The following is a 72,089-nucleotide window of genomic DNA, read 5'->3' on the forward strand; positions in this document are numbered from 1 at the left end:
GAGAATTCTTCTTGGAAGAGTTCTGAAGTATATTAGCCAGAGGTTTATACACCAAAAAAGGAAAGAATTTTTTGAGTTGAAGCAAGGTCATAGGACGGTGACGGAGTAGAGCGTGAGTTTGTGAGACTCAGCAAATATGACAGGAGTGCGTATCTACAGAAGCCTTTATGTGCAAGAGGTTTGAAGATGGTTCGAACGAAGATATCTGTATATTAGTTGGTGTCTTAGAACTGAGGGAATTTGTGGTGCTCCTAGAGAGAGCATGTAAGGCAAAGGAATTGGCCAAAGAGAAGAGAAAAGCTGACATCGAGTCCCGAGACTCAAGGAAAAGACAGATGAGGAAATCACAGTAGACCTCATCTAAAAGATTGAAAGAGTTTTTTGCTCGATCAAACGCGTCAGTAGGGTTCCCGACCAAGGGCAAGAACAAGTAGCACACGACGTCTAAAGCTCAAACCACTTATATCGCTAGTGTTGGTAGTGCTCGGCCAAATAGGCCAAAGTGCTAAAAATGTGGTAGGCGTCGTTTCAACCAGTGCTGAGGGAATGAGAGGGGTTGCTTCAAATGTGGATCACTAGACCACTTCATCCAGAACTGCCCAAAATTAGATGAAAAAAAGAAAAAAGCAAGAGATGAGGGTGAATAGTGCTCATTCGAGGGGTAGACCACAGAAGAACCCAGGTAGTGGGGCTAGCAGTAGAGGTGCTCCTAGAGATTTAGCTGTGAGGTTCGAGGGTCGAGCGCTTGCAAGAACTTATGCCATTCACGCTCGCGAAGAGGCATCTTCACCAGATGTGATTACAGGTACTTTTTCTCTTCACAATATTTCTGTTGTTGCCTTAGTTGATCGGGGGTCTACCCATTCTTATGTTTGCATGAAATTAGTACCCAATATGAATATGCCAATCGAGTCTACAGAACTTGTAGTAAAGGTGTCAAACCCATTAGGCAAGCATGTGTTAGTTGACAAAATATGTAGAAACTGTCCTTTGATGGTTAAAGGTCATTGTTTTCCTACTAACCTCATGCTGCTACCGTTTGATAAATTTGATTTAATCCTCGGTATAAATTGGTTGACTTCTCATGGTGTCATAGTGGATTGTGGAAGAAAAGTTATCGAGTTGAAATGTGCAGACATGAATGTTCTTCGGGTTGAACTAGATGAACCGGATAGCTCACCTATAGTAATATCGTTTATGATTGAGGAAAGATATTTAAGAAAAGGGTATGAAGCTTATCTCACTTTTTTATTGAACACTCAAGCGTCTGAATTGAAGATTGAATCAGTTCCAGTGGTATGTGAGTTGATAGATATGTTTCCATAGGAATTACCCGGACTGCCTATAGTAAGGAAAGTTGAATTTGGAATTGAGTTAATCCCTAGTACGGCGCCCATCTCGATTGCTCCGTATAGGATGGCCCCTATGGAGTTAAAGGAGTTGAAGGTTCAACTACAAAAGTTAACTGACAGGGGATTTGCGAGGCCGAGTTTTTCTCCGTGGGGTGTCCCAGTGGTATTTATGATGAAAAAGATGGATCGATGAGATTGTGCATAGACTACCGACAGCTCAACAAAGTGATTGTAAAGAACAAGTATCCCTTGCCAAGGATCGATGATTTTTTCGATCAGTTGAAGAGAGCCACATGTTTTCTAAGATTGACTTAAGGTCTGACTACTACCAGCTAAGGGTTAAGGAGCAAGGTGTACCGAAAATCGCATTTAGGATGAGGTATGGACACTATGAGTTTCTTGTTATGCTCTTCAGTTTACTAAATGCCCCTATGGTGTTTATGGATTTAATGAACTATATTTTTCGGCCGTATTTGGATAAGTTCGTGGCGGTCTTTATCGACGACATACTAATTTACTCACGTGATAAGAGTGAGCACGCGGAGCATCTGAGAACGATTTTACAAATCTTAAGAGATAAGTAGTTATATGCCAAGTTTGGTAAGAGTGAATTTTGGCTTAAAGAGGTTGGATTCCTAGGACACATCGTGTTGGGAAATGGGAGCAAAGTTGACCCGAGTAAGATCTCGGCTATTGTTGAGTGGAAACTACCGAGGAATGTGTCAGAGATCAGAAGCTTTTTGGGCTTAGCTGGGTACTACAGAAAATTTGTTAAAGTATTCTCAATGATAGCTAACCCTATGATTAGACTACTACAAAAAGAGGTCAAGTTCGAATGAAATGATAAGTGCCAACAGAGTTTCAAGAAATTAAAGGCTTTGTTGACCAAAGCCCTAGTTTTAGTGCAACTGGAATCGAGAAAAGTGTTTGTAGTGTATAGTGATGCATCCTTGAATGGGTTAGGGTGCATGCTCATGCAAGAAGGCAAGGTAATAGCCTATGCCTTGAGACAGCTAAAGCCACAAGAGAAGAACTACCTGACGCACTATTTAGAGTTGGTCGCTATTATGTTCGCGCTGAAAATTTGGAGGCACCATTTCTATGGTGAGAGATGCTGAGTGTTCACTGACCATAAGAGTCTAAAGTATTTGATGACTCAGATGAAGCTAAATTTACGGCAACGAAGGTATTTGGAGTTGATAAAGGATTACGAGTTGGTGATTGAGTACCACCCCAGAAAGGCGAATGTAGTAGTAGATGCTTTGAGTATGAAATCATTGTTCGCCTTGAGGGTTATGAATATTTGTTGACCGTGATTGATGATGTCTCGATTCTAGCTGAGATGAGATCTAAACCTACGTTCCTTCAAGAGATTTGTGATGCTCAGAAAAGTGATAAGGATTTGCAAGCTAAGATGGCTCAGTGTGAGATGGGAAATGAATCAGAATTTCGTATTGGTGCTGACGGTTGTATGATATACCGAGACAAAATTTGTGTACCCAAGGGTAATGAGCTCATTCAGAGTGGTTGTTTGTCTATCCATCCAGGTAGTGTGAAAATGTACAATGACTTGAAGGAAATGTACTGGTGGTCGGGAATGAAAATAGATATTTCAGAGTTCATTTCTAAGTGTCTAATTTGTCAACAAGTGAAAGCCAAACACCAAGTACCTTCAAGTTCACTTCAGCCTATCATGGTTCCTGAGTGGAAGTGGGATCGAATTTCTATGGACTTTGTGACGGGTTTACTGGTAACCCTGAGGAAGAAAGATGCCGTGTGGGTTGTGTTTGATCGACTAACAAAGTCGGCTCACTTTATCCTGATATGTACAGACTTCTCACTTGATAAGCTAGCCGACTTGTACATTTCTGAAATTGTAAGACTTCATGGAGTGCCCTTGTTGATTATTTCAGATAGAGACTCGAGGTTTACCTTGAGGTTTTGGAAGAAGTTACAAGAGGATTTTGGAACAAAGTTGAACTTTACCACAACTTTCCACCCACAAACTAACGGTTAGTCGGAAAGACTAATTCAGATATTAGAAGACATGTTACGATGTTGTGTTCTTGAGTTTTAAGGCAGTTGGGAAAGGTATTTACCGCTGGTCGAATTTTCCTATAACAACAGTTATCAGTCAAGTCTGAAAATGGTGCCTTATGAGGCTTTGTACGGGTGTAAGTGTCGATCACCCTCGTATTGGACCGATCTGAGAGAGAATCAGATACACAGGGTTGACTTAATTAAAGAGACTGAAGAGAAAGTTAAGGTGATTCGTGACTGTTTGAAGGCTGCTTCAGATAGACAGAAATCATACGTGGATTTAAAATGGTTAGAGATCGAGTTTCAAGTTGGAAGGGAAGGCAAATTAAGTCCACGGTTTATTGGACCTTATGAGGTGACTGAGAGAATTGGACTGGTAGCATACCGATTAGCGTTGCCATCAGAGTTAGAAAAGATACACAATGTATTCCATGTGTCTATGTTATGTTGCTACCATTCGGACCAATCGCATGTGATCTCACCGGCAGAGGTTGAGATTAGCTCGGACATGACTTATGGCGACGAGTCGGTTGAGATTTTGGCTCGGGAAGTAAAACAATTGAGGAATAAGAGTATTGCACTTGTTAAAGTATTATGGCATAGACATGGAGTCGAAGAAGCCACATGCGAACCTGAGGAGACCATGAGAGACCAATACCCGAATCTATTCACCGGTAAGATTTTCGGGGACGAAAATCCCTAAGGGGGAGAATTGTAACAGCCCAATTTTGGGCCTAGTCAGAACAGTGGTTTTAGGACCAATAATCCGAGGTCAGAGAAATTATTTTTAATATTAATTTTATGTGTGATAGCATATTTATAAAGGTGCATGAAAATTTTGGTGATTTAATTTTAGCGTTTGTGAGCTTAATTGCAAAAAAGGACTAAATCGCATAAAGTGCAAAAGTCCTATTTTGATAGCTCAGGGTTTCAAATAGCTTGAGAACCTAAATCGGGGGTATTTAAAGGGCAATTAGACCATTTAAAGAGGCATGGCCGGCCATAGAGACAAAGATGGTCAAAAAGTCAAAATTTGGTGGGTTTGGTGACTAAATTGACTAAAATAAAAATAAAATAAAGAGAAAAGATATCATCTTTTTCCCTATCTCCTTTTCCACCAAAAATTCAACCATTGTCGGGGTTTTTGAGCTTCAAAAATTTTAGCCACTTTCTGTAACACCCCTTACCCGTATTTGATGCCAGGATAGGGTTTGAGGCATTACCGGACTTAAACGTACACCATTTCATAAAATCGAGCCATAAAATTTCATTTAAGTTAAAAACACTCCATCACATGCATAATGTCCGTTACGCAAGCTACCGAGGCTCAAACATGCATTAAAGGTAGTTTGGGACTAAACCGAGAACTTTGGAAAGTTTTCGAAAAACCTAAGAAAATTTTTAATGAAACATGGTCACACACCCGTGTGGACACAGGGACACGCCCGTGTGTCTTCAACACGCCCATGTCCTTAGGCCATGTAACTCTCTGTTTATGATGTCAGCAAAACAAATTGAACCACACGGCCAGGCCACAAGCCCGTGTGCTAGGCCGTGTCCTCCACACAGCTGAGACACATGCCCGTTTCTTTACCCGTGCGGCTAACACTTAGGCTATTTACCAAGCTTTTTATGTTACCTGTAAATCTTCACATCTTTATAAACATCAAGGAAACACATCATTACATCATTTTAATGATTTAGTATCTCGTAATACGACACATTCATAACATTAACATCGTCATGCACATATTTCACACACTCACATAACGTCAAGTCAAGACACAACGATACATATTCACTTGCCCCGAAAAATGACGACGACTTTTACTTTTGGGCTGTGGTTGCTAACCAATCCATTAAACATCCATGTTCAAACATTATCAAACCATTTCTATATTACACATTTAATTCATGACTATGACCATCTCGAATGGTCATAAAGCATGCATCCAATTCACATGTCATATTACCAACCATGCATGGCAAACAACCACAACAACATCATCACATCATATGCATGAAGATATAGCATAGATAGAAAGGTTTACCCACCATAATCAATATGAGCCAAAAAATTTGGCTACTCACAATAACACATATCATAAAGATAAGTCACTATACATGCCACTCACTTAAAAATGTTTAACATAGGTACTAATACTCCAAGGGTGATGGCTTGATAGTGTGATGCTACCTATGATGATCTCCAACCCCGAGCTAACCTGACAGCACTAAAGAAAAGGGAAAGGAAGGGAGTAAGCTTTATAGCTTAGTAGGACCGTATGAAAATAATAAGCAATTTATCAACTTGCTTTTCAAGATAATACAACCATAGTTGTACTTTTACTTATATTCAGATCAAGTTGTTTCCTCGAATCATAGTCACTTAATTATTTATATCTTCTTACCATAAAATTTTCAGAATTTTTGGTTTATCTAATCAGTACATTTTATTCTTTAAATTCACCCCTTTTATGATTTCTGATAGTTCCGACCCTTACTGACTAAAAATTAATTTTCTCATAATCATGGACTCAGATGGTTTTCTCGTCTATTTCTTTTGAAGGTAGACTCATTAAGAATTCTAGGAATATAAATTATAACCCATAACTATTTTTTTATAATTTTCAATGATTTTCTATAATAATAACAGGAGATTTCAAAATTCATTCTAACTCTGCCCCACAACAATTTAAATATCTCATAATATGAAATTATTTTGCTTACTTTGTTTCTTTTATAAGAAACTAGACTCAATAAGCTTCAATTCCATATTTTATTCAATCTCTAACCCACTTTCTATTATTTTTGGTGGATTTTCAAATTAGGACTATCGCTGCTGTCTAAAATTGTTTTAATGCAATTTAATGATCACTAAGTTTATAACACCTTTGCAAATCATTTCTACCATCATGGTAAAAATACATATTTATACATCATAAGCATGAACCGATAATCCCAAGGTCATCATAACATGACATAATAAACATGAATTTACATATCATTCAAACCTCTTTAACTTCCTTCAGCCAAAACTCGCACTTACTAAACTTTGGATAAAGTTGCTTCTCCCTTAACACTTGCAGCACTACACGAAGATGCTCATCATGCTTCTCTTTCGTTTTCGAATACACCAAGATATCGTCAATAAAAACGACTACGAACCGATACAAGTATGGTTGGAACACCCGATTCATCAAATCCATGAATGCCGCCGGTGCATTAGTCAGTCCAAAAGGCATTACCAGAAACTCGTAATGACCGTATCGAGTACTGAACACCGTCTTATAAATATCCCCCTCTTTAACTCTTAATTGATGATACCCTGACCGAAGGTCGATCTTAGAAAATACCGAGGCTACTTTTAATTGGTCGAACAGATCGTTGATTCTTGGTAACGGGTACTTGTTCTTGATAGTCAGTTTATTCAACTGCCGATAGTCAATACACATTCGCATGGTCCCATCTTTCTTCTTTACGAATAGTACCGGTGCGCCCCACGGGGAAACACTTGGTCTTATAAACCCTCTATCCAATAGCTCTTGAATCTAAGCTTTCAATTCTACCAACTCTTTTGGTGCCATCCGATAAGGCGCAATAGACACAGGAGCTATTCCAGGTAGTAAGTCGATTCCAAACTCGACTTCTCTGTTCGGGGGTAATCCAAGAAGTTCATCTGGGAATACATCCTGAAATTGCCTAATAGTCCTAACCGACTCTACCGTTATCTCCTCAAGTCCCATTTGACTTACAAGGGCCAAGTACGCCTCACAACCTTTCCGAATCAACTTCTCGGCTCTTAACGCCGAAACAACATTGGACAAATAATCCCTTCGTTCCCCTATGACCATTATCTCCTCATCTTCAGCAGTTCATAGTACCATTCTCTTTGCAGCACAATCCAACGTCGCCTTGTGCTTAGCTAACCAGTCCATGCCCAAGATAAGATCAAAATCCCCAAAGGGCAGCTCCATCAAGTCTCCTTCAAAAATTTTATCTTGTGTCACTAACGGTACTGCCCTAAAAAGTTTATCTACCTTAACTGAATGTCCCAATGGGCTTATCACCGATACCCCACTCACAGTCTCCTCAGGAAGCACATCCAAAGCCCCAGATACATCACAAGCAACATACGAGTGAGTGGAACCCACATCAATCAAAGCAGTGAAAGGCATGCTATGAATGAAGAACGTACCAATTATAACATTAGGAGCGTCACCCTCCTCACGATGTCGTGCAGCATAAACCAATGCCGGTTGTCTAGCTTCAACATGTCCAGCACCTCTGCCAGGTGCCCCACGTCCTCGTCCATTACCATTTCCACCTCTACCTTGCCCATGACCCCTCTGTGGTGGTGGTCCTCCTCGTCGTGGTTGGACATCCCTTTGCTCTGCAGCTAGCTCCTGAGCTGTCCTTCAAGGACACTCTCTGAACTTATGCTCCTTAGACCCACATCGAAAACATGCTCCAGTTCGTTTCCAGCACTCCCCCATATGCACCTTACCACAGTCCCTGCAAGCCTACGGTCTATAAGTATTTACTGGAACTGCTCGAACCGGTTCCTCCATCCTTGCTCTTTTAACATTTCGATTCGTGGCACTTGAGGGTCTAAAATCCCTCTTAAATCTGGGTCGATCCTTCTCACGATTCTGTCGCTTAGTCAACTTCACCTCCTCGGCTATCTTAGCCTTCTCTACCAATGCAGCAAAACCAGTCTCCCTCTGTGGAGCTATCAATATCCTAAGCTCATCGCAGAGACCATCCTCAAATCAGACACTGCGCTTATATTCAGTTGCCACTATCCCACTAGCATATCAACTCAGCCTTAAAAATTCTGCCTCATACTCTGCTACAGTCTTATCACCCTGAGTCAGATTCAAGAATTCCTTCCGACGAGCATCCACATAGCTTGCCCCAACATACCTCCCTTTAAAAGCAGTTTTGAACAATTCCCAAGTTACTTGCTCAATTGGGGTACTCTCCCTTACGGTGATCCACCATCAGTATGCCTCATCACGTAGCAGCGACACAGCTCCTTTCAGCTTTTGCTACACTGAGCAGTCTAGATCGTCCATGATCTGTTCTGTTGCCTCTAGCCAATATTCTGCCACATTTGGGGCTACTCCAGATACACTCCTAAATACTTCTGCCCCGTTGGCCCGGAGTCACTCCGATATAGACCCCCTATTCACTGTCCCAGTACTAGCTCCAGCAACTCTTTCTAATACCCTTAACATGGCTTGGGACAAAGCGTCATCCCCCGCAGCCCGATCATAGGACCCAGTCTCCGTTGCTGGTGGCACAGATGCCTCCTCAGCTGGCCTATGCCCTGAGGATGAAGATTCAGCTTGCACCCTTCCGCGACCATGTCCGCGGCCTCATCCACGAACTCCTCTTGTACTCATATTGACTTATCTGATTTATGAATTTTATGAAATTAGTATAATGTTCCACTGTTTATTAAGAAAAATGTCTTATGGAAATGTAGCAGTTCAAGAATTGTTTTCGTGTCGTCGTAGTCTAGCTACAGGCTCATTTCTACCGTTTCACAGTTTAACCCTATCATAGTAGAGTCTCAGCACTATTCATAATATCATATCATTATCATATATCGTAAAGAAAATATACTTACAGACTTGGTGCCGGGGATTCAGTGCGCCACTTCTTTCTCCAATCCATTTAGAACTTGAAAACCATGATTTTGATCACCGAAAATAGAAATTTGAAAACTTTGATTTGAAAACTCCCTTTATTTTGAACTCTTGATTTAAAACAGAAAAACTAGTACCTTTTTTTAACATATATTCTCCGCAAAACATCTTTAAAATGAACTTTTCAAAAACTATTTCCAAAAATACCCTTCTTAGGCCTAAACTTTTGAAAAATTTTCAGACCCGATCCACAGCCGAGTTGTTGCAACCTAGGCTCTGATACCACTAAATGTAACACTCCAAAACCCGGCCCAGACGTTATGGCCGAATCTGGCGTGCCATATTGGAGTTGAAAACCCACGTTCTGTTTTATTATTTTAAAACCATATATTTTGTTGAGTTAACAAAGTGTATGGAAGCTGGGCACCAGGTAGGTATCCAAGACAGAGGAGGTGAGCCATGAAGGCTGCTTAAGTACCAGGATCTTTGATTGGATCCAATCCTAGACATGCCCACAACCATAGCCACACTTTGTTATATCGAGTTTAAATTTGTTTAAGTGGACGTCTTTGATAAATCGATTAATCGTGGTGTTGAGATATTTTGAAAACAAGTATCGCTTTGAAAACACGTCCTAAGTCTAGCCCATTTGAACAATTATCAAACCTGGTTTGAAGTTATTAAAAATAAAATAATCCCGAGAAGAAATAAAAGAAAAGTTAAAAATGGCCTTATTACAACCCAAAAATAAATAATAATTAAAGGAAATTAAATGAAAACCAACGCTTATTTAAAGGTCCAACAGTGATCACCGTGGCCACTCTGAATCCCCTCCGGCCCAAGTCCCCACATCAAGGCTCACCTGCAAGGTTAAGGAAAGGGGGTGAGTTTGGAAACTCAGTGTGCAACAAGCCCCTTTCAGAGCCCAAAACAATGACATCCTGTTGGGTCTAAGCCCAAATCCAATCTCAAACATGTACTGGCCATAGCTCTTTCCATATTTCATATTTCATAACACTGGGTCGAAGCCTTTTCAAATTTCATATTACTGGGCCGAAGCCTTTACTGTACGGTATGGCCCACAGGCCCATTTCAATATCACATATTATGTCAATGAAAGAATGCAAGCCCAATTAGGGAGACTACTCAACCCACCATCCGCTACTCTCCACCCGTACCAACCAGCACACCATGTGGGGATTAACTCGACCCACCCCGCCATAACTCTCCACTGGCAGCATAGCTGCTTTATCATATATCTGGAGGCCTAGCCTCTTTTAATAACTGGGGCAAAAGCCCTTTTAATAACTGGGGCATAAGCCCTTTAATAACTGGGGCATAAGCCCTTTAATAACTGGGGCACAAGCCCTTTAATAACTGGGGCATAAGCCCTTATTCACTTCCTCCATTCATATAAAAACCCAACCCAATGCATTTATGATTACATCACGTGCATATCATACATATCATGTGCATATCATACATGTCATGTGCATATCATAGATACCATGTTTATGAAAATCCCATGTATTAAATTCATACATAAACCCTAGGGGTATAATAGTCATTTTTACCTAGGGGAAAAATGGTCATTTTCATGTTATAAGGGTAATCTTGTAATTTTACCAAAAATTAGGGTTTCCATGTTCATTAATGGTTACTAACAATTCATGGGTGCAAACAGTGATTCTGGCCCATTTTTTAGCGAAATCGAGTTATTGGGCCTAAAACCCCTAATGGGCCCTACTTAGCCAATTTCGTCATCTAGACCCATTTAGCCTATATCCACAACAGTATTAACAGTCTTAACATGCAATTTAATAGATTTTCGTTTTCTACCAATTTTACCCAAATGGGCCCGAAAGCCTATTGGGCCCTATTGCAGCCCCTCGAGGCCCAACTTACCGAGAATGCCAAAAATCACGTTCTTACCATTTCCAATATTCCTGATCATCATCTCAACGAATCTAACTAACAAATGAGCATTCTCTTGCTCACGAGTCCTCGAAATGCTAGAATTTCGGCATTTCGGCTTTTCGGCATTTATCGCTTTAAGCTTATGAAAAGGGTTCGTTACACACCTGTTTGGCGATATTCCTTGACGAGATCTCCTACACGATTTCTCCTATAATCCATCATTAATAATCAGCTTCCCATAATTGAACTAAACCAAAAATCATCTAATATTAATACTTACACATTCGGCCACCATCCATAATGGCCTTAGGAATCTTACCTGTGTCGCGATTGATGACTAGGTCTAGCCACTCTGGAGATCCAAGCTACTCCAAGTCGACACTACACCTTGCTGCTCCTTCACTAAATAAACCACAAAAATATTAAAAGAAGACCCCATAAGGCCTATACCCATATTCGGCCACCTCTCTAAACTAGAGGGGTTTCGGCTTTTGGCCAAAAGTTACTCTAGGAATTGTTTAGAGTTCGAGTACTTACCACAGTCTTAATCCTCTTAAATCTGAATGCCTAAAAGGTAAAGGAATTGAACGCCAAAAATTGAAAAGGAAAGAAAAGGTTGCTGGTCACAAAGAATCAGCACCCCCTATCTTCACTGATTTCGGGTTTTGCGGTATTTCGGCAGAAGTAGAGATTAAGGGAAGAAATAATAAATGAGTAGAGGAAAGTAATGGGCTGGTTTTTGAAAAAGAAAAGGGAGAAAAGATGAGAGGAAAGATGGAAGATTTGGCTAGGGAAGAGGAAAGAAGAGAAAAACTAAACCAAAAGAGAAAACGGCACAGTTAAGACCCTAATGCCGAAATTGCTAACCTAATACCCCTCTGCCGAAATCCCCTCTCTAATCCCTTCCAATCGACTAAGCTCTATCCCTTTCTCAAATCCCTAAAATCTCTCCCCTTATCCCTCCTTAATCCATGCATCTTGACTATTTTAAACTCTCTCCCATAGAGTTCCATCCAGTTTTAAACTCTAGCATGCACAAGCATAAAAATAACATTACCTTTGCCATTCCAGGGAATCGAACCCAGGTCTAACTCTATGCTCCACACGCCACTTTTTTTGGGGCTTAGTGGCGTCACCCTTGCCACTTTACCAAGGCTCTTTTTGTGATATACTTTACCCACAACTTTATATAAGGGCACCTCGCCAGAACCCTTAACTCCTAAGTCCAAAATTTTAAAAAATTCTACCAGGTTTAGGCCAACTCATGGGCCTTCCATAAGCCCATTTACATACCCAAATTATGAATTCCATAATCACATACCAAATTTTAGAAACTTATTTAAAATATCAAGAATCGCAAAAAACCCGAAAATCAGGATGTTACATTGTTAGTATCTAGAGAGATAATAATATAAATTAGGGATTTCTACAGATCGAGTCAAGTGAATAAATTGGCTTATTCAGAGTCAAATAACAAGTGAAGTCTAGGTGGATTGTTCCTTGGGTTTTGTCCAAATCAATCAGTTTTCCCGAAAGTGTTTCCCCAATTTACTTCCTGTGCATTCTTAGTTTAGTTAATTATTTAAATAAAACAAATCCTCTTATTTTTAGGCTAGATGATAAAAATAAGGTTAATACTAGTACTTTTAGTTCCTGTGGGTTCGACATTTCGGTCTTGCTATAAGCTATACTACTGTTCGATAGGTGCACTTGCCTTTACCATGATAATAGTTAGTTTTCAAGTACGATCAATCATAAATATAAAACTTATCACGCACATCAAGTTTTTGGCGCCGTTGTCGAGCAACTAAGATATTAGGAACACTTAATTTTTATCACTTTAGCCATTAATTTTTATTGCAATTTAAATTTATTTTTGCTTAAATTATTAACTTTTTCTTTTATTTGCTTCTAGCAGGTTTTTATAGTTTATGTCTAGAAGAAACCCTCAGGACCTCTACTTTTTTATAGTGAGATTGAAAGCACGGCTCATAAAAACCGAAGAGAAATAAGGCAAAGCCTACGATACATAGAAGAAGGGCAAGAGGACGATAGTCAAACTACAACTGAGGGGATGGCTGAAAATCAGAATAATCAGCTACCTCCTGTGGTTGCCGCAAATCCAATAAATTAGAATCCTGCTCGTACTATGTATGATTATGCTAAACCTACTTTAACATGAGCTGAATCAAGTATAGTTGGACCTGCTATTGCTGCAAATAATTTTGAACTGAAACTTAACACGAATCAAATGATACAACAGCTTGTTCAATTTGATGGTTTGCAGGACGAGGATCCAAACACTCATTTGGCAAATTTTCTAGAGTTCTACGACACTTCTAAGATCAATAGCATTTCTAACAATGACATACGCCTTCGGTTGTTTCCATTTTCATTAAGGAACGAAGTTAACCAATGGTTGAACTTGTTACCACAAGGGTCAATCACAACTTGGGAACAAATGACCGAAAAATTTTTACTAAAATATTTTCCGCCGACTAAAACGGCTAAACTAAGGAATGATATCTCTTCTTTTGTGCAGATAGATCTAGAAACCCTGAATAATGCATGGGAGAGATACAAGAACCTGTTAAAAAATTCCCTCACCATGGGTTACCTCTATGGCTGCAGGTTCAGACTTTTTACAATGGTGTGAACCCCTCAACAAGACAACTCATCGACGCAGCCACCGGTGGAACTTTAAACAATAAAACACCTGAAGAGGCTTATGAATTTATTGAAGAGATGTCACTGAATAACTATCAGTGGCAAGTCACGAGAACAAAGCCAACAAAAGCAGCTGATGTTTTCAACCTCGATGTGGTTACTATGCTATCTAACCAGGTAGAACTATTAAATAAAAAGATTGATGGTTTGTATGGTTCTACTCAGTTACATCTAGTGATGAGGTGTGATTCAAATGGAAGGGGAGTACACATAGAATATCAATCCTTCAACCCTAGCACCGAGGAGGAACAAGTTCAATATATGGGTAATAATAATTCTTGATCTCAAAATAACCCATACAGTAACACTTATAATGCAGGTTGGAGGAACCATCCTCATGAGGTGGCCAGGGAAATCAAAGGCCACAACATCCTCCAGGTTTTCAACAACCACCTTACCAGCAAGAAAAGAAGCCGAAACTTGAGGAGATGTTAGCAAAATTCATCTCGGTGTTAAAAACTCATTTTCAGAATACTAAAATTGCACTTAAGAATCAACAAGCGTTGATCCAAGGGATCGAAACTCAGATAGGCCAGCTTGCTAAATTTATTTCTGAACGACCACAAGGCAGCTTGCCAAATAACATTGAATCTAACCCAAGTGAACAGCTTAATATGATTACCATTCAAAATAAAGAAAGGTTAGTTGAACTTGAAGCAGAACCGAGGCAAGGACTTGTGGTAAATAAAGGTAAGGATGAGGTAGACCATAGTGAGCGAAAACCAGTAAGTAAAGAGTACAAACCTCTTGTGCCATACCCCAGGACGACAAGGAAAGACCACACGGATGAACAATTTGGTCAATTTCTTAAATTATTAAAGAAATTACATATTAACATACCATTTATTGAAGCTCTTTCGCAGATGCCAAATGCAGTTAAATTTTTAAAGGAGCTTTTAGCAAATAAATGGAAGTTGGATGAGGCGTCACATGTGGAGTTAAGCATAGTTTACTCAGCCATTCTACAGAATAAGCTACCAACAAATTGAAAGATCCAAGGAGCTTTACGATTCCTTGTTTAATTGGTAGTTTAGATGTTAATAATGCATTGGCTGATTTAGGGGCAAGCATTAGTGTTATGCCTTATAAAATGTTTAAACAGCTAGGTCTTGGGAAACCCAAACAAACTAGGATGAGCATTCAATTGGCTGATAAAACCATTAGATTTCCTAGGGGTATCTTTGAATATGTTCTTGTTAAAATCGATAAATTTATATACCTAATAAACTTTGTTGTTCTAGATATGGAAGAGGATAGTAACATACCTTTAATTTTAGGACGACCCTTTTTAGCAACTACTAGTGTGACAGCCCAAAGTTGACCCTAGTCGGGAAGTGGTTTCGGGACCGCTAAACCGAGTCACCAAAATGTTTGAATGTGATACTTATTGTCTAGAATATGTAATTATGAATGTGTGAAAATTTCAAGCTTCAATTTGGTTGATTTCATGTGAATTTAGTTAATAGGACTTATGTGAGAAAATTCTAAAATGTGATAGGTCAATGTGTGAGGACCTATTAGTGCATGTGGACAAAGGGGGGACTTGCATGTCAAATTTCCCCCCCTAATGAGTAGTGGCCGGCCATGACAAGGAATGATGGGCAAAACATGTCATGAAACATGTTTTGTTAATGGAAGAATAAAATAAGGAGTATGGGTAATAAAGAAATGGAAACAAAAGAAAAAAAATGTGTGGTTGCCCCCCCCCATTGCCGTGAGCTAAAGAGAAGAAAGGAGAAAAATTTGTGTTCATCCTTTCTCACCTTCATTTTAGCCTAAATTAGAAAGAAAAACAAAGAAAAAAATTTCTCATCCTTTGGTTCATCCTTGGCCAAAAATTTTAAGGAGGAAAGAAGAAGAAAGGTGAAGAGATTCGGCCATGCATGTAGCTAGGCTAAGGTATGTTTGATGATGTTCCATGAGATGCATGCATGTTTTAGTTGTTAGCTTGAGTTCTACCTAGCCCATGGTCTAAATCTTGCTATGTGATGGAAATGGCACTTGACCATGGATGCATCATTCTTGGTTGATGTTTGATGTTGTGGTGATGAGGCATGAGGATGAGTTAAGATTCGGCCTAGGTGGAGGTTGTGTTAATGCCATTGCATGCAAAATATGAAGCTTGTTAATGATGCATGTGATGATGGCTTGATGATTCTTGAACCTCCTTTTTAGCATTTTTGTGAGAGCACATATGTGCATTGGTTGCTAAATGGAGAAGAATCGGCTAGCAAGATGTGTGCTAAGGCCGAATGTAACTTTGCATGTTAATGAGCAATGCATGTGTTAAATTGATGAAAAGGGGGAGGATGCTTTACTAGTGTGTATATGTGTGTATTAAGTGTTGAAATCGACCCCAAAAATAGACATGCATATTCGGCCAAGGGGAAAGAAATTAGCTAATATGTTGTGTTGATGCATGATTTTTGCATGTATGAGACTTTAATGTCTAATGTATAAATATGGGCTAAGTGCCTTGTGTTCATCTTTTTGATGCCTAAATGATGAAATCAATTTATTTGTTTGATTAAGCTCAAGAACAAAGGGGAAATAAAGCCGATAAAGGGAAGGAAAAAGTGGTTGAATAGCTAGCGGAATCGTTCGACAACACCCGAGGTAAGTTCTTGAGTAAGAGAGCTTAAATTTACGATGTGATTAAATCATGCTCTATGTGTGGCTATTGAGCCGAATGTGCAAGGACGATATGTGCCTTGTGTTTGAGTTTCGCAAATGAAAATGAAATATGAATGTGCATGATTAATTGAATGCTGTCCGGGCTAAGTCCCGAAGGCTTTGTGCTAAGTGAATATATCCGGACTAAGATCCGAAGGCCTTTGTGCGAGATACTAAATCCGGGTTAAGTCCCGAAGGCATTCGTGCGAGTTATTAAATCCGGGTTAAGTCCCGAAGGCATTCGTGCGAGTTGTTACATCCGGGTTATGTCCCGAAGGCATTGTGTGAGTTACTAAAACCGGGCTATGTCCCGAAGGCATTTAAACGAGGAACAATATCCGGTTAAATCCCGAAGGTACGTGATTTTGTAATGAATGAGCTTGCTGTAAAATTTCAGCGAATACTCGAAAAACATCCCAATATGGGGATATGTTACGTATGTGTTAAATTTAATCGAGCCCTTACAAATAAATGTTCGCTCAGTTGATAAACGAGCTACCGGCCTTCGGCTAAGTTAGTCTATTGTGTATGTACATAAGGGTTGTTAATGTTGTGAAGCAAGTTTGATATCGGTAAATTGCGTATTATGAAATATTCCATTTAGCCAAATGTGTGTTATTCTTTGTTTATGCTGGAATTCCTTGCTCAAACTTACTAAGCATAAATTGCTTACTCGTTACACTGCTCCTCTGTTTTATAGATTTTTGGTTCTCCAGCTATCGGACTCGGGATCTTGAAGTCGAAGTCGCCCACACTATCAAAGGCTCTTTTGGGTACTATTTTGGTTGAATCTTGATATGGCATGTATAGGACTACCCATTGTTGTTTTTCGAGTACTTTATGAAATGTATAAGTGTACAGCCATGCGAAAATGGCTTGTAGAAGTGGAGTATGGCATTAGACCATTCGTGTTTATGAATGTATAGATGGTTTCATGATGTAACTATAGTTGGAATGGAAGTGTTGAGCAAATGATCAGCCACTAGAATGGCTAAGTATGATCATATGTGGGCTTATGTATGACAAGGCCCTAGTTGGTCCATGAAACCCCAAATTAGGTAAGGTTTACTTTGAAAACAGAAGCTGATAGCAGCAGTGGTGTGAATTGGAAAAATCAGAAGAATTCGTAGGAGTGGAATTAAATAGTGAATAAATTATGTAATCGAACCTTGATGAATCTACTTTCATATGGAAGTAACGAAACAATCATAGGAACAGTACAGTAAGAGATATTCGGGTTCTTGTGGAACAGGGCCAGAACAGTTTCTGGATTCCCTGTTCCGCCTTTGGAAATTCACTATAAATTGACCAGAGATAATTAGGGGTCATACGATATATGTATGGATTCCTCTCTGAGTCTAGTTTCCATAGAAACAAACGGCATCAGTATTGAAGCTCGGTGCAGAGAGATATCCAAGTCGTAATAGGAAAAGGTCAGTGTAGTCGACCCCTGTAACAGGGGAGACTTTGACTAATAAACTGTACTAATTCGCCCAACCAAAAATTCTAGAAAAAAATAAATAGGTGGGGACATGAGTCTAGTTTCAGGGAAAAATCACAAAACTGATTTTCAAGTTGTGAAACTCAAGATATGATTTTTGAAGCGACTAGTACTCAGACTGGGCAGTGTCTGGAAAAATTTTTCAAAGTTTGTTAACATCTCGTGTCCGACTCCGGTGTCGGTCTCGGGTTCGGGGTGTTACATTTTATTGGTATCAGAGCTATGGTTTAGTCGATTCTAGGACTACCGTAATGTTTTGGGTCTAGCTATACATGCCATTTTATGTGATTACTTGATAGTGTGGTGATTTCTGACAATTGTAAATGTGTTTATTTATAGTAATGGATCCCGATCGTGACCGAGAGGTAGCTGATGATCTTGAGAGTGTAGCGCCTGCTCCCGCACAAGGGACAGTGCCGGCGGACTCTCAACCTAATGCTAGTAATCCGAATGATGAAGCTAGACAAGCATTCTATAGCGTGATGAATGATTGGTTTAACCAATACATTCGAACTAATATGGCTGTTCCACAACCTCCATTCCCGACAAATACTACCCCCGCACCTACAATACCACCGGTAACAGACCAAATAAGGTCAAATAAGCCCCCAGTTGACAGAATCTGAAAACATGAGGCTACTGAATTTAAGGCTATGGATAGCGATGATGCCGAGCAAGCTGAATTTTGGCTGGACAACACTATCCGGGTACTCGATGAGCTATCTTGTACACCCGATGAATGCCTAAAGTGTGCTATTTCCTTGCTACGTGATTCTGCCTACTATTGGTGGAGTACTCTGACTTCTATTGTGCCCCGAGAGCAAGTAACTTGGGAGTTTTTCCAAACTGAGTTTCGGAAAAAGTATATCAGTCAGAGATTTGTTGATCAAAAACGGAAGGAATTTCTTGAGCTTAAGCAAGGCTCCATGTCGGTTACTGATTACGAGCGAAAATTTGTTAGACTTAGCAAATACGCTCGGGAATGTGTTTCGTCCGAAGCTATTATGTGTAAACGCTTCGAGGATGGGCTGAATGAAGATATAAAAATGTTCGTTGGCGTTCTTGAAATACGAGAGTTCGTGGTACTTGTTGAACGAGCTTGTAAAGCCGAAGAGCTTAGAAAAGAAAAGCAAAGAGTTGATGAGGGAACTGGAGAGTTTCGTAAAAGATCCTCGAGGAGGTCTCTTCAACAGACATCTAAGAGATTTCGAGATGATGCGGGCCAGTTTAGAGGCACTTCGAGCCTTTTTGGACGAGATCGTGATCGACCCCCTGTGGGTACACGAGGCACTTCGGTCGCCAGTGTTGGGAATGAACATCGAGACAGGACGAAATGCCGATATTGCGGTAAATGGCATTCGGGGAGTTGTAGATTTCCTGACCGCTCCTGTTATAAATGCGGATCAGTTGACCACTTCATTAAAGATTGCCCGAGGTTGTCGGGACAGAATGCAAATCAGAGTGGGAGACCGGGTGCTACCACTGCTCGAGGTAGACCATCTGAAATATGGGCAATGCTAGTGGTGGTCAGAGAGGATCTAGAGATGATATAACCAGATCCGAAGCCCGTGCGCCTGCTAGAGCTTATGCTATACGTGCCCGCGAGGATGCTTCTTCGCCTGATGTTATTACCGGTACATTCACTCTCTTTGATACTAATGTAATTGCTTTGATTGACCCCGGTTCTACTCATTCTTACATATGTGAAACCTTAGCATCCAGTAAGACTTTACCTATTGAGTCTACTGAGTTCGTAATTCGGGTGTCAAATCCCTTGGGTCGTTACGTGCTTGTCGACAAAGTGTGTAAGAAATGTCCCCTAGAAATTCGAGGTTCCTGTTTTCGGCGGACTTGATGCTTTTGCCGTTTGATGAATTTGATGTTATCCTTGGGTTGGATTGGTTGACCGCGCATGATGCGATTGTGAATTGCAAGAGCAAGACTATTGATTTGAGGTGCACAAATAACGAAGTAGTCCGAATTGAGTCTGCGGACTTGGAGGGGATGCCAGCTGTAATATCAGCAATGTTGGCACAGAAATATGTAAGAAAAGGGTGCGAAGCATACCTTGCGTATGTACTTGGTGACAAAGAATTAGAAAAGAAACCCGAATCTGTGCCGGTGGTTTGTGAATACCCGGATGTTTTTCTGGAAGAATTACCGGGTTTACCACTTGTTCGGGAGGTAGAGTTTGGTATTGAGCTTGTACCTGGGACTACGCCGATTTCGATAGCTCCGTATCGTATGGCACCAACCGAGTTAAAGGAGTTGAAAGCTCAGTTGCAAGAACTGACGGATAGAGGTTTCGCTCGACCAAGTTTCTCACCTTGGGGTGCACCAGTATTGTTCGTGAAAAAGAAGGACGGAACCATGAGGTTGTGCATTGACTATCGTCAGCTGAATAAAGTGACAATAAAGAACAAATATCCGTTGCCGCGCACCGATGATTTGTTCGACCAACTGAAGGGAGCCTCAGTGTTCTCAAAAATAGATTTGAGATCGGGCTATTATCAGTTGCGAATCCGAGATTCAGATATTCCCAAAACTGCCTTCAGAACGAGATATGGTCACTACGAATTCTTAGTGATGCCGTTTGGGCTCACTAATGCCCTGCAGTATTTATGGATTTGATGAATCGGATCTTCAGGCTGTATTTGGATCGGTTCGTAGTGGTGTTCATTGATGACATTTTGGTCTATTCAAGAGACGAGACCGAACATGCTGAGCATCTGAGGCTAGTGCTGCAAATTTTGCGGGATAAGCAGTTATATGCTAAGTTTAGTAAGTGTAAGTTCTGGTTAAGAGAGGTTAGCTTCTTGGGTCATGTGGTATCCGCGTCGGGTATTCGAGTTGACCCGAACAAAATTTCAGCCATACTGGACTGGAAACCTCCGAGAAATGTTACTGAAGTTCGGAGCTTTTTGGGGCTCGCCGGTTATTACCGACGATTTGTGAAAGGTTTCTCGATGATAGCCACACCAATGACGAAGCTACTTCAAAAGGATGTTAAGTTCGAGTGGACGGAGAAATGTCAGAAAAGTTTCGACCAACTGAAAACTCATTTGACTGAAGCTCCAATTTTGGTGCAACCCGAATCAGGTAAAGAGTTTGTCATTTATAGTGACGCATCCCTACTTGGGTTGGGTTGCGTATTGATGCAAGAAGGTCGAGTCGTGGCCTATGCGTCGAGACAATTGAAGCCACACGAGAGGAATTATCCGACCCATGATCTCGAACTAGCTGCCATCGTGTTTGCTTTAAAAATATGGCGACATTATCTGTTTGGTGAGAAGTGCCATGTATTTTCGGATCACAAAAGTCTCAAATATTTGATGACTCAACGAGACTTGAATCTGCGACAAAGACGTTGGCTTGAGTTGTTGAAAGATTACGAGCTTGTCATTGATTACCACCCGGGAAAGGCTAACGTGGTTGCGGACGCCTTAAGCCGGAAGTCATTGTTTGCTTTACGAGCGATGAACGTGCATTTGTCTGTTCTACCAGACAGTGTGTTAGTAGCTGAATTAAAAGCTAAACCATTATTGACTCACCAAATTCGTGAAGCTTAGAAAGTCGATGATGAATTGGTTGCAAAACGGGCTAAGTGTTTTCCGAACGAGGAATCGGAGTTTCAAATTGATGATGATGATTGTTTGAGGTTCAGAAATCGTTTGTGTGTTCCAAGGAATTTGGAACTCATTTCGATGATTCTGAACGAAGCCCATTGTAGCCGAATGTCAATTCACCCGGGGAGTACGAAAATGTACAACGATTTGAAACGTCAATTTTGGTCGCATGGTATGAAACGGGACATCTCCGACTTTGTTTCGAGATGTTTAATATGTCAACAAGTGAAAGCGGAACATCAAGTGCCTTCAGGATTACTCCAGCCGATCATGATACCCGAGTGGAAATGGGATCGAGTCACAATGGACTTTGTGTTCGGACTGCCCTTGTCAGCAAGTAAGAAGGATGCGATATGGGTTATTGTTGATAGACTGACTAAGTCGGCTCATTTCATCCCCGTACGTACGGATTTTTCATTGGAGAAACTAGCTGAATTGTACGTTTATCAAATTGTGAGATTACACGGGGTACCTGTTTCCATCGTGTCGGATAGGGATCCGAGATTCACCTCACGATTTTGGAAGAAATTGCAAGAAGCTCTGGGTACCAAGCTGCATTTTAGCACTGCTTTTCACCCCCAAACCGATGGTCAATCCGAGCGGATAATTCAGATACTTGAGGATATGTTGAGATGTTGCATCCTCGAGTTCAGTAGTTCATGGGAACGGTATTTACCTTTGATTAAATTCGCTTACAACAATAGTTTTCAATCAAGTATTAAGATGGCACCTTACGAGGCTTTGTACGGTCGTAAATGCCGTACACCATTGTTTTGGACCGAGCTCGGTGAAAGTAAAATTTTCGGAGTTGATTTGATTAGAGATGCTGAACAGAAAGTAAAGGTAATCCGTGAAAGTCTGAAGGTAGCCACGGATCGTCAAAAATCGTACGCAGATTTGAAACGAAAAAACATCGAGTATCAGGTGGGAGACAAAGTGTTCCTTAAGGTTTCACCTTGGAAAAAGGTACTCAGGTTCGGCCGTAAAGGCAAGTTGAGCCCAAGATTCATTGGGCCGTACGAAATCTCCGAACGAGTTGGTCCGGTTGCGTATAGATTGATTTTGCCCCCGGAGCTTGAAAAGATTCATGACGTCTTTCATGTTTCGATGCTTCGACGCTATCGATCTGATCCATCGCATAAAATTAGCCCATCAGAGGTTGAAATTCAAGTCGACATGAGCTATGAAGAAGAACCGATGCGTATCCTAGCTCGTGAAGTGAAGGAGTTGCGAAACAAAAGAGTTCCGCTAGTAAAGGTGTTATGGCTCAAACACGGGATCGAGGAAGCTACTTGGGAGACCGAGAGCTCGATGAAAGAACGATACCCAAACCTATTTACCGGTAAGATTTCGGGGACAAAAATTTCTTAAGTGGGGGAGAGTTGTGACAGCCCAAAGTTGACCCTAGTCGGGAAGTGGTTTCGGGACCGCTAAACCGAGTCACCAAAATGTTTGAATGTGATACTTATTGTCTAGAATATGTAATTATGAATGTGTGAAAATTTCAAGCTTCAATTTGGTTGATTTCATGTGAATTTAGTTAATAGGACTTATGTGAGAAAATTCTAAAATGTGATAGGTCAATGTGTGAGGACCTATTAGTGCATGTGGACAAAGGGGGGACTTGCATGTCAAATTTCCCCCCCTAATGAGTAGTGGCCGGCCATGACAAGGAATGATGGGCAAAACATGTCATGAAACATGTTTTGTTAATGGAAGAATAAAATAAGGAGTATGGGTAATAAACAAATGGAAACAAAAGAAAAAAAAATGTGTGGTTGCCCCCCCCATTGCCGTGAGCTAAAGAGAAGAAAGGAGAAAAATTTGTGTTCATCCTTTCTCACCTTCATTTTAGCCTAAATTAGAAAGAAAAACAAAGAAAAAATTTCTCATCCTTTGGTTCATCCTTGGCCAAAAATTTTAAGGAGGAAAGAAGAAGAAAGGTGAAGAGATTCGGCCATGCATGTAGCTAGGCTAAGGTATGTTTGATGATGTTCCATGAGATGCATGCATGTTTTAGTTGTTAGCTTGAGTTCTACCTAGCCCATGGTCTAAATCTTGCTATGTGATGGAAATGGCACTTGACCATGGATGCATCATTCTTGGTTGATGTTTGATGTTGTGGTGATGAGGCATGAGGATGAGTTAAGATTCGGCCTAGGTGGAGGTTGTGTTAATGCCATTGCATGCAAAATATGAAGCTTGTTAATGATGCATGTGATGATGGCTTGATGATTCTTGAACCTCCTTTTTAGCATTTTTGTGTGAGCACATATGTGCATTGGTTGCTAAATGGAGAAGAATCGGCTAGCAAGATGTGTGCTAAGGCCGAATGTAACTTTGCATGTTAATGAGCAATGCATGTGTTAAATTGATGAAAAGGGGGAGGATGCTTTACTAGTGTGTATATGTGTGTATTAAGTGTTGAAATCGACCCAAAAATAGACATGCATATTCGGCCAAGGGGAAAGAAATTAGCTAATATGTTGTGTTGATGCATGATTTTTGCATGTATGAGACTTTAATGTCTAATGTATAAATATGGGCTAAGTGCCTTGTGTTCATCTTTTTGATGCCTAAATGATGAAATCAATTTATTTGTTTGATTAAGCTCAAGAACAAAGGGGAAATAAATCCGATAAAGGGAAGGAAAAAGTGGTTGAATAGCTAGCGGAATCGTTCGACAACACCCGAGGTAAGTTCTTGAGTAAGAGAGCTTAAATTTACGATGTGATTAAATCATGCTCTATGTGTGGCTATTGAGCCGAATGTGCAAGGACGATATGTGCCTTGTGTTTGAGTTTCGCAAATGAAAATGAAATATGAATGTGCATGATTAATTGAATGCTGTCCGGGCTAAGTCCCGAAGGCTTTGTGCTAAGTGAATATATCCGGACTAAGATCCGAAGGCCTTTGTGCGAGATACTAAATCCGGGTTAAGTCCCGAAGGCATTCGTGCGAGTTATTAAATCCGGGTTAAGTCCCAAAGGCATTCGTGCGAGTTGTTAAATCCGGGTTATGTCCCGAAGGCATTGTGTGAGTTACTAAAACCGGGCTATGTCCCGAAGGCATTTAAACGAGGAGCAATATCCGGTTAAATCCCGAAGGTACGTGGTTTTGTAATGAATGAGCTTGCTGTAAAATTTCAGCGAATACTCGAAAAACATCCCAATATGGGGATATGTTACGTATGTGTTAAATTTAATCGAGCCCTTACAAATAAATGTTCGCTCAGTTGATAAACGAGCTACCGGCCTTCGGCTAAGTTAGTCTATTGTGTATGTACATAAGGGTTGTTAATGTTGTGAAGCAAGTTTGATATCGGTAAATTGCGTATTATGAAATATTCCATTTAGCCAAATGTGTGTTATTCTTTGTGTATGCTGGAATTCCTTGCTCAAACTTACTAAGCATAAATTGCTTACTCGTTACACTGCTCCTCTGTTTTATAGATTTTTGGTTCTCCAGCTATCGGACTCGGGATCTTGAAGTCGAAGTCGCCCATACTATCAAAGGCTCTTTTGGGTACTATTTTGGTTGAATCTTGATATGGCATGTATAGGACTACCCATTGTTGTTTTTCGAGTACTTTATGAAATGTATAAGTGTACAGCCATGCGAAAATGGCTTGTAGAAGTGGAGTATGGCATTAGACCATTCGTGTTTATGAATGTATAGATGGTTTCATGATGTAACTATAGTTGGAATGGAAGTGTTGAGCAAATGATCAGCCACTAGAATGGCTAAGTATGATCATATGTGGGCTTATGTATGACAAGGCCCTAGTTGGTCCATGAAACCCCAAATTAGGTAAGGTTTACTTTGAAAACAGAAGCTGATAGCAGCAGTGGTGTGGATTGGAAAATCACAAGAATTCGTAGGAGTGGAATTAAATAGTGAATAAATTATGTAATCGAACCTTGATGAATCTACTTTCATATGGAAGTAACGAAACAATCATAGGAACAGTACAGTAAGAGATATTCGGGTTCTTGTGGAACAGGGCCAGAACAGTTTCTGGATTCCCTGTTCCGCCTTTGGAAATTCACTATAAATTGACCAGAGATAATTACGGGTCATACCATATATGTATGGATTCCTCTCTGAGTCTAGTTTCCATAGATACAAACGGCATCAGTATTGAAGCTCTGTGCAGAGAGATATCGAAGTTGTAATAGGAAAAGGTCAGTGTAGTCGACCCCTGTAACAGGGGAGACTTTGACTAATAAACTGTACTAATTGGCCAGACCAAAAATTCTAGAAAAAAATACATAGGTGGGGACATGAGTCTAGTTTCAGGGAAAAATCACAAAACTGATTTTCGAGTTGTGAAACTCAAGATATGATTTTTGAAGCGACTAGTACTCGGACTGGGCAGTGTCTGGAAAAATTTTTCAAAGTTTGTTAACATCTCGTGTCCGACTCCGGTGTCGGTCTCGGGTTCGGGGTGTTACAACTAGAACTATTATTGATGCTAGTACAGGTGAACTCACACTTCGTGTGGGTGATGAAACAATCACTCTTCAAGTTCGTAATTCGAGTAACACATCAAATATTGAGGGTGGTTGTATAAATCATGCTTCTAATACTAATCATGTGGTGCAACCTTCTTTGCAGGAAACACGTTCAAAGAACATACATGAACCATGTTCAAGTAACAATAAAGGACCCATCTATGAAGAGAGAAGGCTACAGATCAATGAACTAGATGAATGGCGTACACAGAGACTGAGGACACACGATAAACTAGAACCACGCCATGACAAACTAAATGTTTTATCAAATCAACCTAAGGTTGGGACAAACTACTATTAGATACGGTAGACCCTCATATCACCACTTCTGAACCAAATGGAGCAATCCCTTTTTACGATACATAGCATTTTCCAATACGGTGTAGTCGAGGTAACTCATTCCAAATTTGACACTTTTAAGGTAAATAGTACTCATCTAAAACATTCTTTTGATGAAATTGATAGCAAGAATGAGAAGTGTAAACTCCTTCCACCACCATGACCACGCAACAGAGAGGTAAGTCCAGCTTAGACTATAAATAAGCACTCCGCGGGAGGCAACACGAGCACTAACAGTGTGATTTCTTTAAATTTTAGTTTTTAACATCTAAATCATTAACTGAGTCCTTGAACACAGGTTTTCCAGCTCCACACGGGCGTGCCGTAGGCCGTGCTCATACACGGGTGGTGACATGGCCGTGCGATACATCGGTGTGAAAACAGAGCAAGAACTTTCCCCAAACATGGGATTTGATACGTTTCCACGGCCGTACGACATGGCCGTGGGCAATCCTTCCAAATCAACATGGGTGTGGGACATGCCCGTGTCTATAAGTCGTGGTAGAAATTGAGAAATTAACACGGGCGTGCGACACGCCCGTGCCCATCACCAGTGGTCAAACCTGTTAAAATAACAAGGGCTTGCGCATATATGCACGGGCGTGGGAGAAGTGAACGAAGCAGGACACGGCCGTGTGACACGGCCATGTGCACCAACACGCCTAAAGAACACGGGCGTGGGCCAAATTTCAGACTCGCCCAAATTTGAAAACCATGAAACACACAGGCTAAAATGGCACGCCCTTGTGCCCCAATATCTATATAAACCCTACTATTCATCACCTCTTTCCCCAATACCCTAACCCTAGCTGCCGTAATCTCTCCCCCCCACTGACCAGCTAAAGAATGCCGTCCCTGCCTCGAAAAACTAAAAAGGAGCAGCATCCTCCTCGGGTCCTACCACCAAGATCCGGCACCCATTCCTCCAATTTTCACCAGGACCCCAGGAAGAACTATTTTAGATACTATGGGCCAGACCCCTAGGTGTGGGCCGTTGCATTAATTGGACTGCCCTAGAGCAGATCCAACTTGCTGACGCAGTTCGAGCTCTCCTGACTATTGACCCATGGGGGCTCTTCTTCGAGATCATCGAGCCAACATATCTCGAGCTCACATTAGACTCTATTCTACGTTCCACCTTCAAGCCGTTATGACAAAGTTCGATGATTCCGGAACGGTCCAGTTCTGTCTCAGCGGTTTAGTTTGCCAGTTGAGCGTGCCTGAGTTCGGTGTCGCATTAGGTCTATATACGGAGGAGTTCATAGACGACGATGACTTTGACAGTTTCCATTGCCACAACCACTATTCTTCTTCAAATTGCTGGAAGGCCCTAGTCCCTGCTTCGGCCACTTATGACCCTAGCTGCTCCAAGGCATTAGCCCTCGCTCCATCACTGAGATACTTACATGCCATCCTGGCCCACACCCTGACAGGACGATGAGAGAGTACAGGCATCGTCAACACTAACGACACCTATTTTTTATGGAGGATGGCACATGAGCACGTATTCGACCTCACTTATTTCATCACCCTCGCCATTTGCCATCAAACAGAGCGACATAGGAAGGAAGTCATTTCCTTCGGCCCTTATGTGACTCGTCCGGCGCGGTACTTTGGTCTCCTCAACACAGTGGTGCAATCATCCTCCCTTACCCTTATCGGTCAGATGTCCCCACAAGGCACCTCGAGTATGCTCTATATGAGGATGATCGAGCACCGACATGTATTTGATCCTCCTCAGTGCTGCCTCGTTCAGTCAGCCAAGCAGAAGGACCCAGAGGACATTACTGATGATGTTCGTCCACCTCACGAGGATCCACCATCTCAGCCACCACCTATTCATCATCCAGCTCATGTGGCTGCTTCACTCTCTGACATCTCTAAGAGTCTCACTCAATTCGAGCAGCAATGTTTTCAACGATTCGATCACATTGATGCTACCTTACATCAGATTTGTCAGCACCTTCACATCTCATCGCCACCCCCACCTCGCGAACCATCTGGCGATGAGGATTTTTTAAGACTTTTATTTATTATTTTTATTTTTATTTTTAATTTTATCTTTATTTATCTTTTTAAATTACTTTTCATTTTATTTCTCTTTAATATTATTTTTATTTCATCTTTACGTTTTACAATTTATATTATGTAATTTATGTTTTCAGCCATTTCTTTACGAGTGATCATGCTAATTTATATTTCCTAAAGAGTTATTGATTCTATCACAGTTATGAAGAGCTCCAAAGCTCACTATTACTTAGGAATGTGCAACTCTACTGGAAAAGGTCCTTTACGACTACCATGCCCTGCTTGACCACGACCATAGCTACCACCAGTTATAATATTCTTTTGGCGCAGGACTTGTAGACTAACAAACTCTACCACCACAAGAGTATCCTCCTCCCAATCTCACCTTTGCCTTAGCCGATTGCTTTTCATGACTCCAATTCAAGGATTCCATAACATTCAGAAAGTTTCACTTCTCTCCCTATCTTATGATCTTATATCTATATTTTTCAATAAATCTATCTTTATACATTGAGGACAATGTACATCTTAAATGTAGGGGGTTATTTATATCATTATCTGAAAAATCCCTGAATTTTTTCTTATTCTCACGTGACTCACTCATATCACTATTAGAATGAATTTTGATTAATTTATGATTTTTATTGATATGTCTTGAATTAAAACATAGCCATTTATGCATTGATTGTTTAAATTTTAAGAAATTAGAGTATCAAGCATGATAAGTTGATTTTTGAGAATTAAAAATTTTTTTTAGGTTATTTCCCCAAGTTTAGGTACTATCTTGAAGTTGAAATTCATAGGATTAACATCAAAAAGCCATAATTTTTGTGAGATATTAAGCCTTTAGAGCATATATTATTTCTTTCATGCTCACTTTTATTGTTGCTATGAGTGTGTCAATATTGATTTGTTATTCTAGAACTTGCTTCGATTATGCATGTTAAGACCTCACCATTGATTTGATATGTCGAGATGATAAAGGCAGTTAGGTTTCACCCACTCACTCCATAAAAGTCTACCTTCATAATTAACCCTTAGTGAACTCCCTTGAGCCTAGCAAGCCATTCATTAATTTACCCTCAATATCAACCCATAACCCATTATTGTTGAAATCCCCTCAATTAATTTGATCCCTATTTTTGTAAAGATTTTATTTGAATAAATTGCTTAGCTATGTTTTATTGTTAATACTTAGCAAAGTTCTATGTTACTTGATTTGTTCTTTAAAAAAATGAAGTTGCTGTAATTGAGATGGTCTAGCATATTACAAAATTATGCAATGCTTGGATTAAAACGATGTTTTCCATGAAGAAAAGCTCAATTCCAGGATCATCTAATTAGGAATGTAATTTGTCAGTTTCAGTATTTTTCTAGTTAGGTAATTTTTCAATTCAACCTAGATTTTAACCTTCTCTTTCAGCTTGTGACCACGCCCCCTAACCAAAGTCACGTTACAACCCTCTAAAAACCTTTTGATTGATGTATCATCTCAATATATAGTGGTGGAGATTTGATTTTCACGCAAGACTATGGTAATAACTTTTCATATTTGATTGTTAAGTGCTAAACTTGTTGTCCCTAAACACTTTGAGTGATTTGAGTGAATCATTAGTGAGGATGTTGAATTCTATAATATTTTGAATCAAAGGTGATTACTTAGTTGAGGGGAAACACCTATGTTTTCATGATAAAATGCTCAACTTGGAATGTTTGAAACTTTGATGTTCTTCTAGTTGAATTATCAATGTATGATTACTTATGGATTATTTTGAGATATTATTGATAGGAATTATAAGTTGAGAAAACTGAATTCTTAATTGTGGATTAAGGATTTTGCTTAAGGACAACCAAATGCTTAAGTGTGGGGGTATTTGAAAAGTCGTAATTTATACATATTTTATCCCATGCTTAAGTACATTTTTGGATGAATTATCATTAGATTTGTGGAATTTGAGGCTCCTAATCCTTTAATTTCATGTTTTATACTTAGGTGAGCATAGAAGAGTAAAAAGAGCGAGAAACGGACCAAAAATGGAGAAAATGGGTCAACGTGGGAAATCAACACGGCCTGGACTTCTCCCCACGAGTAGACCACACGCCCGTGTCTATTTAGCAGACTAACACGGCCTAAGCCCCCTCACACGGGCGTGTCACACAGCCGTGTCCCTATCGAGCCCAAGTCTAGTTCTTTCAGAGAAGGCCACTTTTGAGGGTTTGGAAGCATTCTAAAGCCTATATAAACACCTTAGAAGGGCACTTAGAAGACACACGGAGTAGGAGGCAAGGAATTACTCAAAGAAAGCCGATTGATCCATCTCAGAAGCCGGATTCTCCTTCAAGACTTAAGATCTCCCTTCAATTTCCTTTAGGGGTTTTTGGGTTTTCTTTATGTTTTGTTATCATTATTATTCTAAGATGTTTTCTTTTACACATATGAACTAAATCCCTTAAATATCTAAGGGGGATGAAACCTAAGAAGAATCTTGTTATTATTTTCTGAATTATATGATAAATACTTGATTTGTTCTTAATTATGTGTTCTTAATTCGCGCTTTAATATTCCAGGATATTGATTCAAATATTGATATGCTTATTCAGAGGAGAAAAAGTCCCTGTCTAAGAGTAGATCTAGCATAATTAAGCGGAGTTGATTGCACCCCTAGACATAGGGCAATATAAATCTGTCGGATTAGGGTCAAACCTAATAAGGGAATCTATAGATCGAGTTAATGCAACACTAGGGGTTTTAATTAGAAAGAGATTTCAATTAATCAACCTAGGGTTAGACGTTGTTAGTCTCGAGAGAGATAATAATATAAATTAGGGATTTCTATGGATCGAGTCAAGTGAATAAATCGTCTAATTCAGATTCAAATAACAAGTGAAGTCTAGGTGGATTCTTCCTTGGGTATTGTCCAAATCAATCAGTTTTCCCGAAAGTATTTCCCCAATTTACTTCATGTGCATTCTTAGTTTAGTTAATTAGTTTAGATAAAACAAATCCTCTTATTTTTAGGCTAGATAATAAAAAGAAGGTTAATACTAGTACTGTAAGTTCATGTGGGTTCGACATTCCAGTCTTGTTATAAGCTATACTACTGTTCGATAGGTGCACTTGCCTTTATCGTGATAAGAGTTAGTTTTCAAGTACGATCAATCATAAATATAAAAATTATCACGCACATCATAACTCAATTCAATTTTAGAAAGATAAGTTTCAAATATATTAGTAATAATATGGATAACATGCTTAAATTAGTCACACGGACTTACCTCGAATGCAATTTCTACTAATTACGCCATTTTAGCCCATAACTTTGTACCTTCCGATTTAAGCCCTAATCTCAATTTTTCTTGATCTATCATGATGAAATTCACTCATTTAATCATTACATTAATTAAAACATTCTATAATTCGTAATTTGGCAAAATGACTGTTTTGCCCTTAAAATTTATAAAAATTACGATTTTGCCCTTAGGCTCGTAAATTGATTTTTATCGAATTTCCTCCTTTACCAAGCCTAACCAAATTCTTTTTATAACTATAGCAACTCACAATTTCAATTATTTCACACATTTACAACTTGTTTTACAACTTTCACAAAATGGTCCTTTTAGGGGTTTTCATGAAAAATTACTTAACAAAAGATGTTTATCTCACATCAAACTTTCATTTTCCTCCATTAAACATCAAATAACATGCATGACACAGTGAATTTTTGAACATAAACCCTAACTCAAAATAATGATAGAAATAGCTATATCATGCTTCAAGAATCTCAAAAACATCAAAAACATCAAAACCAACACCAAAATGACTTAGATGAAATGGGTTTATGTTGCTAAAATTTTCAAGCTCCCATGGAGGTTTTTCTTTCCTAATTTTTGATGGAGAGAGATGGAGAAGAAAGGTGGATACTTTTTGTTAATTAGTCTTTGTATATGTCATCAAATACCAACCATACCAACTTATTTGACTTTTCAACTCTTTTGCCCCCCTATGGCTGGCCATCAACATTTTAAGGGTCTAATTTCTCTTTAAACACCCCAAATTTTGGCTCTCTAGCTATTTATTATATTTAGCTAGCAAAACAAAACTTTTGCCCTTTATACGATTTAGTCCTTTTTCGTAATTAAGCATGATATCGCTAAAATTTTTTCACCAAAATTTTTATGTACCCATATAATCATGCTATAACACATAAAATAACATAAAAAATAATTTCTCCAGCCTTGAAATAGTGGTTCCAATACCACTGTTCTGACTAGGCCCAAAATCGGGTTGTTATAATTCTCCCCCTAGGGATTTTCGTCCCCAAAAATCCTACCAGGAAAGTGGTTTTGGTATTCACATAAACTTTTCTTTCCCATAATCATAGATAAAGAACTTTCATTTGACTGCATCTTTAATACTTATCTCTTTACTTTCTTATATCAGTTTCATAAGCGGTTCATTGCTATACTACACCTCGACTGAATTTCAACCTCTATTGAGAGTTCATATATACAAAACCCAATCTATGTCATCCTGTCACATATACACACATACTTGAGTCTTTTTGAATTTGAATAGTAAAACTAGTTAGTTCCTCTTGACCTTATACTCTCTAATTTCACACAGTTCGATTAATGGAGACTAGTATTCCAAGAAATCTGACAATCATAAAGACACGAAGTCTCATTAATCTGATGAGCGGGAATTCAGTATATACCGGCATGATTTACAGATTTCATCAAACATTTAACAATAAGCTACATCACATTTTCTTTCCTCTTTCCAAGGAGAAATAATTCCGATGACACTTGATATACATCCTTAAACCTTTCAACATTTCTAGTATTCATACACAAGGTTTAACAATGTCGAGTTCCAAATTCTATCACTAATACGTTACTCCTATAAGCTTTCTTGCGAAATCTATGTGCAAGTTCTAGATTTTCTACCTAAGTGTTTTTCTTTGTATTCTGCTCTTCTCAAAGATCATACAACAAATATTACTGAAAATCAAGAAGTCTCTGCCCAAGTGCAGACTAGACCAGTTTAAATGCTTCGGTTACTAATATTCTAATCTGTCCATGTTTTGCTAATCATGGACTAAGCCATTCGACTTTCATAAGACAAAATTTTTTTCATACACTCATTCGGAGTTCACTCATCATCCTATTCAAAGACCATTTCACTTGCATTATCTCAAATAACCATTATATCTCAACTGAAGAAATTAGTTTTGGTTAACTTTCTTGAGAAAAGAGATCTATCATACCAACTGAAATTCAAAACTTCATTACTTAGGCCTTTGCCAATGTCAAATCCTTATACGTAAATTAGAGAAATCCAAATACTAAAATTGTCGCATTACCATGATCAAATTAGGAGCATAGTCATACTTGACATGATTATTGCAAGCTAAAGAACACACTTTGAACATGGGTCATGATTGACAGATTATGGAACAAAGATAACAAGAAAACCAAGTAAAGAAATCTAGGATAGAGAAATCCCAAGATACGAGACTATATCAGAAGACCGAAAACAACTTCTTAAGAAAATATGAAAGACCTCGATAATTCCTCAGAGGGAAAAAGTCTAGAAGAAAGTATCATTTAATCCTACTGGAATCAAATACGAAAATTTAGAGAAACAGAATCATAGCATCATGTACATTTTCTCATAAGTTCCCATCAGACAGAATATAACAGAATACTAGAGAGGAGTAGAGCAAAACAGATTATAAACTGGTCAGACCGACAATGCCTTTGTCTAACATTTGGGTTAGATAACATTCTCATTTAACAAGAAATTCATCAGAAGATAAATAGCTACTATAGAACTTTTGAGAACAATGATCCTTTTAGAATATAATGATTGCTAAGCTAACTAAAAATTTGACTAAGGCAAGCGTACCTATCGAACAGTAGTAAAGTTATTGTGAGACCGGAAATATCGTATTCACAAGGACTAAAAGTACTAGTAATTACAATCTTTTTATTATCTAGCCTAAAAATTAAAGGAATGTTTTTAACTAAAACTAATTATCTAATTAACTAAGAACACGACAGAAGTAAACGTTGGAAATTACTTTTTGGAAAATCGATGGAGAAGACAATACCCAAGGAAGAATCCACCTAGACTTCACTATTTACTTCACTTAATCCGTAAAAATCCCTAATTTATGTTATTATCTCTCTCGAGACTAAAAAAGCTGACTCTAGGTTGATTAACTGAAATCTCTTTCTAATTAAAACCCCTATTGTCACATTAACTCAATATATGGATTCCCTTATTAGATTTGACTCTAATTTGGCAGATTTATGTCGTCCTATCTCTAGGATTGGGTGCAACTCCTCTTAATTATGAATGATCCACTCTTAAACAGGGACTTTTGCTCGACTGAATAAGCACATCAAAACCTGAATTAATATCCTGGAATATTAAAGCAAGAATTAGAACTCACAATTAAGAATAAGAACAAGTATTTTATCATATAATTCAAATAGTTATAAGATCCGTCCTAGGTTTCATCTCCCTTAGGGATTTAGGGAGTTTAGTTCATAATAATTGAAAACATTTCAAGATTGGGAAAACAACAAAACATAAAGAACCCAAATAACTTCTAAGGAAATTGAATGAAGATCTTCAGTCTTAAAGTAGATCCTGCTTCCGAGCTGATTTTGATGGCTGTCCTTAAGTATTTTCCACCTTCTACTCTATGTCTCCCCTTTGATCCTCTTCTAGGGTGTTTATACAGACTTTAGAATGCTTCAAAACCCTCAAAATTAGCCTTTTCTGAGTAGAATTAGACTTGGGCTCGATAGGGACACGACCATGTGGCACGGCCGTGTGATGGTGTTCAGACCGTGTGTAATTTTGAGCTGGTTTTTAGTCAACACGGCCATGACACGCCAGATGTAATTTTGACCGTGTGTCCCACACGGGCGTGTGGTTTTCCTATGTGAAGGTGCCTAGGCCGTGTGAGATACTGAGATAAGCCCATTTTGTTCATTTTTGGCACGTTTCTTACTCTTTTCACCTTCTTATGCTCACCTAAGTATACAACATGAATTTAAAGGATTAGGAGCATCAAATTCACTAAATCTTGTGATAAATCATCCAAAAATATGCCAAGCATGGGATAAAAATATGTATTATTATGGTTTATCAAATATCCCCACACTTAAACATTTGCTTGTCCTCAAGCAAAATTCTCAACTCACAATTAGAATTAATTCTTCTTAACTTATAATTTTCATCAATATGTTTTGAAGTAATCCACAGATAATCACACATTGAGAACTCAACTAAAAGAACATCAAAGTTTCAAACAATCCAAGTTGAGCATTTTAAACATAAAATCATAGGTATCCCCCTTTATCTAAGTAATCACCTTTAATTCCAAATTGACAAGAGTTGACATCCTCACTAAGGATTCATTCAAATTAGTCGAAGTGTTTAAGGTTCAAAAATTAAGCACTCAATAGTCAAACATGAAAAGTTATTACCATAGGCTTGCATGAAAATCAAATCTCCACCACTATAAATGAGATGATACACAAATCAAAAGGTCTTTAACAGGTTGTGATGGGGCTTGTGTTAAAAAGTGTGGATAAAGGCTGAAAAAGATGGTTAGAATCGAGATTAATTTAATAAGTTACCAAACTTAGAATATTAAAGCTAATTACTGAATTATAAACAATTACCAGAATTAAAACTATCCAAAACTAATGAAATGAGCTTTCTTTTCTCGAAATAGTAATTTTAACTTATCCAAGCTCTTTATAACAATATGTAATTATATGAATATAAATATACGATTTTTTTAAGAATAAGAAAAGTTACAATAATGTAAAGTACATAATAAGAAATAATTCAGCAACTGGGATGAACGAACATTAGTTAGGTAGCTAATCAAATCAAATCTCGATAAAAAGAGTCAATGAAAAGGGAGAAATTCTTAACAAATCAAAAAAGGTTAAGTTGTGGATTAACATTAAGGGGGAAATCAAGAAACAATGGTTAAGGCTCAAAGGGGTTCACTAAGGGTCAATTATGTGGGTAGACTTTTTATGGGGTAAGTGGGTTAAAGCCTAAGTGCCTTTATCATCTCGGTATATCAAATCAATGGTGTGGTCTTGACATGTATAATCGAAGCAAGTTCTAGAATCACAAATCAGTATTGACACACTCATAAGAAACAATAAAAGTGAGCGAGAAAGGATATATGCTCTAAAGGTTCAAGATCTCACAAAAATTATGGCTTTTGATGTCCATCCTGTAAATTCAGAATTTTCAAGATAATACCTCAGTTCAGGAAAACAATTTAGCAATTTTAATTCTCAAAAGTCAGCTTATCATGCTTGATTCTCTAATGTCTTAAAGTTAAACAATCAATGCACAGTAACATATGATTTGATTCAAAACATATTAATAAAAATTATAAATCAATCAGAATTCACTCTAATAATAATATGAGAAAATTATTTGAGAACGAGCTAAAAATTCAGGAATATAAAAACCTCTCCACACTTAAGATGTACATTGTCCTCAATGTACAAAGATAGATAGATAATAGACGTATAATATCATAAGAAAGAGAGAGAAGCGAAACTGCCCTGAATTTTTAGAGGCAATCCTTGGAATAATGAAAGTGAAAATTATGGATATGGCAATGATATGCATGAGTTGGAGATACTATTAATAAAAAAACACAACTATGAACAGAACTAAAGGGTTACTCGATAGCCATAAAAATAAACATAGTTAAAAAGTATAAATGGCAAGTCTTTGAAACTAAAATAAGAATAAAAATGAAAATAAAAATGAAAATAAAGCGAAAAATAAAAGATAAAATAAATGGACTCAAAAGCCCTCATCGGTAAATGGATCTTGAGGTGGTGGTGGTGGAGGCAAGATGTTGAACTGTTGGCAGATCTGCTGCAGAGCTGCCTCTATGCTGTCGAACCTCGCAAAAATTTGTGTCTCAAATCTAGTGAGTTACTCGGATATATCGGTCAAAGTGGCTGTAGGAGGTCGATGACTCAGTGGTGGCGGTGGGTGTGGGTGTGCATCCTCGTGAGGGGGAGGGACATCATCAGTAATGTCCTCTGGCTCATCCTAGTCATCAGAGTGCACGAGTCTATACTGAGGAGGGTCAAATCCACGATGTCGCTCTATCATCCTCATATGGATCAAACTGGAAATTCCTAGAGGAGACATATGGCCTACTAGTAAGAGTGTCGAAGACATTTCTGGAGTGTCGAAGAGGCCGAAGTGTTGAGCTAGGCGATTCACGTAGGGACCAAGGCAGATGAGGCCCCTCCGTGGCAGTCTGTCTGGTGGTGAAAAGCAAGGGCAATAAAGTATGCTAAATCAATACATAACCAGTAGCCATGCTCCATAAAAAGTAAGCATCAGTGGTGCTAACGACGCCGGTGCTCTCTCTCCTCCCAGTTAAGGTGTGAGCCAAGATGGCATGGATGTAGCATAGTGCTGGAGGAAGAGAAGTCGCCTTTAAGCCACTTGCGTCATAGGGAACAGTACTCACCGTAAGGTCGGTCCAACAGTAGGAAGGCGAATGGTGTATGTGTCGGTGAAGATTTAGGAAAGCCTCAGAGCCATAAACTCCTTTGTGTAAAGGCCCAAAGTAGCTCCAAACTCTAGTACACTCATGTGTCTTACGAGTTCACCAAGTCTAAAAATGATAGTACCGACCTCGTCGTAGGTATTCATCACGTGCTGATGATAGAAAGTAGTGCAAAATTCCAAGGTAAGCTTCAAATAGGTGGGCTCGATAATCGCAAAAAACTGATCCCACGGGGTAGTGGCGAGATGGAATCGAACAAGGTGGGCAATTGGACCTACTCCAAGGCGGTCGAATCTATGCAGCGGCCCACTCTGAATGGTCATACTCGAAGAAGCTGAAACAAGTCATCCTGTGGGCCTGAAGAGAATCGAAGTAGAGGGTGACGAGCTTCGGTTGAGGCACTCGAGGAGGTTGCGCAGGACCCTTCAGCTTTTTCGAAGTGGGGGCGGCAGTTTTCTTCCCTCGTGTGTTTGTCATAGTATTCCTGAAAAATGGTAGAAGTCAAAAATAGTACCAAATATTCAACCACAAGTCAAAGGAAAAAAATAAGAATATAAATAGTAAAAATAAAACTATAGTCCTAAAAAGAAGATCCCCTAACAGTAATCATAGCAAAGACCAGAATAATAGAAAAATATATAGGAACATAATAGGAATAAAAAATTAAGAAAAAAATCATAGAGAAAACAATATAAAGTAAAATAAAAGAAAATATAAATAATAAAAATAATAAAATAGGAGAAAATGAAGATAAAAAATGAAAGAATCAGAAAACTAAAATAAAACAAAACAAAGTAATAAAAATAATAATCATAATAAATAACAAATATAATGAAGAATAGCAATAATAATAATGAAGACTAATAAAAATAAATAAATAAATAAAATTGACTAAAATTAAAATGGAATAACAATTAAGAAATAAAGAAAGAAATAAGTAAAACTGGGATAAAATAAATGTGAGGGTAAAAGAGGAAACCACAGGCAGTGATCAGAGGTGCGAACGGCGGTGGCTGGTTGGGGTGGTGTGGGCCGAATGGAGGTCGGAATTTTGTGTAGGAGGGGAGGGGTTGACGGGGTGGTGGGTGGTCGGTGGTCGGTTGAAGAGGAGAGGAAAGCAAGAAAAAAAAAAGGGAAGGGGAGTGTGGTGGCCGGCGGTTGATCGGAGATGGAGAGGGAGAGACTTGTGGCGGCAGTTGGTTGGGAAAATTTGGAGAAGAAGACAAAAAATAAAATTTTAGGGTTTTGGGGGGATAAATGGGACACGGTCGTGTGAGGCTCGTGTTGGGCCACATGGCCGTATCACACGCCCGTGTGGCTCGAGTATTGCCCATGTGTATCGCAAAAATTTAATGACCATTCGTCACACGGCCTAGGACACGCCCGTGTGTCCTAGCCGCGTGGTATACACGGCCGTGTCACATGGCTGTGCGCTACGTTGTTCGCTTCTTTCACCCCCGTGTGGTCTCCCAAACGCCTGTGTTTCTGAACACACAGCCATGTGCCTTACTCGTGTAACTCTCTAACTTGTTTAAAATTTGAAAAACTAAGCTCTAGGTTTCACACGGCCTAGGACACGGCTGTGTGTCCAGGCCGTGTGGTCCACACGGTTGTGTCGCACGCCCGTGCGGCTTTATCGTAAGCTGTGTGCATATCAATTTTAGGGAAATTTCAGCCCTGTTTCCACACAGCCAAGGACATGCCCGTGTGTCCAGGCCGTGTGGATCACTGTACCTATAAAAAAACACAAAAAGTAGATAAAATAAATGGGTTAGTGGTGTTAGTACTCGGGTTGCCTCTCGAGAAGTGCTTATTTATATTCTAAGCTCGACTTACCTCATTTTTGCACGGTCATGGTGGTTTGAGGATTTGAAACTCCTCATCCCTACTATCAATCTTATCAAAATAAGGTTTTAGATGAGTACTATTTAACTTAAAAATGCCGAATTTGGGATGAGTTACCTCGACTGTACCATATGGGAAAACGTTGAGTACTGAAAAAAGAGTTGCTCCATTGGGTTCAGAAGTGGCAACACGAGGGTCTGTTTCATCTAACAGTACTTTGTCTTCAACCTTAAGTTGATTTGATTTATCGTTAGGTTTGTCATGGCACTGCCTTGATTCATCGTGTATCCCCGGTTTCTTCTTAACTGCTGTTTTCCATTCATCTAGTTCCTTGATTTGTAATCTTCGTCCCTTAAGAGTTGTTCATGGTCTATCATTTTATCCCTAGGGATTTCCTGCACAGCAATCTGAGCCAATAAGTTGTTCTCATGGAAAGAACTTGTAATATCATCTCGATCACTAGATAGTCTAACAGAGTCACGAGCTTGAAGTTTAATCGTGTCATCACCTATGTGAAGTGTTAATTCTCATGTACCAACATCAATAATAGTTCTAGCAGTTGCTAAAATGATCTACCTAGAATTAAAGGTACGTCACTATCCTCATCCATGTCTAAGACAACAAAATCGTCTGGGAATATAAATTACAAGCACACCTTCAATTATACCCCTAGGAATTTTAATAGTTTTATCAGCCAATTGAATGCTCATCCTAGTTTGTTTGGGTTTCCCTAGTCCTAGTTGTTTAAAAATTTTATAAGGCATAACATTCATACTTGCCCCTAAATCAACTAAAGCATTATTAACATTCAAAATACCAATTAAACAAGGAATTGTAAAACTCCCTGGATCTTTCAGTTTATTGGGTAGCTTGTTTTGTAGAATAGCTGAGCAGACTGCATTTAACTTCACATGTGATAACTCATCTAACTTCCGTTTGTTTGATAAAAGCTCATTTAAAAATTTAACCGAGTTGGGCATCTGTGAAAGAGCTTCAATAAACAGTAAGTTAATATGTAACTTTTTAAGCAGTTTAAGGAATTTACCAAATTGTTCGTCCGTGTGGTCTTTCCTTGTTGCCTTAGGGTATGGCATATGACATATATACTCTTTACTTACCATTTTTTGTGTATCATTGCTTACATCAACGTTACCTTTATCTAACTTATTGTCTTGCCACAATTTCGATTCATCTTCAACTAACTCTTCACCATTGTGCACAGTAATGGCATGAAGTTGCTCCCTTGGGTTAGTTTCTGTGTTATTGGGCATGCTACCTTATGTTCGTTCAGAAATCAACTTAGCAAGTTGTCCTATTTGAGTTTCAAGCTCTTGAATTGACATTTGCTGATTCTTAAGCGCTGTTTCGATATTCTAAAAATGTGTTTCTGACACCGAGATGAATTTTGTTAACATCTCCTCGAGGTTTGGCTTCTTTTCCTACTGGTAAGGTGGTTGAAAACCTAGAGGGGGTTGTGGTCTTTGATTACCTTGACCATGCCAAGAGAAGTTGGGATGGTTCCTCCAACCTGCATTATAAGTGTTACTATAAGGATTATTTTGAGGTTGAGGATTATTACCCATATAATTCATTTGCTTGTTCTCCATATTAGGGCCGTAGGGTGGATATTCTGAATTACTTGTTCCACCTCCACTTGCATTGCATTGCATTACTGGATGAACCTGTGTAGAACCAAGTAAACCATCAATTTTTCTATTCAAAAGTTCTACCTAATTTGAAAGCACAGCAACCGAATCGACGTTAAAAATGTCGGCCGCTTTTGTCAACTTTGTCCTCATTACTTGCCACTGATAATTATTCAGTGACATCTCTTCTATGAACTCATAAGCCTCTTTAGGTGTCTTCTTATTAATAGTTCCAACAACATCTGCTTCGATCATTTGTCTAGTTGAGGGATTCAAACCGTTGTGGAAAGTTTGGACCTGTAGCCAAAGAGGTAACCCATGGTGAGGGCACTTTCACAATAGATCCTTGTATCTCTCCCATGCATCAAAAGTGTTTCTAAGTCCATCTGCACAAAAGAAGAGATATCATTCCTTAACTTTGCCATTTTGGCCGGCGAAAAGTATTTGAGTAAAAATTTTTCGGTCATTTGTTCTCAAATAGTGATTGACCCTCGTGGTAATGAGTTCAACCACTATTTAGCCTTATTCCTCAATGAAAAGGGAAATAACCGAAGGTGAATGGCATCATCAAAAACACCATTTATTTTGAAAGTACCGCAGAACTCTAAGAAATTGGCCAAATGAGTATTTGGGTCTTCATCCTGCAAATCATCAAACTGAACAAACTGTTGAATCATTTGTATAGTGTTAGGTTTCAGTTTAAAATTATTTACTGCAATTTTAGGTCTAACAATACTCAATTCAACCCTCGTTAAATTAGGCTTAGTATAGTCGTACATAGTACGAGGCGCAGGATTCTAATTCACTGGATTTACGGCAATCACAGGAGGCAGCGGATTATTTTGATTTTCAGCCATCTCCTCGGTTGTAGTATGGATATCATCCTCTCGCTCTTCCTCTATGTATTATAGACTTCGCCTTATTTGTCTTTGGTTTTTTAGAGCTATGCTCTCGATCTCACTGTCAAAAAGCAAAGGTCCTAATGGGTTCCTCCTAGTCATAAACTAGAGACACCTGCCAGAAGCAATTAAAAAGAAAAATTTAGAAAAGAAAAATTAAACTAAAAACAAAAAGAAAATTGAAATAAAGTAAAAATGGCTAAAGTAATAAAAATCAAGCGTTCCTAATAACTTAGTCCCTGGCAACGACGCAAAAAACTTGATGATCGCTAAACTAACTAAAAATTCAACTAACGCAAGCGCACCTATCGAATAGAAGTATAGTTATGGTGAGACCGGAAATATCGTATCCACAAAGACTAATATCTTTTTATTATCTAGCCTAAAAATTAAAGGAATGTTTTTAACTAAAACTAATTATCTAATTAACTAAGAATGTGACAGAAGTAAAAGTTCGAAAATAGTTTTTGGAAAACCGATAGAGAAGACAATACCCAAGGAAGAATCCACCTAGACTTCACTATTTACTTCTAAATTAGACGATTTATTCACTTGACTTAATCTGTAAAAATCCCTGATTTATGTTATTATCTCTCTCGAGACTAAAAACAACTGACTCTAGGTTGATTAACTGAAATCTCTTTCTAATTAAAACCCCAATTGTCGCATTAACTCGATATATAGTTTCCCTTATTAGATTTGACTCTAATCCGACAGATTTATGTAGTCCTATCTCTAGAATTGCATGCAACTCCGCTTAATTATGAAGGATCTACTCTTAAACAGAGAGTTCTACTCCATTAAATAAGCACGGAATCATAGCATCATTTAATCCTAGAAGAAAGTATCATTTAATCCTACCGGAATCAAATACGAAAATTTAGAGAAATAGAATCATAGCATCATGTACATTTTCTCATAAGTTCCCATCAGACAGAATATAACAGAATACTAGAGAGGAGTAGAGCAAAACAGATTATAAACTGGTCAGACCGACAATGCCTTTGTCTAACATTTGGGTCAGATAACATTCTCATTTAACAAGAAATTCATCAGAAGATAAATAGCTACTATAGAACTTCTGAGAACAATGATCCTTTTAGAATATAATGATTGCTAAACTAACTAAAAATTTGACTAAGGCAAGCATACCTATCGAACAGTAGTAAAGTTATTGTGAGACCGAAAATATCGTATTCACAAGGACTAAAAGTACTAGTAATTACAATCTTTTTATTATCTAGCCTAAAAATTAAAGGAATGTTTTTAACTAAAACTAATTATCTAATTAACTAAGAACACGACAGAAGTAAACTTTGGGAATTACTTTTTGGAAAATCGATGGAGAAGACAATACCCAAGGAAGAATCCACCTAGACTTCACTATTTACTTCTGAATTAGACGATTTATTCACTTCACTTAATCCATAGAAATCCCTGATTTATGTTATTATCTCTCTCGAGACTAAAAAAAACTGACTCTAGGTTGATTAACTGAAATCTCTTTCTAATTAAAACCCCTATTGTCACATTAACTCAATATATGGATTCCCTTATTAGATTTGACTCTAATTTGGCAGATTTATGTCGTCCTATCTCTAGGATTGGGTGCAACTCCGCTTAATTATGAAGGATCCACTCTTAACCAGGGACTTTTGCTCGACTGAATAAGCAAATCAAAACCTGAATTAATATCCTGGAATATTAAAGCAAGAATTAGAACTCACAATTAAGAATAAGAACAAGTATTTATCATATAATTCAAATAGTAATAACATTCGTCCTAGGTTTCATCTCCCTTAGGTATTTAGGGAGTTTAGTTCATAATAATGGAAAACATCTCAAGATTGGGAAAACAACAAAACATAAAGAACCCAAAGAACTTCAAAGGAAATTGAATGGAAATCTTTAGTCTTAAAGTTGATCCTGCTTTCGACCTAATTTCGATGGCTGTCCTTTAGTATTTTCTGCCTTCTACTCTACGTCTCCCCTTTAATCCTCTTCTAGGGTGTTTATATAGACTTTGTAATGCTTCAAAACCCTCAAAATTAGCTTTTTCTGTGTGGCACGCCCGTGTGATGGTGTTCAGGCCGTGTGTAATTTTGAGTTGGTTTTTAGTCGACATGTCCATGACACACGGGTGTGTGGCCTGCCCGTGTGTCCCACATGGGCGTGTGGTTTTTCGGTGTGAAAGTGCCTAGGCCGTGTGAGATACTGAGATATGCCCATTTTGTCCATTTTTGGCCTATTTCTTGCTCTTTTCACCTTTCTATGCTCACTTAAGTATAATACATGAATTTAAAGGATTAAGAGCATCAAATTCACTAAATCTTGTGATAAATCATCCAAAAATATGCCAAGCATGGGATAAAAATACGTATATATTATGCTTTATCAGAATATATCGAGAGAGGCAATCATTATCTGTTCACTGTAGCTACCATGCTCAGACATTTCATATTAGAAAAATTATTCCTCTAACTATTTATGTCATCACAAATCCCACATTATGACATGTTCTCAACCTCGTGCCTGAGTAATTCGATTTACAAAAGTAAATTTATTCTCTAACTGTGACAGTGCTTAATTCACATAATCTTTGTGTCAACTTGATACCTTTCTAGCTCCGGCTTTACTTATCAACTCACTCTCAATCTCTAATCATGTTTATAGATATTTCTCCACTGAACTCTTTAGTTTTCCCACTTGCGAGTTTATTAAGCGCAAATCTCATGAAATTCCATTACAAAAACACTAGTCTGGTAAGGGGGTGAGGTCGTAGGGCCTCTGATTCGACTCTTATTTATATACACATATGACACAACTTTTATCATCATAGCAACATTATCAAAATCATATCATTCAAATAAATATACATGAATATTCATTCAATCGATATTTTTTATAAGTTATCTAAACACATGGTTTCGCCCGAGTAAATCAGCCATATACATCATAGAATCATCGACTAAACATAAATAAACTCATTACAATATAGTCCTTTATCTCATTTCAAGGAACCATTGCAATCCATCAAATTTTTTTTGTCCAGTCGAAACAATGTCATTTTTATCCGTAGCATGATACTATGTATTTTGTTCATACATTTTCGAGTTTCAACTCATCACCACGGCACTTCATTCAAATACTTTGGTATCACTATCAATGTGGTTAGGTGTAGCTCGGTTGGAGAGTATCTTTATCCAAGCAAGATAGTTCTCATTTGTGTCGAGAGACATCACACTATCATAGATCCGTGGCATGTATAGCTAGACTCTTACACGTGCTAGGTTAGCCCGAGAATCGACTAAACCATAGCTCTGATACTACAAATGTAACACCCCTTACCCATATCTGATGCCAGGACAGGGTTCGAGGCGTTACCGGATTAAACGTACATCATTTTATAAAACTAGGCCATAAAATTTCATTTAAATTAAAAACACTCCATCACATGCATAATGTCCCTTATGTGAGCTATCGAGGCTCAAACATGCATTAAAGGCAGTTTGGGACTAAACCAAGAACTTTGGAAAGTTTTTGGAAAACTTAGGAAAATTTTTCATGAAACATGGTCACACGCTTGTGTGGACACAAGGATACGCCCGTGTGTCTTCAATGGTGATGGCTTGATAGTGTGATACTGCCTATGACGATCTCCAACCCCGAGCTAACCTGACAACACTAAAGAAAAGGGAAAGGAAGTGTGAAAGCCCTAAAATGACCCTAGTCAGAAAGCGGTTTCGGGACCGCTAAACCGAGTCACCAAATTATTTGAATATGATATTTATTGTCTAAAATAAATGTGTGAAAATTTTAAGCTTCGATTTAGTAAATTTCATGTGAATTTAGTCAATAGGACTTATGTGTGACATTTTTGAAATGTGATAGATCAAAACATAAGGACCTATTAGTGCATGTTGAAAAAGGGGGACTTGCATGTCAATTTTTCCCCCATCTAGTAGTGGCCGGCCATGACATTAGGATGGACAAAGGGTGATGGGCAAAACATGTCATAGACATGTTGTGTTGGTGCATCATGGGAGGAAACAATAAAATAAAATAAAGAGTATGGGTAATAAAATAATAATGGAAAGGTAAATGATGATGAAAAAAATTGTCTCATCCATGTTTCCCCCCATTGCCGTGAATTGAAGAAAGAAAACAAAAAAAAAGTGTTCATTCTTGAACATCTTTGGCCGAATAGAGGAAAGAAAGGAAGGGGAAGAGCTTGAGAAAATCGGCTATGGTGGTTTGCTAGACTAAGGTATGTTTGATGATGTTCCATGAGATGCATGCATGTTTTAGTAGTTAGCTTGAGTTCTAAATAGCCCATGGTTTAAATCTTTGCTATGAGATGGAGATGATATTCGGCCATGGGTGTTGTCTTCTTGGTTGATGTTTGATGTTGTGGTGATGAGGCATGAAGATGAGTTAAGTTTCGGCTACGGTGGATTTGTGTTGATATCATTTGCATGCTAAGTGTAAAGCTTTGTAATGATACACGTGATGGTGATTGATGACTCTTGGATTTTCTTTTTGGCATTTTTGAGTTAGACATTAAGTTCTTTGTGTAACCCATGACCAAAATTGAATGGTATGGTGTCTTGATGCATTCGGCCATGGTAGAAAATAGATGTGAAATGGTAGTAAGGTGAAGTGCAAAATGTTAGTATTTGATTACTAGTGTATATATATGCGTATTAGCCGAGTTTTGAACTTGAAACAAGATGATATATAATCAATACAAGTAACCGTACTTGTAGGAAGTATTAAGCATATAATCGGCCTCAACATAGACATGCATATTCGGCCATAGGAAGAAGATTGGTGTTGCATGTATTCGGTTAGAGGCAAGCATATTGATGCTTTTATCTTGGCTTAGACAATCGGCTAAAAGGAAATGTGGGTTAATATGTTAGTTGATTCATGATTTCATATGTATGTGACTTTAATGTCTAATGTATATATATATGGGCTAAGTATCTTGAGTTCCTCTTTTCGATGCTCAAATGATTAAATCAATTTATTTGTTAAATTAAGCCCAAGAGCAAAGAGGATCAAAGTCGGATAGGGGAAAAGAGAAAGTAGACAAATAGCCGTGGATATCTAGTCGTCAACCGCTTCCGAGGTAAGTTTTAAGCGATTAAACGTTGAGTAAATTCAATCATAATAGGACATAATGAGTTGATTTAATAAGATATGATGTGGCCATGATATGTCTTAAACTCAAATGGTAAGTTCATATGTGTTTGGACTTGGAAAGTTAAGAGCAAATTGTAATAATTTGCTTTAGACAGCATCAGTAACGTGATTTTAGAAAATCACTATAAATTGTTGGTGTGGAATTATAGGCTGAATAAAATATGTAATCAAGGCTTAATTAGTCTAGTTTCTTATAAAAGAGACCTTGTGAGCAAACAAATTTCCTATAAAGAGATATTTAAAGTTGTGTGAGACGGTGTCAGAATGACTCCGAAATCCCCTGTTCTGTTTTTAGAAAATCATTATAAATTGTACAAAAATGGTTATAAGATAAAATTTATATGCTTAGACTCCTTAATGAGTCTAGTTTCAAATGAAATCAAATAAAACACATTTTGAATTCTGTAAAATGAGAAATTTGATTCATAGTGAAGGGTGGTCAGATTGGTCAAACAGTGAAACAGGGGAAACTTTAAGAAAAATCTGGTATTGATTTGCCAAACCTAAAATTCTGAAAATTTTATGGATGAAAGATATACGAGTCTATATTCAGGGAAAATTAACGGAAAGTGATTTGGAGTTTTTTAGCTCCAGTTATAAATAATTTAGTGACTACTGCTCAGGAAAACAACTCGTAGTGAATATGTGATTTTGTTGTAAACATGGATAAAACTTGTTTTAGTTACTCATAAGCTATTGATTAAACCCATACGTGAATTCTAAATCGTGATATTGTAAAACGATACATGAGTGTTAGATGGATCTTTGATATTAAAATTTGTGAAATTGTAAGTTTATGAGTATTCGAATATGAAATGATAGTATGGCGTGAAATTGAATTATTCATTGGGAAATGATTAATGTAGATTCGGCCAAGACAAAGTGTATACATGATAGTATATGTGATATGTGAAGTATATTTGGATAATTGTGATGTGAATGTATATATATGTGATAAGGCTGAATGGCCAATGTGATGAATGTGAAAGTGTATATATATGTGATAAGGCCTAATGGCCGATGTGATGAATGTGAAAGTGTATATATATGTGATAAGGCCTAATGGCCGATGTGATGAATGTGAAAGAGTATATATGTGATAAGGCCTAATGGCCGATGTGATGAATGTGAAAGAGTATATATGTGATAAGGCCTAATAGCCGATGTGATGAATGCGAAAGTGTATATATGTGATAAGGCCGAATGGCCAATGTGATGAATGCGAAAGTGTGTGATAAGGCCGAATGGCCGATGTGATGAATGTGAAAGTGTATATATATGTGATAAGGCCTAATGGCCGATGTGATGAATGTGAAAGTGTATATATGTGATAAGTCCTAATAGCCGATGTGATGAATGTGAAAGTGTATATATGTGATGAGGCCTAATGGCCGATGTGATGAATGTGAAAGTGTATATATGTGACAGGGCCGAGTGGCCAACGTGATGGATGTGAAAGTGTATAAATGTGATAAGTCCCGAAGGGCAATTGTGTCAGTACTATATCCGGGTTAAAACCCCGCAGGCTTTATGCGAGAGTATTATCCTGATTAATGTCCGTAGGCTTCGTGCTCGTACTATATCCGAGCTTTAAAGACCCGACGGCTAAATGCTAGGATTCAAGTAAGACTTTGATATTGAGTATCTGCATTAAGTTACCATCAAATAAGTATTATGTATTCAAGATGTTCAGGTACATATTACTTACTCATCGGTGGAGTGATTTCGAGGTGAATTATCAGTATCAAAGAGGTAGGTAAATGTGATTAATATTATAACTCCAAATGTGAGAATGTGTTTTGGAAATATTTGACCATCTATGTCATTATTATTCGAAAGTATATATGTGGCAGCCAAGTGTTGCGTTTAATGATATTATAGATCGAGATGAAGCTCTAGATTAACTTCGTCGAACAGTTGAAATTAATGACCAATAATAGTGATTGAGAACACTTTGTCTTGCTTAAAACTTACTAAGCATTAAATGCTTACTCCGTTCTTTGAATCTCTGTTTTATAGATTTTGGTTCGTCAGCTATCGGACTCGGGATTTTTGGAATTCAAAGTTTCCCACACTATCAAAGCCCCCTTTTGGTACAATTTTGGTTGAACTTTGAAATGGCATGTATAGGACTACCCTTTTGTTGTTGGTCATGTACCCTTTGGATTTGTATAATTTTGGATAGCCATGCGAAAATGGCTTATATATGTTTGAGCATAATGTTATAATCATTTGGTATGGATATGGTTATTGAGAGGTGTGGATATGCTTAACAAGGATTGGCCATGGGAATGGTTAATCACTATCATAATTTGTGCTATTTATGCTAAAAGGGCTAGTTGAATCATGGAAACTATGAAATAGGTAAAGTCTACCTTAAAGGCAGATGCTGACAGCAGCAGTGATGTAGATTTGGAAAATCACTAAAAATAGTAGGAATAGAATTAAATAGTGAATAAATTATTTAAATGAACCTTGATGAATCCACTTTCATATGGAAGAAGCGAAACGGTCATATGAGTGGTATATTAAGAGATAATTAGGTTTTCATGAGACAGGGCCAGAATGGTTTCTGGATTCCCTGTTCCGACTTTGGAAATTCATTATAAATTAACCAGAGATAATTATGGGTCATGCCATATATGTATAGATTCCTCTCTGAGTCTAGTTTCTATAGAAACAAACGGCATCAGTATTGAAGCCCTGTATAGGAAGATATCCGAATTGTAATGCATGAAGGTCAGTGTAGTCGCACCCTGTAACAGGGGAGACTTTAGCTAATAAACTGTACTAATTGGCCCAACCAAAAATTCTAGAAAAAAATATTTAGATGGAAATAGGAGTCTAATTTCAGGGAAAAATAACGAAACTTATTTTTGAGTTGTGAAACTCAAGATATGATTTTTAAGGTGACAGCGACACAGTTAGCCAGCTGTCTGGAAAATTTTAAAATGGACTGCGATAGTAAGCGAATTTAGTCTGTGAACCCCTCGTGTCCGACTCCGGCAACGGTCTCGGGTACGGGGTGTTACAGGAAGGGAGTAAGATTTATAGCTTAGTAGGACCGTATGAAAATAATAAGCAATTTATCAATTTGCTTTTCAAGATAAGACAACCATAGTTGTACTTTTACTTATATTCAGATCAAGCTATTTTATCGAGTCATAGTCACTAAATTATTTATATCTAGAGCTACGAAACTCCAAATTGAGATCCACCAATTTTCCTTGAAACAAGACTCACATATATTCTTATCATAAAATTTTCAGAATTTGTGGTTTAGCCAATTAGTACATTTTATTCTTTAAATTCACACATTTTATGCTTTCTGATAGTTCCGACCCTTACTCACTAAAAATTAATTTTCTCATAATACGGGACTCAGATGATGTTCTCTTCTAATTTTTTTTGAAAGTAAACTCATTAATAATTCTAGAAATATAAATTATAACCCATAACTATTTTTTCATAATTTTCTATGATTTTCTAAATTTAGAAAATGGGATTTTGATATTCATTCTGACTCTGTCCCACAACAATTTAAATATCTCATAATATGAAATTCTTTTGCTTACCTTGTTTCCTTTATAAGAAACTAGACTCGATAAGCTTTAATTCCATATTTTATTCAATCTGTAACCCACTTTCTACTATTTTTGGTGGATTTTCAAATTTGACTATCGCTGCTGTCCAAAACTGTTTTAATGCAATTTAATGATCACTAAGTTTATAACACCTTTGCAAATCATTTCTACCATCATGGTAAAAATACATATTTATACATCATAAGAATGAACCCATAATCATAAGGTCATCATAAACATGACAAAATAAACATGAATTTACATATCATTCAAACCTCTTTAACTTACTCTTCACATATTCTCATTCTTGCCAAAAACAACATGTATCAAGGCCATTACACATGAGTTTAGTGTACATACTTGTACAACATGAAACGTAGCTTACAACTATTTTCACCATTGATTTACCTCAATGAGGCCATCATCAAATCATACCTTGAATTACCCGTTAAACGCTCGGAATACTATTGGACATACAGAAACATTGCACATAATTGCCATATACCCAGCTAGAACTAACTCACAGCGCGCAAAATATGTAGCCAAAGCTATCACATATTATGTAATGCCCGCATTTGAGCTACTCACGGGTCTGTACACAAAGTCAGCACCCGGACCCCAAAACATTTATCATGCAATGCCCACTCATTGAGCTACTCATGGGTCTATACCCAAAGTCAACACCCAGACCCACATTACATAAATCACTTATCCCATGAACTTAGACCACAACTCATGAGTTCAGATCGCATTGTTTCTCATGACATATCACGTGTATCCTAGACTATTCCTAAGGTTCAAGCGAGATTTCTTGCTTAACACATTGTCGTTGCACTTACTCGTAATATCATTTACACTTCCAACATACATTTTGTACTTTCATGATAATCAAATAAGCATATATGTATATTCTTGCTAACAATAAAACATCTCAATACTCATTTTAACAAAATATTAACGTTTGACATCAGTTTCTCATACATAATATCACCAACATATAACTCAATTCAATTTTAGAAAGATAAGTTTCAAATATATTGGTAATAATATGGATAACGTGCTTAAATTAGTCATACGGACTTACCTCGAATGCAATTTCAGCTAATTACGCCATTTTAGCCCATAACCTTGTATCTTCCAATTTAAGCCCAAATCTTGATTTTTCTTGATCTATCATGATGAAATTCACTCATTTAATCATTAAATTAATTAATAAATTCTATAATTCATAATTTGGAAAAATGACCGTTTTGCCCTTAGACTTTGCAAAAATTACGATTTTTCCCTTAGGCTTGTAAAGTGATTTTTATCGAATTTCCTCTAACCGGATTCTTTTTATAACTATAGAAACTCACAATTTCAATTATTTCACACATTTACAACTTGTTTTACAACGTTCACAAAATGGTCCTTTTAGGAGTTTTCATGAAAAATTACTTAACAAAAGATGTTTATCTAACATCAAACTTTCAATTTCCTCCATTAAACATCAAAGAACATGCATGACACACATGGGTGAATTTTTTTAACATAAAATCTAGCTCATAATAATGATAGAAATAGCTATATCATGCTTCAAGAATCTCAAAAACATCAAAAACATCAAAACCAACACCAAAATGACTTACATTAAATGGGTTTATCTTGCTAAAATTTTCAAGTTCCCATGGAGGTTTTTCTTCCCTAATTTTTGGTGGAGAAAGATGGAGAAGAAGGGTGGCTATTTTTTTATTAGTCTTTGTATATGTCATCAAATACCAGCCATACCAACTTTTTTAACTTTTCAACTCTTTTGCCTCCCGCCATGGCCTACCATCAACATTTTAAGGGTTTAATTGCTCTTTAAACACCCCAAATTTTGGTTCTCTACCTATTTAACATATTTAACTAGCAAAAAAAAACTTTTTCCCTTTTTGTGATTTAGTCCTTTTTCGCAATTAAGCATGAAATCACTAAAATTATTTCACCAAAATTTTTATGCACCAATATAATCATGCTATAACACATAAAATAACATTAAAAATAATTTCTCCAGCCTCGAAACAGTGGTTCCGAAACCACTGTTCCAACTAGGCCCAAAATCAGGTTGTTACACTCTCTACTCTTGCAAATCAATAATTACAAAATCCGAGGCTAGACCAGGGAAAAGCAAAGCTAGCGGACTAAGCCAAAATAGTCGCCATATTTTGAATACCGAGGTAAGTTGTATGTTAATAATGCAACTATATCTTTATGATGTGTAATTGAGTTGATATGGCATAAATTGTCTTGATTTTGAATATCAGAATATACAATGAGAAAATTATGTAGTAAAGACTCTCATTGAACATTTGGAATAGACTTGGATATTTGTACCGTGATAATGGGTGATATGTCTACTAGTGTAAGACATGTCTGGGATATGCATCAGCCACAGGATGAGAGCCAGTGTAAGACATGTCTGGGACATACATCGGCCTCAAGACATTTAAGCCAGTGTAAGACATGTCTGGGACATGCATCGACATTGAGACGAGAGCTAGTGTAAGACATGTCTGGGACATACATCGGTCTTGCGATATACAAGCTAGTGTAAGACTTGTCTGGGACATAGTTTCAGCTTATGGTGTGACAATGTAAAACCTATCTGGGACATGGCATCGACACCGATAGATAAGAGTCAGTGTCAGACCTGTTCTAGACATGGCATTAGCCTCGCTATATGAAAGCAAATGTAAGACCATTTCTGGGACATGGCGTCGGTATCTTAACCCATGTTAGGGCTACTGAGTATCCGGTAGTATTCCAAATGGTTCAACAAAAGGTTTATGGTTTATATCGAAATGAGAAAAGTTATAATCATGTGATGAGTGGTACAGGTACCTAATTGAAATGTATGAGATATGGGCTTAATGTATGCAATATGAGTTGTATTGGATGGTAATGAGTAAGTTGTACTTAAGTTTATTTATGGTATTCATGAATAAACTATGAAATGTTATAAGCATATTGCCTTATGGTAAGTAGTTGTTGTTTATTTCATTCAACTTACTAAGCTCTATGCTTACCCCATTTCCTTTCCATTTTCTTATAGTGTCGCCAAAGTAGCTCGAGGTCCATTGCCTACGTCGAAGAAGCTAATCACATTATCATCCGAAGCACTTGGTATATTTAGATATTTTATTTTGATTATGGCATGTATAGGACCTTGACTTTAGAGTTTTGTGTCATTGTTAATTGGTCAAATGTGTTGGCTTACTTTAGCATTTGACTCATTTTGTATAAGGCCATGAAAAATGGCTAATATTGAAAGTTTATATATGAATGCAAGATAGTTGTTCATGAATGTGAAATTGCTGGCATGGTTGAATATAAGAAATGTAGATAGGACTTAACTATGGTTTTTTGGTTGAGAAATCATATTAAGTTAGACTTTGATTTGTTGGTTGATGTTATATTATGTTCCAGGGTGGCAAAGGCTTGGTAGATAGGCTTATATTGTCCGTACGGGTAGACACACAGGCGTGTATCTAGGCCATGTGTGACACGGTCAGCCCCATGGGCATGTTGTTCAGCCGTGTGTCCCCTGCACGTAAAATTTGCAAGTCAGAATGCATGGTAGTAAACACACGGGCAGAGACACAGCTATGTGGAGGACATGGCCTCTAGCCACGGGCGTATGCCTTGGCCGTGTACCCCTTATTGGATGCTGACGTCAAAAATAGAATGTCATGGTTTTTAGACAAAGGCTAGGACATGGGCGTGTCATGGCCATGTGAGGGACATGGGCATAGACACGGGCTATAGACACGGGCATGTGTCAGGCTGTGTGAAAACCCATGTAGGTTTGAATTTATAATTTAATTTACACGGGCTCGGGGCATAGGCGTGTCCCCTTGTGCTTAGGCCGTGTGAACCACACGGGCCATCAGCACTACCATGTCATAATAGACACACGGGTGTGTTGCCCTTCCACACAAGTGTGTACTTTATTTCAAGGGTCATCTTTATTAAGTCTGTTTAAGGACTCGAGTTGGTTCTGAATGGCTTTCAACGAATGTTTGAGGCCTCGTAGGCCAATATTAAGGAGTTTTAACAAATTTTGAAAAAGTTTTAAATCTGATCAAGTCTTGGTGACTCAAAAATGTTTGAATGCATGTGTTTAAGTTTAGTAATGCCTCATATTTCATCCCGGCGTAAGGCACGGGTGTGGGGTGTTACAATAAACCTGATACAAAATCCATTGTTACTCTATCCCACTTCCACTCAGGAATCATAATAGGTTTTAATAAACTTGACGGCACTTGATGTTCAGCTTTGACTTGCTGACAAATCAAACATTTTGAAACAAATTCTGAGATATCTCGTTTCATGCTGTGCCACCAATAATGTTGTTTCAAATTGTTATACATTTTCGTGCTTCCCGAATGTACTGGCAAACAACTACTGTGTGCTTCGTTTAGAATCTTTTGAATGAGCTCAAAATTTCTTGGTACACATTTTCTATCACGAAATATCAAATAGCCATTAGACCCTATTCGAAACTCTAAATCAGAAATCAACTCACACTAGGCTCGTTTTGCTTGCAATTCGTTATCAAATTTTTGAGCCTTAAAAGTCTGCTATAGAAATAATGGTCTCGCTTTCAACTCAACTATTATTGAACCATCGCCAGACAAAGCTAATTGTATTCTCAAAGTACATAAAGCAAATAAGGACTTTCTACTCAAAGCATCAGCAACTACGTTCGCTTTCCCCAAAGGATAATCAATCACTAATTCATAGTCTTTTAACAATTCCAACGATCTTTGCTGTCACAAATTCAAGTCTTTCTGAGTCATCAGATATTTCAAGCTTTTGTGGTCGGTATAAATATGGCATTTCTCACCAAACAAGTAATGACGCCAAATTTTCAATGAGAACACTATCACGACAAACTCTAGATCATGCGTCAGATAATTATTTTTGTGTGGCTTCAATTGTCTCAAGGCATAAGCTACAACTTTGCCTTCCTACATCAAAACACAACCCATGCCATTAAACGATGCATCACTGAAAACTATGAATTTTTTACCCGACTCAAGTTGAACTAACACTAGTGCCTCTGTTAATAATGCTTTCAACTACTCTGTAACGCCCCAATTTTCAATTTTTCTGTGTTTCTGTGATTTTTAAAATTTGTATGTGTTCTGGTTGGTTAAAATATTTATTTTAGTAGGTTAGTGGGACTTTGGAAGGCCCAAACTTAAGTTAAATCCGTGGTAGTCTTCGGAATTTTAATTTTATGAATAGGTGATGCAATTGGCGTTTGGGCTTTTAAGAGTAAAGGGGTAAAAGATGATACAAAAAGGATTGTGGTGTAGTAGCAAGGTGGCGCCACTTAGGGGACAAGGAAGTGGCGCCATAGAGGAAGCAAGGGGTCCAAGGTTCAAGTATTGGCTCTTGCAATATGTTTGGGTTTTTCTTTTCAATAAATCTGGAAGCAAGTAGGTGCACTTTAAAGTTTAATGTGTTGGGTTTATGACACAAATGAGTTGATAGCCTAGTGGTGGTGGCGTGAGTTGGCATGTGAAAGGACTTTGGTTCGAATCCCTTGGCATGCAAAGGTTGATTATTTTGCTATGTTGGGACGGCAAGAGTTGGTGTTGGTTTTAAACTCTGGTGATGGAGGGATCCCACATCGGGAAGCTAACATAAGAGTAGATGAAGAGCTGGCTTTAAATAGAGCAAACCATGAGGAAGTAGGCATACCGTTATTGGCTGATCCCTTTCGCTTTTTGACATATTCATTTGGGTTGGGCGTCAGCTGAGAGTGTTTGGAGCGCGGATTAACTATAGTCTCCTAGCAGGTGTGTATTTCTCATTACTCTAGCAGTAGGACGGCTATTTCGGGCCACGATGGGTTGAAATGGGCCATGTGGTCCCAATGGGTCCGTAGGCCCAAGTGGATAAGTTGTAGAATTATCGAAATACCTTTGTAAGGTAGCATTACAGAAATACCCCTGTAGGCTAGAATTACCGAAATACCCCTGTAGGATAGAATTACCGAAATACCCTTGTAGGGTAGAAATACTGAAATACCCCTGTAGGGTAGAATTACCGAGATACCCTTGTGGGGTAAAATTACCATTTTGCCCCTAGGGTGTTAAATGACTATTTTACCCCTCATGCGTAAATGACTAACTTGTGTGATGATTGGGTTAGTCGACGTTGATTTATGTTAGTTATCGTTAATTTGTAAGTCTAATGTGTTAGTGATCGATTGTAGGATTATCGCGTGGGAGATATCGTCATCAATCGTCATCAACCAGGTGTGTAAATGACACCCTCCCTTAGACCGAATCGGTAAAAACCGAAATACCGAAACGTTGGTATTTTGTGAACTCGCGAGTGTGCAAGCGCTCGTGAGACAGTTATTAATGAATATGGTGCGTTTGGATGATTAGAGTGCAGAGTGTGCATTTTCGTGCACAACGGTATTTTTGGGTTTAATGGGCCGAAAATGGGCCATTGGGCCAACGGGCCCACTTTGGTAAAAAGATGAGGTAAGCACTTCTGATTACTTGGTAAACGTTAGAATGAGCATGAAACCTTAGCAATAGGTAATAATTACTAAAATACCCTTATGCATGCAAAATTACGATTTTACCCCTAGGGTTATTTTTTTCTGAAAAGCATGATGTTTTGTTTCTGTATATGTATGCCATGACATATTATTTCTGTTGCATGGGACATGGGTTTATATTGATGGAGGAAGCATTCTAGTAGCCTCGTTGCAATCTGGTGGCCTCGCCACATATATCTGTTCTGGTGACTTCGTCACAATATCTGGCAGCCTTGCTACAATCTGATGGCTTCGTCACATATATATATCTGTTCTAGTGCCCTAGCCACAATATCTATATCTGGTGACATCGTCAAATATCTGGCAGCCTCGTTGCAATTTCTGTGGTGTGTAGCGGTTGGGTGGGTTGAGTAGTCTCCCCACATGGTGTAAGCCTGGTACGAGGGTGATATGGATGGCTCTGGGTTGGGATTTCTGCATTCATGATATATTTGTTTTGCATCTGCTATGGGCCTATGGGTTTCATTCTGATTTCTGTACTGGGCCAAGGCCTAGATAAGTTTGACTCTGAGGTTTGATCTGTTTTGGGCTATCGTTGGGTTATGTCACACACTGAGTTTACCGAACTCGCCCTTTATTTTCATCTCTGCAGGAAATCTCCAACCATAGTGGGCTTTGAGCCGTGAGGGATTCGGAGTGGCCACATCATCTGCAAAGTTGGTTTTTCCAAGTTAGTTTATTTTTATTATTTTTATATTCTGATTTAATTTTGGGTTTTAAGTTGTAATAAGGCCGCTATTTAAATTTCTTTTTCCGCTATGGTTTTATTTTCTGATTATATTTATACTATGTCGAAACTACTAGTGTTAGGCTGCGCGGGTTTTCAAAATTAATGAACGTTTCCAAGACTCAACAAGCACAACAAATGGATAACCTAAAGATTGATAAACCGGTTTTTCATTCAACCGCTATTTTTACAAAGACCACCCCAATCACTTAAACCAACAAATGCATACTAAGTCGTAAATCCATGTGACACGTCTGGGCTGAGTTTGGAGTGTTACAATTAGTAGTATAAGAGCCAAGTTGCAACAACTCGACTGTGGAAAGGGTCTAAAAACGGGAGTTTGTAAAGAAACACTGAATAAAGGTTTTCGAAAATAATTTTTTTGGAACTTGATTATAAATTGTTTTCGAGAATGTTTCCAATATTTTCACTTTACAAATAGATGATTTTAAATATTACAATCGGTTTTCTAAAATTAGGTTTTTTTAGAAGATGGCACACCGAATCTCCGGCCCAAGTCTGTAAGTTTTCTGAGCTTTTCTGATTGTTTCTGAAATATCTGTTATATGCTTGTACAAAACCTTATCATGGTACTTTAGTTAGGGTAACACTAAAACTATAGAAACTCTGATAAGTAGACTGAGACTGTAGCTAGGCTACCGCAAAAGGAAACAAACTCAAACTCTGAATTACTGTTATTCATAAGATATCTGTAATAAACACTGAACTATTAAACTGATTCATAAAATTCTTAATCAGATAATGTGAAATGAGTACACGATCAGCTCGTGGAAGAGGCCGTGGACGTGGCCGAGGTAATGCTCAGGCTGAATCTTCGTCTTCAGGACATGTGCCGGCAGTAGATGCACCGGTACCACCGACAACAGAGGTAAAGTCTCATGATCAAGGTGCCGGGGATGATGCTCTGTCCCAGGCAATGCTCCGAGTTTTGGAAAGGGTTGCTGGGGCAAGTACGGGAAATGAAATTTGGGGGTCTATTTCTGAACGGCTCCGGGAAAATGGAGCAGAGATATTTAGGGGCGTATCTGGTGTAGCTCTGAATATGGCTGAGTATTGTTTAGAAGCCACAGAGCGAATTATGGATGATCTGGACTGCTCTGTGGAGCAGAAGCTGAAGGAAGCCATATCGTTACTCAGGGATGAGGCTTATCAGTGGTGGCTCACGGTGAGAGATGGAACTCCTGCTAACAGTGTGACTTGGGAGCTATTTAAGACAGCCTTCAAAGGAAAGCATGTTGGGGCTAGTTACGTGATGCTCGCCGGAAAGAACTTCTGAACCTGGTCCAAGGGAGTAAGTCAGTGGCTGAGTATAAGTCTGAGTTTCTGAGATTGAGCCAGTATGTTTCTAGGATTGTCGCTACAGAGTATGAGCGTAGCGTACGCTTCGAGGATGGTCTGAGAGATGAACTTAGGGTGCTGATTGCTCCGCAGAGGGAGCGTAACTTAACTGCTTCAGTGGAGAAAGCTAAGCTAGCCAAGGAAGTGAAGCATACAGAATGTCAGAATCGTGAGAAAGATTGGAACCATTGTAGGAGAGATTCAGGATTTTCAGGTGGTATGAACAGGAATGTTAAGAGAGCAAGGGTAATGGAGCCAGTTCGAGCAGTACCGATGAATGGTGTTAGACTGCAGGGTTGTAGGAATTATGGGAAAATGCATATGGGCGAATGTCGAAAATGTTCTGGTGCTTGTTTCTGATGCGGATCTATGGAGCATAGGGTTAAGGATTGTCCCCAGAAACCAGATCAGGTTCAAGTTTTAGAGCAGAGGGTTGCTCAACCAGTGAGGGGTAGACCACAGTTTCTAAGAGGACGTGGGCAAGGCAGAGGTGGTAATGGAAACGGTCAAGGAAGCGGAGTGCCCGGTAGGGGTGCTGGATTTGCTGAGGCTCGTCAACTGGCGTTGGTGTATGTAGCTCGTTGCCGAGAGGAGGGTGATGCACCTGACGTCATAACTGGTACATTTCTGATATCTAGTATGCCGTACACTGCGTTGATAGATGTTGGATCTACCCATTCATATGTTGCATATGCTATATCTAGGTCGCTGGGTGTGCGCTCTGAGGAAACCGTGAGTGGGGTATCTGTACTAAGTCCTTTGGGTCACTCAGTTAAGGTAGATAAACTGTATAGAGATGTGCCTATAGAAACTCAAGGAAAAGTTCTCTCTAGAGATCTGATGGAGCTACCTTTCGGAGAATTCGATCTCATTTTGGGAATGGATTGGCTTGTTAAGCATAGGGCTACTCTAGATTGTGCTGCTAAGTGAATGATGTTAAAGACCACAAAGGATGAGGAGGTTTTGGTGATAGGCGAGCGTAGGGATTATCTATCTAATGTGGTGTCGGCATTGAGAGCCGAGAAGTGGATTTGAAAGAGATGTGAGGCTTATTTGGCGTTTGTAAGCCAATCAGAAACTGAGGATCTGACAGTGGATAAAATTAGAACCGTCAAGGATTTTTAAGATATTTTTCTAGGGGAGCTTCCGAGTTTGCCCCCGAACTGAGAGGTTGAGTTTGGAATCGACTTGTTGCCTGGAACGGCACCAGTGTCCATTGCACCTTATAGGATGGCACTGAAGGAGTTGGTGGAGCTAAAAGCCCAGATTCAAAAGTTATTGGATAGAGGCTTCATTAGACCAAGTGTGTCTCCATGGGGAGCACCAGTGTTGTTCGTAAAGAAGAAAGATAGGTCAATGCTGATGTGCATCGATTATCGGCAGTTGAACAAACTGAGGGTTAAGAACAAGTACCCACTATCTAGAGTCGATGATTTATTCGACCAATTTAGAGGAGCTTCAGTATTTTCCAAGATTGACCTTCGATCTGGGTATCATCAGTTGAGGGTTAAGGAGGTGGATATTCACAAGACGACATTCAGAACTCGGTATGGTCACTATGAGTTCTTGGTTATGCCATTTGGGTTGATGAACGCACCTGCGACATTTATGGATCTGATGAATCGAGTATTCCAGCCATACTTGAATCGATTCGTGGTCGTCTTTATCGACGATATTCTGGTTTATTCTAAAACTGAAGAGAAGCATGATGAGCACCTTCGTATTGTGCTGCCAGTGCTGAGGGAAAATAAGCTTTATACGAAATTCAGTAAGTGTGAGTTCTGGTTGAGAGAGGTAACTTTCTTGCGACATGTTGTATCTGCTGAAGGGATCATGGTGGACCCTCGAAAGATTGAAGCAATTTTGGAATGGAAGCCACTGAGGTCAGTGTCAGAAATTCAAAGTTTTCTGGGTTTAGCTGGGTACTATAGAAGGTTTGTGGAAGGATTTTCTGTGATGGCAGCGCCTTTGACAAAGCTTATAAGGAAAGGAGTACCATTTGTTTGGACTGAGAAACAACAGGAATCTTTTGAGAAGCTGAAGAAAGTTCTGACCGAGGCACCTGTACTGATTCAGCCGGAGTCTGGAAAAGATTTTACCGTATACAGTGATGCATCACATGTAGGGTTGGGCTGTGTGCTGATGCAAGAGGGTAAAGTGGTTGCTTATGCATCGCGACAGCTTAAACCACATGAAGTTAACTATCCTACTCATGATCTGGAGTTGGCAGCGGTAATCTTTGCGCTTAAGATTTGGAGACATTACCTGTACGGAGAAAGGTGTATTATATACACAGATCATAAGAGTCTTAAGTACTTGCTGACTCAGAAGGAGCTGAACCTTAGGCAGCGGAGATGGATAGAGTTACTTAAGGATTCTGACTACGCGATTGAGTATCACCCAGGCAAAGCTAATGTGGTGGCTGATGCCCTAAGTCGTAGAACTGTATCTGATCTGAGAGCCATGTTTGATCGTTTGAGTCTGGAATTGACTTGTTGCCTGGAACGGCACCAGTGTCCATTGCACCTTATAGGATGGCACTGAAGGAGTTGGTGGAGCTAAAAGCCCAAATTCAAAAGTTATTGGATAGAGGCTTCATTAGACCAAGTGTGTCTCCATAGGGAGCACCAGTGTTGTTCGTAAAGAAGAAAGATGGGTCAATGCTGATGTGCATCGATTATCGGCAGTTGAACAAACTGAGGGTTAAGAACAAGTACCCACTATCTAGAGTCGATGATTTATTCGACCAATTTAGAGGAGCTTCAGTATTTTCCAAGATTGACCTTCGATCTGGGTATCATCAGTTGAGGGTTAAGGAGGTGGATATTCACAAGACGACATTCAGAAATCGGTATGGTCACTATGAGTTCTTGGTTATGCCATTTGGGTTGACGAACGCACCTGCAACATTTATGGATCTGATGAATCGAGTGTTCCAGCCATACTTGAATCGATTCGTGGTCGTCTTTATCGACGATATTCTGGTTTATTCTAAAACTGAAGAGAAGCATGATGAGCATCTTCGTATTGTACTGCAAGTGCTGAGGGAAAAGGAGCTTTATGCAAAATTCAGTAAGTGTGAGTTCTGGTTGAGAGAGGTAACTTTCTTGCGGCATGTTGTATCTGCTGAAGGGATCAAGGTGGACCCTCGAAAGATTGAAGCAATTTTGGAGTGGAAGCCATCGAGGTCAGTGTCAGAAATTCAAAGTTTTCTGGGTTTAGCTGGGTACTATAGAAGGTTTGTGGAAGGATTTTCTGTGATGGCAGCGCCTTTGACAAAGCTTATAAGGAAAGGAGTACCATTTGTTTGGACTGAGAAACAACAGGAATCTTTTGAGAAGCTGAAGAAAGTTCTGACCGAGGCACCTGTACTGATTCAGCCGGAGTCTGGAAAAGATTTTACCATATACAGTGATGTATCACATGTAGGGTTGGGCTGTGTGCTGATGCAAGAGGGTAAAGTGGTTGCTTATGCATCGCAACAGCTTAAACCACATGAAGTTAACTATCCTACTCATGATCTAGAGTTGGCAGCGGTAATCTTTGCGCTTAAGATTTGGAGACATTACCTGTACGGAGAAAGGTGTATTATATACACAGATCATAAGAGTCTTAAGTACTTGCTGACTCAGAAGGAGCTGAACCTTAGGCAGCGGAGATGGATAGAGTTACTTAAGGATTCTGACTACGCGATTGAGTATCACCCAGGCAAAGCTAATGTGGTGGCTGATGCCCTAAGTCATAGAACTGTATCTGATCTGAGAGCCATGTTTGATCCTTTGAGTCTGTATGACGACGGTAGTCTGTTAGCAGAACTGCAAGTTAGGCCGACCTGGGTGGATGAGATTAAGGAAAAATAGTCGAGGAATGAGTCCCTGGTTTCCCGATTCTGGCAGGTTAAAAATGGGATACTTCTGAGTTCAGTCTGAACAGTGAGGGAGTTCTGTGTTACTGGGGTAGAGTTTGTATTCCAAAGGACTCTGACTCAAGGCAAGCAATTCTGAAAGAAGCTCATGGAGGTCTATGTGCTATGCATCCTGGAGGGAGTAAAATGTATCACAACTTAAAGGAGTTGTATTGGTGGCCTGGATTGAAGCGAGAGGTAACAGAAGTTGTGGGAAAATGTCTGACTTGTCAGCAAGTGAAAGCTGAACATTAATTACCTTTTGAACTTTTGCAGCCAGTGAAAGTACCACTTTGGAAGTAGGAGAGGGTAACCATGGATTTTGTGGGTGGGTTACCCTTGACACCGTCGAAGAAGGACTCGATTTGGGTAATTGTGGATAGGTTGACCAAATCTGCTCATTTCATACCTGTCCGCACTGATTATTCACTTCAGAAGTTAGCCAAATTGTATGTGGCGGAAATAGTGCGACTTCATGGAATGCCAGTGTCGATTATTTCTGATCAAGATCCTAGATTCACATCTCAGTTTTGGAAAATGTTACATGAGGCATTGGGTACGCGGTTGAACTTTAGTACAGCCTTTCATCCTCAGACTGATGGCCAGTCGGAAAGGGTTATTCAGATTCTAGAAGTCATGTTGAGGGGATGCGTTATCGACTTTCAAGGTAGTTGGGAGGATTACTTACCGTTGGCAGAGTTTCCATACAACATTAGTTATCAGGCAAGTATTCGAATGGCTCTTTATGAGGCACTGTATGGGCGAAGATGTCATCCACCTAGTTGTTGGACCGAGTTGGGTGAACGACAGGTTCTTGGACCTAAGTTGGTGGCAGATACTAAGGATAAGGTCAAGTTGATTAGAGACCAGTTGAAGGAAGCATCTGATAGACAGTAGTCATATACAGATTTGAAGCACAAGGAAATTGAGTACTCTGTGGGTAATATGGTCTTCTTGAAGGTTTCACCTTGGAAGAAAATATTAAGGTTTGGGAGGAAAGGCAAGTTAAGTCCACGGTTCATTAGGCCTTATCAGATTCTTAAGCGAGTGGGTCTAGTGGCTTATCAGTTGGAGCTACCTCCAGAGTTGGATAGGATTCATGACGTCTTTCACGTCTCCATGTTAAGGCTGTATCGTTCTGACCCTACTCATGTTGTGCCAGTTGCAGATATCGAGGTCCAAACAGACTTGACTTTTGAGGAAGAGCCTGTGCAGATTTTGGATCGAGATGTTAAAATTTTGAGGAGGATATCAGTTCCGCTAGTAGAGGTGCTGTAGCGTAATCATGGCAGAGAGGAAGCTACTTAGGAGCTAGAAGTGGCGATGCGTCAACAATATCCTCATCTATTTGGTTCAGGTAAAATTTCGAGGACAAATTTTCTTTAAGGAGGGTAGAGTTGTAACGCCCCAATTTTCGGGCTTTCTATGTTTGTGTGATTTTTAAAATTTGTGTGTGTTCTGGTTGGTTAAAATATTTATTTTAGTAGGTTAGTGGGCCTTTGGAAGGCCCAAAATTAAGTTAAATCCATGGTAGTCTTCGGAGTTTTAATTTTATGAACAGGTGATGCAATTGGCGTTTGGGCTTTTAAAAGTAAAGGGGTAAAAGATGACACAAAAAGGTGTGTGGTGTAGTGGCAAGGTTATGCCACTTAGGGGACAAGGAACTGACGCCATGAGGAAGCAAGGGGTCCAAGGTTCAAGTCTTGGCTCTTGCAATATATTTTGGTTTTTCTTTTCAATAAATCTGGAAGCAAGTAGGTGCACTTTAAAGTTTAATGTGTTGGGTTTATGACACAAATGAGTTGATGGCCTAGTGGTGGTGGCGTGAGTTGGCATGTGAGGGTACTTTGGTTCGAATCCCTTGGCATGCAAAGGTTGATTATTTTGCTATGTTGGGACGGCAAAAGTTGGTGTTGGTTTTAAACTCTGGTAATGGAGGGATCCCACATCGGGAAGCTAACATAAGAGTAGATGGAGAGCTGGCTTTAAATAGAGCAAACCATGAGGAGAGTAGGCATACCCTTCTTGGCTGGTCCCTTTCGCTTTGTGACGTGCTCGTTTGGGTTGGGCGTTAGCTAAGAGTATTTGGAGCGCGGATTAACTGCAGTCTCCTAACAGGTGTGTATTTCTCATTACTCTAGCAGTAGGATGGCTATTTCGGGCCGCGATAGGCTGAAATGGGCCATGTGGTCCCAATGGGTCCGTAGGCCCAAGTGGATAAGTTGTAGAATTACTGAAATACCCCTGTAAGGTAGAATTACCAAAATACCCTTGTAGAGTAGAATTACCGAAATACCCCTGTAGGATAGATTTACCGAAATACCCTTGTAGAGTAGAAATACTGAAATACCCTTGTAGGGTAGAATTACCGAGATACCCTTATGGGGTAAAATTACCACTTTGCCCCTAGGGTGTTAAATGACTATTTTGCCCCTCGTGCGTAAATGACTAACTTGTGTGATGATTGGGTTAGTCGACGTTGATTTATGTTAGTTATCATTAATTCGTAAGTCTAATGTGTTAGTGATCGATTGTAGGATTATCGTGTGGGAGATATCGTCATCAATCGTCATCAACCAGGTATGTAAACGACACCCTCCCTTAGACCGAATCGGTAAAAGCCGAAATACCGAAACGTTGGTATTTTGTGAACTCGCGAGCGTGCGAGTGCTCGTGAGACAGTTATTAATGAATATGGTGCATTTGGATGATTAGAGTGCAGAGTGTGCATTTTCGTGCACAACGGTATTTTTGGGCTTAATGGGCCGAAAACGGGCCAATGGGCCAATGGGCCCACTTTGGTAAAAAGACAAGGTAAGTACTTCTGATTACTTGGTAAACATCAGAATGAGCATGAAACCTTAGCAATAGGTAATAATTATTGAAATACCCTTATGCATGCAAAATTACGATTTTACCCCTAGGGTAATTTTTTTCTGAAAAGCATGATGTTCTGTTTCTGTATACGTATGCCATTACATATTATTTCTGTTGCATGGGACATGAGTTTACATTGATAGAGGAAGCGTTCTAGCAGCCTTGCTGCAATCTGGTGGCCTCGCCACATATATCTGTTCTGGTGACTTCGTTACAATATCTGGCAGCCTCGCTGCAATCTGGTGGCTTCGCCACATATATATATATCTGTTCTGGTGGCCTAGCCACAATATCTATATCTGGTGACTTCGTCACAATATTTGGCAGCCTCGCTGCAATTTCTGTGGTGTGTAGCGGTTGGATGGGTCGAGTGTTATGGATGGCTCTGGGTTGGGATTTCTGCATTCATGATATATTTGTTCTGTATCTGCTATGGGCCTATGGGTTTCATTCTGATTTCTGTACTGGGCCAAGGTCCAGATAAGTCTGACACTGAGGTTTGATCTGTTTTGGGCTATGGTTGGGTTATGTTAGACACTGAATTTACCGAACTCACCCTTTATTTTCATCTCTGTAGGAAATCCCCAACCATAGTGGGCTTGGAGCCGTGAGAGATTCGGAGTGGCCACATCATCTGCAAAGTTTGTTTTTCTAATTTAGTTTATTTTTATTATTTTTATATTCTGATTTAATTTTGGGTTTTAAGTTGTAATAAGGCCGCTATTTAAATTTTTTTCTGCTATGGTTTTATTTTCTTTATATTTATACTATGTCGAAACTGCTAGTGTTAGACTGCGCGAGTTTTCAAAATTAATGAATGTTTCCAGGACTCAACAAGCACAACAAATGGATAGCCTAAAGATTGATAAGCCGGTTTTTCATTCAATCGCTGTTTTTACAAAGACCACCCCAATTACTTAAACCAACGAATGCATACTAAGTCATAAGTCCATGTGACACGTCAGATCTAGCAATAACGTTTGGGCCAGGTTTTGGGTGTTACATACTCGGAGCTCTACTGACACTTTTCTGACCACTCAAATTTAACATCGTTTTGAAGCAATTGTGTCATCGGAGTCGTAATCATCGAGAAGCCTTTCACAAATCATCTATAATAGCCGGCTAGTCCCAGAAAACTACGGACTTTAGATACATTTCTCGGAGGCTTCCAATCTATAATCACAGAAATTTTACTCGGGTCAACTCGGATACCCGTGGCTAAAACTATATGTCCTAAAAAACCAACCTCTTGTAGCCAAAACTCACATTTGCTAAACTTTGCAAACAACTGTTTATCTCTTATAGTTTGTAGCACGATTCTCAAATGCTCAGCATGCTCAGATTCATCTCAATAGTAAATTAAAATGTCATCAGTAAACACAACTACGAATCGATCTAAATACAGCCTGAAAATCTGGTTCATCAAGTCCATAAAAATGGCAGGTGCATTTTTTAGTCCGAAAGGCATAACAAGAAATTCGTAGTGTCCGTACCTTGCTCTAAATGTAGTCTTTGGCACATCTGAGTCTTTAACTCGCAACTGTTAATAACCCAATCTCAAGTCAATTTTTGAAAAAACTGTTGCCTTTTTTAACTGATCAAACAAATCATCTATTCGTGTTAAAGGATATTTATTCTTAATCGTCACTTTGTTGAGTTGTCGATAGTCTATACACATTCTCATCGTGCTATCTTTCTTTTTCACAAATAACACCAGTGCACCCTAGGCAAAGAAACTCGGTCTAGCAAAACCTCTATATGTCATCTCTTGCAACATGACTTTCAATTCTTTTAACTCTATCGGAGCGATCCTGTACGGAGCTATCGATATCGACGTTGTTCCTGATACTAATTCTATACCAAACTTAACCTCTCTAATAGGTGGTAAACCCAGTAACTCTTCGGGAAATACATCTGGATAGTCGCGCAAAACTGGTACTAATTCAATATTTATTTCTGTCACTTTCGTATCAAGTACATAAGCAAGATAAGCTTCACACCCCTTTCTCACAAACTTCTGAGCTAACATAGACGAGATCACAACTGGAAAACTATTCAAATCATCAGATTCAATTCTGATAGTCTCATTATTCTGACATTTCAGTTCAATTGTCTTTCATCTACAATTCACTATAGCATCATGCATCGTTAGCCAATCCATACCCAAAATCACATCAAATTCATCTAATGACAACAACATTAGATTAGCTAAAAAATAGAAATCCCTATTCATTAACGAACAATTCTTGCAGACTTTGTCAACCAAAACACATTTACCTAAGGGGTTCCATACTCTAATCACAAATTCGGTAGACTCTATAGGCAAAGTCTTACTAGATACTAAATTCATACATATATAAGAATGAGTTGATCCTGGATCTATCAATGCAATCACATTAGTATCATAGAGAGTGAAAGTACGGGTGATAACATTTGGAGATGATGCTTCTTTGCGAGAACGAAGAGCGTAGGCTCTAGCAGATGTTCTAGCCTCAAAGCTCACAGCTAAATCTTTTGTTGCTCCTCTACTACCACTTATATTTCCAGCAACTCTAAGCGCTCTACCTCTATTCAACATGTTACTTGGTCTCACATTCTGAACTTTATCTTTTTCATCTAGCTCAGGGAAATCTCAAATGAAGTGATCTAGCGAACCACATTTGTAACAAGCTTCATTATTTTTATTTCAGCATTTTCCATAATGTCACCTCCCACATTGCTAACACTCAGGTTTGTTGTCTCTCACACTACCAACACTCGCTGCTAAAGTAGCTTGAGCTTTAGAACCTAAGTATTATTTTCTACGATCTGTATTCGAATATTCATTTGAAACATTTGGGTGAGCGTAAGAATCTCTGAATTTCTTTGATGAAGATTGATACGACTTACTCATCGATCTTTTTCTTGAGTATCTAGCTTCTGAATCTACTTTTCTCTTTTCTGTACTAAGATCCTCGACTTTACAAGCCCTTTCAACCAGAACGACAAATTCTTTCAACTCTAGAATTCTGACTAGAAGTTTTATATATTCGTTCAGCCTATCAACAAACTGCTTGAACATTATTTCTTCAGTAGACACATACTCTCGAGCATACTTGCTTAATCGTACAAATTCTCTTTCATACTTGGTAACAATCATTCTACCTTATTTTAATTCTAGAAACTCTTTGTGCTTTTGATCGAGAAATATTTGACTAATGTATTTCTTTCAGAATTTGGATTGAAAGAACTTCCAAGTAACCCATTCTTTCGGAACCACATTTAATACAACACATTTAATATATTCATCAAGAGTATAAGACAATTCATCGAATACTAGAATCGTATTTTCGAGCCCAAACTCAAATTTCTTAACATCATCATCAACAGTAGCCTGAAACTCTTCAGCCCCAAGTTTATGAATCTTATCTACTGGAAGCTTGTTCAACCGTATTGGTTCTATATGTAACACCCTGAATTTGGGCCTAGAAGTATTGGGCCTTGAGTGCGGGTCCGTAAGGAGGTTGTATATAGGTATTTAATTGTGTAATGAAATAACACAATTAAATGTCTGCTTTGGTGGTTAATGGCCCTGAGAAGTGTTAAAGAAATCTTGGGTTCAAACCTGGGCTTTAGCAAAAATTTTGGTATTAAGTGAAAAAAAACCTGGATGCTTGGATGAGGGTTTTTAAACTATTGTGTTAAATACATGACACAAGGAAGCTTGTAGTCTAGTGGTTGTGGCGTCATTAAGGTTGTATGGGAGCCTGGGTTCAAGCCTTGGCTCTTGCAATTTATTTTGGTTTTTTTCAAGGGAACCTGGACTTTGCCCTTTAGACCTTATAATTAATTGGGGATAAAATATGACATAAAAAGCCTTGTGGCTTAGTGGCAAGTAGCGTGTGGAGCATCTGAGGGGAGGTATGGGTTCGAATTCCATGACAAGCAAGGAGCATTTATTTTGCTAACAGGGGGCGGCAAGAGTTGGTGTTGAATTTAAACTCTGATGTTGGAGGGATCCCACATCGGGAAGCTAACATAAGAGTGGTTGCGAAGCTGGCTTTCAATAGAGGGAACTATGAGGAGAGTAAAGGTACCTTATTTTGGTCGATCCCTTTCGCTATATGGCGTGCTCATTTGGGTTGGGCGTCGGCTAAGAGTCCTCGGAGTGTGGATTAACTCCAGTCTCCTATCAGGTGTGTATTTTCTCGTTACTCTAGCTGTAGGATGGCTACTTCGGGTCGCGATGGGCTGAAAGGGGTCATGTGGGTCTAATGGGCCTACGGGCCTAATTGGATAAGTTGTTTGATTGTATAGTAAATATTGGACTAGGCTAGGTGAATCTCATATTTGTGGTTAGATTTGGGCTAAAAGGGCCACACGAGCGTGTGGGCCCATTTGGGCCGAGAATAGGCTTTAGGCCCATTCGTATTGTTATCCCTGTTTAGAATACTTTAGTTTACCAAATTACTGAAATGCCTTCGATTTGTAGAATTACCATTTTACCCTCGATTTACAAAATTACCGTTTTACCCTCGATTTATAAAATTACCATTTTACCCTCGATTTACAGAATTATCGTTTTACCCTTGATTTACAAAATTACCATTTTACCCTCAGTTTACAAAATTACTGTTTTACCTTCGATTGTGAAATTACTAAAATACCCCTATAAGATAGAATTACCAAAATACCACTAGTTTGTAAAATTACCAAAATACCCCTAGTTTGTAAAATTACCGAAATACCACTGGTTTGTGAAATTACTGAAATACCCTCAATTTGTAAAATTACCAAAATACCCCTGATTTACAAAATTACAGAAATACCCTTGACTTTCTAAAAATTATAGAAATACCATTGGTTTACAAAATTACTGAAATACCCTTGGTTTGTAGATTTACCAAAACACCGTTGTAGGATGAAATGACTAAAATACCCTTAATAGGTAAAAAGACCGTAAAGCCCCTGTAGGGTAAAGTGACCGTAATACCCTTGTATGGTAAAATGATAAATATGCCCTTATGTTTCGTATGACTGATGTGCTTAGGATTTACATATATTGACATTGGATTAGTTAAGTTTGAGTGACAGGTGGTGGTTATCGTAGGTGATTGATTATGGAAACGTTTCAACTTCAACCCATAACAGGTGTGTACTAACCCTCGTAGTAGCTTAGATTAATATCTGCTGAGAAGCCGAAATGCTAAAATACCGGCATTTCGGGAACTTGTAATGTTGCGTGTGGGTATAGATGGGATAAATACGATAAGATCGGTGTTTGGATCGATGGAATAGGTAAGAACTCAATTTTGTGCACGATGGTAAGTTGGGCCTCAATGGGCTCGAATCGGGTCCAATGGGCTTTTGGGCCCATTTGGGTAAAACTGATAGAAAATGGAATCTGGAAAAGTTGTATGTTAACACGGTTAGTATTGTTGTAAAATTTGGGTTAAGCAGGCTTAGTGGGCTAAATCAGCATTCGTAGGGCCCATTAGGGGTTTT

General features: G+C 38.7%; 2 non-coding genes across 2 annotated transcripts; one reads left to right on the forward strand and one right to left on the reverse strand.

The window, feature by feature from the left end:
• Positions 1-13,472: 13,472 nt before the first annotated feature.
• On the reverse strand, positions 13,473-13,578 carry LOC121205622 (small nucleolar RNA R71). Its single transcript, XR_005900698.1, has one exon. It is a non-coding gene; the product is annotated as a small nucleolar RNA R71 (small nucleolar RNA).
• Positions 13,579-41,759: 28,181 nt separating this feature from the next.
• On the forward strand, positions 41,760-41,865 carry LOC121205589 (small nucleolar RNA R71). The gene has a single exon (XR_005900665.1). It is a non-coding gene; the product is annotated as a small nucleolar RNA R71 (small nucleolar RNA).
• The last annotated feature ends 30,224 nt before the right edge of the window (positions 41,866-72,089 follow it).

This window comes from Gossypium hirsutum, chromosome A08 (assembly GCF_007990345.1).
Source record: "Gossypium hirsutum isolate 1008001.06 chromosome A08, Gossypium_hirsutum_v2.1, whole genome shotgun sequence".
NCBI lineage: Eukaryota > Viridiplantae > Streptophyta > Magnoliopsida > Malvales > Malvaceae > Gossypium > Gossypium hirsutum.